Source organism: Melitaea cinxia, chromosome 15 (genome assembly GCF_905220565.1).
Source record: "Melitaea cinxia chromosome 15, ilMelCinx1.1, whole genome shotgun sequence".
NCBI lineage: Eukaryota > Metazoa > Arthropoda > Insecta > Lepidoptera > Nymphalidae > Melitaea > Melitaea cinxia.
Window position 1 is genome coordinate 8,340,909 of NC_059408.1, and position 65,845 is coordinate 8,406,753.

The following is a 65,845-nucleotide window of genomic DNA, read 5'->3' on the forward strand; positions in this document are numbered from 1 at the left end:
AATCGAAATCGGTAACTTGTAGCTAAGGGACGACAGTTGACCGTGAATGGTTGCAGCCTAAAGAATGTCATTGCGTGTATATTTAAGACAATGCGATTTTTCAGGGTAATATAAATAATTGTATCTGTTACGCACATATGAGTTTCTTCTGTCAGGTACGAAACGGCAACGCTATTTCACATACAAAGCAGTTTAGGTACATCCTTTTGGTATGCATTGTGAGCAGGAAAATGACCAATACACCCAATGTGGGTCGCACTTCTCCTGGCCTCGTCGGAATCTCTGGTAAAGTGCTGCTGCCACTCGGTCGACCTCTTATACCAACTTTTTTGTTTTCTGGTATAAAACTAAATTTTCACACCAACATTGATGAGACTGAAGAAGAGTAAGGCGTATATTTTTTAATAAAAAGGCGAATACTCACGATGATTTTCCAAAGTGTTTTATAATTGGTTAGTTCAATACCTACTCCTGTGGCAGTATGCAGTGCAAACAATATTCCCAACTCATTATCGTTCATAGGTCGATACCTGGGGTTTCCTAAGTATTGTGTACAAATTAGTGATTCTCCTCCGTCCTCCTCCTTTCAGCATTCAAGATGACCGGATTGAACATATTTAAAAAAAAAAAGATTTACTGAAAATCGCCTGAAAATACACACCTCAGAGAAACTTACATAACTCTTTCATTTAGGTATCAAAAATTTTAATGTTATTAACTAATATTGCTTATTGAATATTACGTCACAAGGTATAGTTACGACCTTTTTTGTGCACACGAGATTTGTTTTAGAAAACGTTCAATATTGACATATAAAAAGCTGTTTATTAATTTACTAGATAAAAATCTTTATCTCCTCAAACTTTCACACTAGGTCTGAAAGGGTTAAAATCTTGACTTCCTGACTACTTAGCATACTATGGGCTTATTTAACTGGCTGCTGATAAAGTTATTTGGCATATTATGTTATCCAACAGATCATCACATCATCATCATCAGCATCCAACAGATATCTATCTAATATATATGGTATCTAAAATCTTATGACATGTTTTTCTTATACACCATCAAAGTATACTCTATCTGTCAGACATTACTATTTGCAACCTTTGAATAGTAGCAGCTTTACCTCCTGCTGAAAAATCTAATCAGTAACTTATAAGCGAAATAAACTTTATCAATAAACGATTAAGTAGACAATCTTATAAAACCCTGTGAATCTACAACCCTTCTTATGTTAAATATTACGTTAATAGTGAAAACATTTACATTTTTAGATAAACTTGTTTATTCTCTAACGTAGACCTTCATCTAACCTTGAACTTATCACACAGGTACTTGATAGTACACGCTATAATATCAGTATATATGTAGATATACTTGTATAATATCATAATACTGCCATTTAAAATTGAAATTCATAGCAGTAGCTTAATGTATTATGATTTTTGTTAAAGCGAGGACATTCTTACAATAAATATTCATGGCTATAGAGTTAAGCTTCATTTGTGTACTACCAGAGGCAGCTTTAAGATTTAGTTTGATCATAGAACAGTGCGCGGCACGTGGTTGCGTCGATCCGTCCGTCCCCCGCGACTTGATTGCGATACGCGAGAGCGCGAGGAGTGCGACGCACTGACTGCTGCCGAGTTGCCGATTTCAGAGTTTAGACCGGCCAAACTACCAGTTCTCGTAAGACCGTACGACAGTGAACAGTGTTAATACTTCGTGCGCAATCTCGTCCTTTCGAAAAATCACATTTTCTTACCATTTTTTGCGCGCCTTGTCCAGAATGGCAGCTACTGACGAACTTAGTGGCATTTTAATGAGAAGGCAAGCCATAAACGAAAAATTAGAGGAAGGCGTTGAGGTCAAGCCGAAATATAAATTCGTGAATGTTTATACCGAGTTTCACGAATTCTCCAGGAAGGAAATAAAACAATATGAACACACATTCAACAAGTAAGTTAAAATTAGATCCTAATATAAGTTTTGCAAGGTAAAATCATTAATTGTTAATTTACGTTCTTCTTCAAGTCCAGTAATAATCCTGACAGGTGTTTGTCGCTGTCGTTTTACATGAGACAGGTAAATGAATGTGTTAAGACTAATGAACTTCATTATCACACAATGAAAATAGGTAACATTTTGGTTCTATAAACTACTTCAATTGTAAAACTACCTTTATTTTTTTACAATTTCTTTATTGTGCTTTAAGACTAATAGTACCTATTCAAGGCTATAAAAATATTGATACTTTTGAATAGTAATTCAGAGTAGTTTTTGTTATTCAAGTAACATAACAATTGCCAAATAACACTACAGGCAAATCGTAGTTAAGACTTTATACAGTAGGTATAGGTAGGTACGCCTGACCTTACTTGGTATACTTACTTGTTATAGATACCTGAAGAATAAACAACCAATAAGAGTAACTATCCAGTAAGAGTAACGTACGAATTATTATTTATAACAATAAATATCTAAAACTCTATAAACATAAGTTCTGTAGTTAAAAAAACAATGATAAGAATTTTAATATATGGTAATAAAAATGCTTCTGCAAATTGTTTGTATATTAACAAAGTTTTAATCGTACCTACATAAGTGAAAGCAAATGCATTAAATTAAATTGATAAAAGCTATAATAGGTATAATTTATTAAATAATATGTCGACCCGTCGTGGGAGACATTGGGTGTGAATAGGAGGCACACTATTATGAAAGTTATTATTCATTTCATTACAACTTTCATTTATGTTTTAATAAGACAAACGAGGATTCACACGGCGATCATTTTGATGCACTTTGATGTCTCGATTACGGAAAAATATGTGTTAACGTTCAAAATTCAGGTTAATAATATTTAACGATTTGTGAAGTAAAAGCAGCAGTTTAAATTTTTTAATTGCCTCAGCAAGCGAAGGTAACTGATAAAACTTGTAACACGCGTCTACTAACTTAATCGTTACGGAATTTCAAATAAAGTTGAGTAACCGTCAAAATGTTTGTGCGCGACGTTCAATCTAAATGTCCCCAAATTGTTATAACCCTCTGGAATTTTTATGGGCATCAATTTATCAAATTTCATAGACATTAGGCACTTAAGAAGTAACCTAGTCGCAGTGTATAAATGTATGTTTATTTGTTATTGTTACGATGTAGCGTATACTGTCTTATCGTATAAATATATATTTTAAAGTATAGGGAGAGAGGGAGAGTATATAAGACCAATGGCACATAAAATAGCAAGTAATGGATGAAACGTATCATAACTTTTTTTTTTCTAATGACTGGATGTACCTACACCAGTCCATTGCTGATAGATACTTGTTAAACGTACATAATATATTAGTTACATACATATTGTGTATAATGTTTAAAGTGCGTAATAGAGTGGTAAGGACAACATTTTAATGTTTTATTAAATATTTACACTGGACAAAACCACGAATGCGTCAGCAACCCGCATAAATATTTCGGTAGGTAATCAGTAGGTCAATGCAAGTGCATTTTACACTTCCCCGTCTGTGTTTATTAAACAAAAACGCTTATTCATTATATTATACCAAACAAATAAGAATATATTTCTGTACAATAACAATTTAACTACAAGTATTGTTATTGAAATACCCGTTGATATATTTACCGAATGAGTTAATGCAATTGATAACAAATTGTTCGTTAAACAAAAATCTACGCTTCTATACTAATATTATAAAGAGGTAAAGTTTATAACTTTGTTTGTATGTAGGGGGTAATCTTCGCTAATACTGATCGAATCATGAAAATTCTTTCACTAACAGAAAGCTGCACTATTCAGGAGTGACATAGGCTATATTTTATTGTAATTGAACAAAAAATTCAGTAAATAAGAAAAAGATTAAAATATAATATCAAAATGGTAAATAAACTAGCGCCATCTATCGCTATTAGAAAACAATTTATTAGTCTTTCGACGTTATTAATTTAGTCTTATTTTAGTCTATCGACGACGTTTTCTCCATTTTTGATAGATGGCGTTGGAGCAACAAATTATTTATTTTAGTGCTATAAAATATTTTCTTTAAAGTATGTTATTTGGTAATAATTAACGCCCACCGAAGTGGGCACGGGTCGGCTAGTTAAGAATAAAATTCTGAGTCCGTATTCTAGTATATAGTAGTATAAAAAAAATAACGCGGTGGGCAATTTGTTTTGATACTAATTGTAACTATTATGCAGATACAATATGTTTTGTAATATTTTTTCATTGTAAACTTATCTTTCTATATTTATCGTATTTCGTGATAAGTTACGTTTAATAGTGCGTAAGTAATAATTATTCATTCTTCCGTTTCCGTTCTTATTAAGTCGTCGTATAGTAAAAGAACGTGATGCTACTCATTCATAAAATTTATAATTCCCAGTGATTCCGCGGCAAATTGCTCATTTTAAGCGTAACGTAAAATACCTGTTTCCTCGATAATGTGTGTCAACAATTAGTCATCAATGTCTCATTCGATTCATGCGATTTTATTCATAAATGAAAAACACGTTAGTCGGAACTTAATAAACTCTATAATAAACACTTACAATAAAAACACATCTACTTAATTATGTTTAATCGTTTGTTTTTTTTTTATTATTTTTTTATTTGATCTTATCGAATAATTGTCGACAATAAAATATTCAAGCGTATAATTTTGACGTAAAATGTATTCAGTTTCTATCTCTAATATACATGATATTTAATATTCAGAATTTTATTTTGGAAACATCTTTAAGTACTAGGTATCTATACTTTTATTTGTATAAAACATTAAAATTTTACATTGCTACACTTCGTTACGTACCTATGTCATAAAATTCGAGGAATTGTGCTTACACACTTACTTTACCGAGTGTGGCAGACTGACAGTTGTTATGATAACAGCACTCGTCAGGAATTGGTTAGCATGGGGGGTAAGTGCGACTGTCGAGATATCACGCGACAAATCAGTGACAACTGCTTACTATGGCGGTGACCCCGTGACTCACCAAAAGAATCACTTTTTAACCGACATCCAAACAAGGTGGAGGTTCTTAATTCGATTGCATTGTTATTTGAATATTTAAGGGTATTTAAAGCAAGTGAAATATATCTCAATTTATTTGTAATTTTTCAAAAAGCTGAAATTGATTATGTACTTTTTTGTATGTAACATACAGTTTTAGACAGCATTTAGGTAGTAATGAGTACGTAATAAAACACATAAGAAGAACCAACCTTAAATATTATATTTTTAACGCATTATTCGAAAAATATTTATAATTTGAAAATAAATTTTGAAATATAGTTTTTAAAATACGTACGTACATTTTTATCCTTATAAACTATTTGTGATCCCCTCTGAAACTTCCCGTAGTAATAAAATCTGCAATTTTTCACTTACGATCATTCTTATATGACTTCAGTGCCCGGTAGTTTATTATATATATCAAGGTTATAAAATAAAAATTGTGTGGTAAATGTTTTAATTAAATATGGCAAATATTTTTGCGTAACTTTCATCAATTTGAAGGTGTTGGATCATAATAGGACGCATAACGTTTGTACATAATAATATTTAAAAACATATTACATATTTTTAGATACTGTTATTATTATATGTTTAACACACATTGGTTTTCTGTACCTAATGATACAATTCTCTGACTACAGTATACCATTAAGTCTCTATTCTACCTTTTCTTTCAAAAATTTTTACATTTATGGATTATTTTAATAAATATGAGTACCTTTACTTCTGCAACCTTTTGAACCCCCCTAGAACCCTAATAGAATTTTTGTTTTAGAAAACTATGACAGTTAGGTACTTAGTTTTACAATAACACTATCTTAGCATTTCCATTTTCTTCAAAATCTTTTACAATTGTTAATCGTTCCATGTGGCAAAGTATCATTACGAATTCGAGACAGTTGACTAAAATTCAACCTAAATAGGCCTTATCTTATCTGTTATAAATGCGTGTGATGCTAACTAGATAATTTCATGTAAATCCAATGTTGAAGATCCAGTTGTGAGAGTTATGATTCTCTCAGCAAGTCTAACCTAGTAAATGAGATATCTCATAATTATTATCTCACGTCACATTTTACGCCAAATTACATTCAATTATGCGCGTCAAAAGTTACGTTGATGAGATATAGGTGAGGCATGCCACCTTTTTTTTTCGCTGGAAAATGTATTTACGCACTGACCCCGCCGCCTAGCTTGGCAGCGGGAGTGTGGGACTCCCGGCGATAGGTGCAATGCCGGACTACCCACTAAAAACCAGCGGTGTCCACCTTCGTCGCCCGTGCCGGGGTCGCAGGAATCCGAATTCTTCTACAAACCCCGGCGGGAGGTATGCCACCTAAACCAACTTAAATGAAATTTTTATAACCAAGTTTAAAAAGTATTATATACCTGTATAGGTACACTTCTTATACTGGCTTCGTATATTATGGAAATGAAGTGAATGAAATCATTTTTGTAATTAAGTATAATATTTGGTAGGTTTATTCTATTGGTACGAGTATACATAGATTTATTTATTACACAATAATATTTTATGAACATTTGTATACGTATATTTATCTATTATTATTTTACAAAAAAAGTATTCTTATTCCTGATCGGGTCCACATTAGGAAATCTCATCTCATCCTGATCAGCCGGTTCGATCCGGTCCTTATAAAAATACGAATGCATATTCTTGAAAAAATTGTTTAACAAAAAAAAAAGCGAATTGATATAATAAATATGTTACTTAACATAATTATTATGATATTTATTTCCGTTTATTTTTTCCAATGTATTATTTATTTATGTTTTTACTTTAAATATTAATTATTTTTATTTGTATTTATGTTATTAATTAATTATTATTATTAATTAAATTCTATTTATTAACTTCTAATAATTAACTACTTATTAACTATTTCCTATTACTTACGACTGCTCCACTGTGTAGAAATGGACTTCCTGCTAGACTGTATATACTAAGTGCGCTTGAAAACATTAATAGCGCGATTCAGGTTCAGTTCGCGTAATTTCTTTCAGGCTATCCTGATCTGGACCAGACCGGGTCCTGATCCAGTATGCCTTACCATACTTGATTATATTTTACATCAGGCTATCCTTATCTGGACCAGACCTGGTCCTGATAGAGCTTGCCGGGTCTGGCATGCCTTATTCTATCCTGATCCGGTCCAGATACATGATCTGGTTGAGCTTGACCTTTTTTCTAATCGGGTACTTACGGTTGTAGAAGTCTTAACATGCAATTTGTATGTTTAAAAAGCGATGACAATACTTGTATTTTAAACTTACAATATTTTGTTTTTGATAATATATTTAAATAAATATTATACATTACATATATGACATTGTTGAAACAAAAAAGATGATATAACCAAAAACGATCTTATCGTTTGATGTCGACTTGATATATAATTATACCTAATTATCAGTTAAGAAAAACGTCATATCATTATAAAATTAAGGTTTATTGCTTATTCCGACGATATAAAAATGATCCGTCGATAAATATATTTTTTAGTAATAATGGTATCGATAACATTGTAATTGTCAACAATATCTTTAATACTCGAATACACCAGTAATAGGCTGCATAAATTCATTAAAGAACACTTTGTTATAGTTAAGTGTTTATGTTCCATGGAATTCAGGAGCAGTTAGGAGTTTTAGTCGACAATGACTACGTCACTCCATAGGAATATCACACAATATGTTAGTTATGTTACATACAAGAAAATTAATGAAGTCGTCGTCGCAAACCAATATTTACAATCTTGTACAATAATATAGCCGGTTGTGGGAGAGAATATGCCAAAATATATTGTAAAACATATTTAATTTTCTGAATTAAAATTGAACAAATGTATTTTGTAATACAGACCGTATTACAAAATACATTATTATTTTATGAAGGATTAGCTACCAATTAATTTCAAGGTAATTTAATTGAGTAAATCGTTAATTAGTTAAAAATAGAGTTTTTGAGTAATAATTTGTTTAAAGTTACTGATGATATACGTTTATAATACATATGTATGTACTGTGTATTATATAATTTGGTTAGTGAATGATCATTTTTACTTTTTCTGAAGTAATTATTTATTTTAATTTTACAAACAAAACTATTCTACAATTTTAAAAGATTGTTTTATATTGTTTGTTTAAACAACAAACAAAAAATAATATTATAAATTAGGATTATTAAAAAAGCACTTTTCACGCAAAAACTTTTGAATCAAATAGGTACCTACTACTTAGTCACTCATTTTATGTGTCATCAATTTAGAATACAAATCAATGACCAAGTGCGATATCACATGCACCCATATCCTTCACATTATAAGTCTGTTCATAAATAATAGCAAGACTAACAGCGCACTTTAAAGTTAACACATTGTTAGACAATGTATTTTCCTACCAACTATTATTAAAACTAGCGATAACGAGGAAAGCGTAATTCTATATTAAGTACCTACTTATAAAATTCAACTGTTTTTTAAAATAAAATAATTATTTATACCTATCTACATACTATCACAAAACAAGAGGAACGTTTATTTGATAATTTTATTGATAAAGAGTTATTAAAATTGGTTTAATAAATACAATATAATGAACTCAAAATAAAATTAATAATCGAAAGTGTCGATTTTTAAGTCATTTTCAATATTGCGGACGATAAAGCTATAAAAAATAGGAAATTAAATGCAGCTAGGTCGGAAATAAACAATAAAAGTTTGTTGAGAAATCGTTCATTCACTTGTTTTGTAATACCATTTTTAATATAATCTGTTCTGCCTGCGTTCAATCAATGAAATCACAAATTGTTGCTTAAACCTTTTTATCAATGATCTGATCATCACTGGTTACAACAATTGTTTATCTTTCAATATCTTATGAAACGAATTTGCTATTGGTTTTATATATTTAGTAATACATTAATATATTTAGTATATTGGTTTTATATAGATATTTAGTGATATTTAGTGATACTAAATATATATATAAAACCAATAGCAAGTTTATACTATTTTTGTATGTAAGAGTGTGATTCTTTATAATATGTGAATATAATAATATATCAAACATATAGGTATAAATAAAAGAATAATAAATTTACTTCTTTCAACAGAGAAGTATAGGTTTACAATTTCTAAAATAGATAAGCTACATTAGAATCATTTCAACGAAGCTATTTGTTCATAGATAGTATTAATAAAACTTCAGAGTCGGTAATATAAATTTTACGAGTAGGTACAGTGAATAGATTTTCGGAAAATAAAAAACTTAGGTATATGCAAATTACTGTCCACATGATTCACATTTATTTTTTAGTCAAACGATTAGTCACATGGGTGTTGTTAATTTAAAATTATATGTTTATTAATTATACTGGCCAGTTTATAACCTACATTTTTATACGGATAACACTTTTTAACTCGAAATTATGTACCTACTCATATAAAACTCATATAAAAATATTAATGTCGCCTTTCAACATCCGAAGTTCCAAAACTTACAAATAAACATTACGCAATGGTTTTAAATATTAATATGTTAAAATACAATTTCTAGTCGTGGTCGATTAAATAACATAATACGTAACCAATTAAATTATACCTTTTAGTTCCTCGTACAAATTTTGTCAATAAATTTTGCATTTGATCACATTTATTGATGAAAATATTATTACTTTATCGTTTTATTATTCTATAGTTTTAAAATTATTAATAATTGTTTGTTTGTATATGAATTACGTTTCACTCAACTAATTTTTGTCTCAAATACATATTTTATAATAGTTCCTGTGATATATCAAATATTGCTCGACGGTGTAAAGCTCGCCATTAGATAGTAGAGCGTTTCCATTTCATTATCTCTGCCCTCGTTTGCAGTTTTCTTATGGGAGTTCTTGTAATAAGAATACTGACCTAATTCCTAATTAGTCGACCTGATTAATTTCTGATCAAAACAACACATTTATCACGAAATGTGTAAATACTTAAACTACATGCATACCGTGTTTCAATCATGTTTGCGTTTAAAGTACCTAACGGCACTAACAGCTACTGTTTTTTTTAACCATGAGTTCGAAATTTAGTTCAAAACATATAAACAAACCAATCTCGGGCTCTATAAATATAGACATAGGTTACAAAAACTCATTACGTTAGTGACATAAAATTAAAAACTCCCACCTGCCCAGATTGAACCTGCTATCTGTATTGATTTACATCTTCTATTCACTGCACCATTTTGGCTCTCCAACAGGATCTGAAAACCTGCCAGTGTAAAAAAAGAATTTATTTGAGACAAAGAAATTTAAAGCCATAGAAACACGAGTGTAAGTAAACGTATTTGTAGAATGTTACACAGCGTAATTTATAAATACTATATTTGTACAATTAAAATTATTCTATCTTAAACCAATCTTAGGCTCTATTGATATAGACCTATATTTCAAGTAACCTTTAATATTATAAATATATCCATCTAATATATTTATCATATATATACACCAAATGGACTCCCGCTAAGAATTCTTACAGTAATGACTATTCACAACACGAGGAACTACGTTTGGGGCATTTGTTAAAAATAAACGATTAAAACTTTTAAAAATATCGCTTCAGCTTTTAAATTATTTTGAAAAAGAGATCATCCTCAAGAAATAAATGTCATTCAAGTTAAATTAATTCAAAAAATATTTTAGTATTATTTCGGTTTTAATCTAAATCAGAAATAATTGTAATAAAGATTATAATATCAGTTTATTACTAATTTAGAACTAAGATATTTACTTCATGTGTATGTTGCTATACCTATATTATGTTTAGATAAATTTTTATTTCTTATTTAATATTAGATAAAAATAATTTACCTAGATTGTAATTACAGAAGCTGTGTGAAAATTCTATCAGCATACGTAATAAGTTGTTTATATTGTAATAACTTTTACTTTATTGACTGTTTTATTGAGATAGACAACAGCAGAAAATATATATCGATGTGAAAAAATAAAGCTGCCCGACTGGGGAAGTCAATAAAATTTATAGAATGCAAATACAATTTAGCATTATAAAAGCTACCTTCTACCTACTTCAATGTCATACACAGCCCATTCCATATACCCCAGCACAGCTAAAAATATTCTGTTCAAAATCTGAAGTAGCCTGACTGGAGAAGTACCTCAACCTTACAGAAAAGAGAATGGCACTTTTTAATTATTAGCTACACAAAAATATCTATGTACATAAGTATGTACTTACTTAACAAACAATTTTCTTATCATACAAAATTTATTTACTTAGCCATAAAGTAGAAAGTTAAAATTAATAAAGTACCTACTTTTTAAATCGACACAAGGCAACGAAAGATATTTTTAGAAGACTAGTAATAATATTTTTATTACTTAGCATATAGGTATTATAATGTTGTTATTTAAATAACTATTATTAATGTATCAACTTATTACGCCTTACGCCCTATTTACAACGTGAAGTTAATACGTTATGACTGCTTAATTATCTTTTGGCAGCTAGGTATATCCTGTTTGTATGAATATGGTATGTTGGTGATATAAGCACGGGCTTAATATATAAATTTTGATGATTTTTTTATTTCTGCAAAACATTATTTTGTCTTGGGTGTAATGTATTTAAATATTGCCCATTTAGTTTATCGCTGTTTTCGAACGCTACCGACAACAATGGTGATAACACATTTGTAATGAAACAGTCCAAACATATTTATCTACTTTCTGCTTATAAATTTGAAATGAACAACATTACATAAAATTCAGTTGTGACTTTATATTTCCATAATTTATTATAATACTATATTGACGATATTTCGTATATTATCGAATGGTTTTTCTTTTGTGATGGTCTATACGAAATTGATATTAAAAGGAAGTAAAAGAATTTACATTTAAATTTTGGTTTTGGATGAAATTTTTTGATGAGGTTCTTATTTAAGACAACGAAACTAACTTAAAATATGGGAATAATATCTTTTTAACTACCTATAATGTTCATACGTAGAAAACCAGGGATTAGTCCGCTCTCCTAACCGGTATCAGCAAATCGCCATATGTAGTCCTTATAATACTTGTTTTTAAAAGTTAGAGTACCTACTTATAAATGAATGCTTACTAACGTATAAATAAACAACTTTATGTGCGATTTAAAAAGCGGTATTAGCTAGTTGTAGTTGTAGGTTTCATACCACTATATATATAGTAATGTTTATTTAGGGTTGTTACTAGATTTGGTAGTACACTACCTATTAACTACTATACTTTAAAATCTCGATTATTTACTTGTTTTATTTATTCTTAAACTTAAAAGCGATGTTAGAATTTCCTACGAGACAAAAGCTCTATAAATATAATAACATAATTCTGATTCTGAGACTTTCTGTTAATCTCAAATACCGAGGTACAACTTGCAGAATAAAGTTAGAAAATAAAAAAAGGATATAAATATGAACTACGTTTATTACAGTTTGCTAATTAGGTAGGTACCTATAGTAGATATATATATATATATATATATATATATATATATATATATATATATATATATATATATATATATACTTGCTCATAAAAGGTTATGTATTAAGAGAGTAATTAAGTTGATGATAAAAAAGGCATGTTGAACTTTTATCATATTAGTACTGTAGCAATATAATTTTATAACTATGAATAAAAAATAAATATTTTAGATACAAATACAAATCATCGTAACAACGTTCCATTGAGTGTAAATGTAAATAGTTTTATGCAAGTAGTCCTCGAAGAACAATCTACTGCAATTTTGCAATAACACAACCAAGGCGTGTCTAAAAATATACATACTTCTTGACTGCGCACGAGACCGATTTACCGACATAAAAACGATGGATAAGATTTTTTAAGTTTAACTTTTAATTTTCAGCCTCAAACTTCTTTTTTATTCTCTTTCAAAACTAAACCTATTGTTGTGCATGAATACCGATGTCAATAACCTTCACAAAAGACACCTACAATATGCCATGGCATACGCTATTGAAATGCATTCACTGGCAAAACTTAACGCTAGTTGCGGATTACAAACTGTATTGTCTCGAGGCGAACTATGTCAAAGAATGCCGATAGGTTGTGACTTCAAGCACTTCCAAACAAACAATGCTACTGTATTTAAAATAGGAAGTCGTCAAGTGAGAGTTGTTTTTTTGCGTAAAGAGTACCACTGTTAAATACTTGATTTGTTTTTAAATTCCGCTATGTATACAAAATAAATTACATATTTACAATAAACATATTTCGGAAAATCTGATGGTCCTTGTTTCGAGATTCCCTTTAATTTTTACAGATGTTATTTTGATGGACGGACAGATATCAATCTTGAGGAGACTTTAAATAAGAAGACTTTTTGTAGGATTCCTAAAGCACATTGTTATTAATTTTTTTAGAGAAATGTCTTTTTACATAAGTAGTTACATAATTTAAAAACTAGTTTCTATAATATTTTCTCTTTTATTTTATCTCCGTTTAATATACAAATGTTTTTTTATACGACTACTTCAACAAACAAGCGTAAGGTCTACCTGATGATAAGCGGTTCGCCTAGCTTCGCTTCAGCCTGTAATATCTCACTGCTGGGCATAGGCCTCTTTATCCACGTAGGAGAAGGATCAGAGATTAATCCACCACGCTGTTCCAATGCGGGTTAACGGATATATTCCCTTCCATGAGTAACGATCGCTGTCAGGTGTACACGATAACAACCGGGACTGATGGCTTAACTTGCTCTCCAAGGCACGGTGGGAGACCCACAAGGACTGCGCAAACACCCAGACTACGACAAACATCTGTATCACACTTCAACCTATCGCAGTCCACTGCTGGATATAGTTCCACAAGTTCGCGCTAAAAATGGCATGAACTCATGTGTGTTGCCTATAGTCACCACGCTGGGCAGATGGGTTGGTGACCTCAATTCTGGCTTTGTCGCACCGAAGACGCTGCTGCCTCTCTTCACTCTGTGGATTTTAAAGTCAGCAGTTGGATGGTTATCCCGCGATCGGTCGGCTTTATCAGTTCCAAGGTGATAATGGAACTGTGTAATCCCTTAGTCGACTCTTACGACACCCACGGGAAGAGAGCGGGTGGCTATATTCTTTACGTCCGTAACCACACAGCATCATAACATCTGTATGGCCAATACAAATGTGTGTTATGTGTAGGGATCGAACCCTCAAGCGACAGCCACAAACTAGGACTGTAACCGTTGCACCAACGCGTCGTCGGTTGCGCCCCTAACGCTAACCCAGAGCAGTATTATTTAGTTGTGATCATCAATATGCAGTACACGCGTATAATACTTTATGTATGGAGTAACTTGTCCTAAAGCAGTAACAACGGTTCTTATTCCATTATGGAAGACTGAATATAGTACCACTATTCACATCGTCTTTAAACATACGTAATTACATAGTTATTATGACACCTTATTAAAACGTTATTGTATTTATGTAGGCAATATCTCGCATAGTACTTACTTCCTGGAAATATATTTTCCTAAACCACATAAATATGATTATTCCCACTCACATATATTTATCACAAGATTTATTTTAAATTAGCTGTGTCCGCGACTTCCTCCGCGTGGAATTTAACAAAAAAGTTGTTGTTCAGTTCGCCGAGTTACAAAATAAATAAATTTATGAAATAAAAGCAGACTAAGTTACTCCTTGCTACGTCAGGTATACTAGGCCAGTGAAAGTCCTGTCAAAATCGGTCCAGCCGTTTCAGAGATTAGCTGGAACAAACAGATAGACACAAAAATTGTAAAAAATGTTATTTTGGTATATGTACCGTGTACAAATCTATATGCATTTAGTAAATAGCGGTTATTTTAATATTACAAACAGAAACTCCAATTTTATTTATTTGTAACTCGATATTAATTATCTCTAAATGATGTGGTGTAAAAGACGAAGTTTAATAAAAGTACCTATTTATTTTGATATAAAAATCAATTTGTTAGTACCAAATGTGCATTAGAAATGTATTATCAATTTTTATTGTATTTATGGTTCACTGTTTTGGCGACAATGGCTTACTCGTAATAGATAGATATATGCTGTCGCATACTTTTTAACCGACTTCCAAAAAAGGAGGAGGTTCTCAATTCGACTGTATTTTTTTTATGTATGTTACATCAGAACTTTTGACCGGGTAGACCGATTTCGACAGATTTTGTTTTAATCGAAAGGTGGTGTGTGCCAATTGGTCCCATTTAAATTTATTTGAGATCTAACAACTACTTTTCGAGTTATATCTAATAATGCGTTTTTACTTGACGACCGACGTCGACCTACGTTGTATTACACCGCATAACTTTTTACTGGATGTTCCGATTTTGATAATTCTTTTTTGTTGGAAAGGGGATATCCCTAGTTTGGTACCATGATAAGGAAACCAGGATCTGATGATGAAATCCTAGAGAAATCGAGGGAAACTCTCGAAAATTCGCAATAACTTTTTACTGGGTGTACCGATTTTGATAATTTTTAATTTAATCAAAAGCTGATGTTTATCATGTGGTTACTTATAAATTTTATCGAGATCTGATAACTACTTTTTGAGTTATCTTTGATAACGCGTAGTTACTTGACTATTTTTTCGTCGATCTACGTTGTATTACTCTTCGATGTAATTGAAGTCGGTTTTTTTTTTCGTTTGCGAGCTAACACAATTATCTTTATTTGTAGGACTAATTAAGATGAACATTTCTCCTATACATTATATATGTACATGTAAACTCCACAGTTTTTGCAGCGTACGCCAGAATAGCTCGAATTTGGTTGGTTGGACAATTATCGTTATATTTTGGACAATTCACACACTATCTCAAAAAATTATAGCCTATGTGTTATTCTAATGTATAAGCTATATTAATGTAAACTTTCATTAAAATCCATTTGGTAGTTTTTGCGTGAAGGAAGAACAAACATCCATACATCTATACATCCATACATACAAACTTTCGTGTTTATAATATTAGCAGGATTATATACTTACAAAAACGGGTTGATTATCTTAAGCATAGGTTATTATAATAGCCCAGATAGGATAAGAAGTCATCAAGTCAAATAAGCTTTCAGGCAATATAACAGGTTTATGTGACACGTTCCCTGTTCATACATTTCCTAATTAAATTTTCTTAAAACAGGCTTTATAGAGTATTCAGAGTTATTATTTATTCAGAGTTTCCTTACGCCTACATAAATTTTGAAACGCATTTATTTCTATTAAAAATAACATTAATAAAACTTGTTTAATTTGATTACAATTTTATTTAAAAAATCGTGTGAAATTTTGTATCCATTCTTGTATTTTTTCATAACGAAGTCAAATAATAAAAACAATCCCTCACAATTTCAAGGATCCATAACTTGTTTCGAAAAGGTATAAAATAAAGTAATCTGTCTTGACGGCGACCTTCGTAAATAAAATGGACAAAGGAAAGACAAAATAGATGAGCATACATTATTTTTCTGTCTGATGATAAATTCTTTAAAAGCAGTAATTAGGTTAGTGGTGATATGATTTCTTCACAATTTTCCTAGAAGAGTTTGATTGATAATACAATAATTTTGTTTGCTCGCAAATGAAAAAAACCGACTTCAATTACATCGACAAGTAATACAACGTAGGTAGACGAAAAATTAATTAAGTAAATATGCGTTATCAAAGACTACTTAAAAAGTAGTCAGCGATAAATTTAAAAGGACCATAAGATACACACCACCTTTCGATTCAAAAAAGTATCATCGAAATCGGTCCACTCAGTAAAAAGTTCTGACGTAACATACATAAAAAATACAGTCAAATTAAAAATAAACGATAAAACGATAAGCGATAGTTTATTAAAATAAGTGTTCGTAATTACATTACAGTTTGAAAGTGTATAATTAATAGACAAAAAAATTTTAATTTCAGATTCGACGAAGGTCAAGATGGATTTCTAGATATCACTGAAGTTAAACGTATGATGGAACGCCTTGGAGCACCACAAACACATCTTGGTTTAAAAGCCATGATCAATGAAGTCGATGAAGATGGCGACAACAAGATTAGTTTTCGAGAATTCTTATTGATTTATAGGTATGTCAATGTTAAAATTCAATTGATTTTTTTTTCTTTTAACGTAAGTAGTAGTAAATTTAAAATCATTGTATTTACTAGCAAAGGAAAAAAATCGACTTCAATTACATAGAGAAGTACTTAATATAAGTAGACGAAAAAATATAGACAAGCGCGTTATCTAAGATTACTCTAAAAGGAGTCATCAGATATCGATCAAATTTAAATGGGACTTACAAGACAAGTATCAGCTTTACACTAAAACAGGAATACTTAATCAAAATCTGTAAACTTAGTGAAAAGTTATGCAGTATAATACAACATAAGTCGGCGAAATAATAGTCAAGTAAATACTCATTAACAGATATAGCTTGAAAAGTACTTGTTAGATCGCAATTAATATAAATAATAATTTTAAATGGGACCACATGACACACCCCCTTTCTATTTAAAAAAATCATCAAAATCGGTCCACCCACTCAACAGTTCTGAGGAAACATACATAAAAAGAAACAATCGAACTGAAAACATCCTCCTTCTTTGGAAGTCGGTTGAAAATACGAACAGGTATGTTATATTTAGCTAAAAAAGCTAAACTACCTTCAACGTGACATGGGTAGGTACATGTATAATAGATAAACGTATAAAAGCCTTTAAAAAGCTGTCTGCAAGCGTTTCTTTAGACTTGGACCCAATAGAAAATGTATCGATTACGAATTAAGGGTCGTATAAGGCCATACAACATTTGTTCAATATTAAACTTTCATTTTTGTCGTGTTTCGAGAAATTGCATAATTAGAATTCCTTTGATATACCTATATAATATAGATTTTACTTTAAAGGTGTACGTTTCGTCACATCTTAAATATCTGTTTTTATGAATTTGGAGTCTTGCGATTACCGTTTTTCAAGCGAAGATTTGTTTGTTTAATATTTGTTGTAACGTGGTGAAGGAATCTCGTGAAGTGGTTTGTGTGTGCTGTATTGGCGCATAAGCAATGGTGGTCACATTTTGTTTTCAGTCTGCTCAGAGTAAATATTTGTATTAGTACAAATATTTATTTCCGAATTGGGTGCCTGACCTTGTGGGTCTCCTCACCGTGCCTCGGAGAATACATTAAGTTAAACGCAATAAATGAGAAAATAAGTTTATCTATCGGTCTTGGATGTTATTACGGAAACCTGGTAGTTATCGTAACTCGTTATAGGAAATATATCCACCAACTTCGCAGTGGAGCACCCAGGTGGATTAAGCTCCGACCCTTATAACCTACATTTAAGAAGAGGTCTGTGCCCAGCAGTGGAACGTTACAGAGTGTGCTTCTAAGAAAAAGTGTAGGATATTTGTTACATTTCTAAAGCTATCTTAATGAAATTTACAGATCGATAAGATTAAGTTAGGTACCTACATCGAACAGTCAATACGTATTTTTAAGAGAATATAGGTATTTACAAAACAAAACACTTAAAATTATAATAATTTAAGTAATGAGTTGTTCTATGTTTAGGAAAGCACGAGCTGGTGAACTTGAATCAGATTCGGGATTAGAAGCCTTTGCAAGGTTAACTGAGATCAACGTTGATCAAGTCGGGGTTAATGGAGCAAAGAATTTCTTTGAGGCAAAGATTGAAGAGCTCGCGAAAACGAACAAATTCCACGACGAGATCGTTCAAGAACAAGAGGAAAAACGCCGCGAGGCTGAGGAGAAGGCTATGCGGAAACAGAAGTTCAAAGAAAAAACAGCTTTATTTCAGCAGTAATTAAAGATTAAAATTAAGTTGTTATCTATCTAGTCTATAAGCTGTTACCACATGGCTTTAGAAAAATAACCCAATATTATATAGGAAAGTAGGCGGAAGAAATATTGTAAAATTTTATTCGTCTTAATTATTATTATTTTTTTGTTTCGATGTTTTAACTTTCTCATATCGATGGCTCCTAAGTATACTGAGTCAACTCTACTTCTAATAACTTTACAGGAAGTCGATAAGAAGAGCGTAAGGTTTATAATATTTCAAATGTTAACACAATCAAAAGAAATAAATAATCATTTTAAATTAAATAATTATATTGATAGCCTTAAACTGTGTAAAATAAAATTCATATTATGTTATTAATTTATGAAATATTGTTTTTTTTTTCGTTATTTATAGGGATAGTTTTATTTTTAGGATTTTTTTTTAACATAGGTAGATAGGAAATGAAGTAAATGTTATTAATATCTTAAAAATAAAATTATCGAAAATTGTTATTGACTCACAGTATACTTAGGAGCCATCAATATAATAAATAGATCTAGGTTTAATATGGGAGTAAGCTGGTGAATGCGTGACGAGAGCGTTACGAAAAGTGTGATCTGCGAGGCGAACGGAGCAAGAGAGGTGCAGATTCTTTTTCTCTCTCTCTCTCATAGCCAGTTACATTTCGTACCTATATATAAGACACAGTGCAGGCCTATTGCTAAAGAATTTTTACTTCAGTCGTAAGCACACCCGTTTTTTAGTTTTATTCCTAACATATAACACACACTTTTTTAGTAAATCATTTATCGTGAAAAATTCTTAAATTCGTAAAATGTGTACTAGTGTTTATTTACTTTATTATTTAGGGATATTTACTGTTTAAAAGTTTGTATAGTTTTTAAATGTAATCAAATATGTGCCTGACATTAGAAACATGTTAATTACTTAATTAGTTCACAATAACACTAATCATGTAATTTTTTTATCGTATGTTGAACATTTTAAGATATTAAATAAACTGAATGTGATGTAATATTACTTTTTTAATATATTTAAATAAAAAGTTGTAAGCCATAGTTATTTTATTAAGCACAATAAGTACATTTTAGTAATACTAATTATATTTACCATATAATAATTACCCACCAAAATGATTCATCAATGTAAAACAAAAAAAAAAGATTGAAAACTAAACCATCAATGTTTACTTTTCATACTAATATTCAAGAATTTCACAATTAAATTGACATCATGTACTCAACCGTTTGCTATTATTTAATGTTTTATATTTACTATTTAGGGATAGTATTATTTAGGCCGGGCATAGTAGGAAACGTCTTACTCAAAATTTGGAGTGGTCCAACTGGAGGAGTACTTAAATCTTACAGAAGTCCACAGTCATATAATACTGCTTTCAAATATTGTTGTGTTCATGTGGTAAGTGAGATAAGATGAGTTTAAACTAAGATTATGGTACAGTACAGTACTTTACCTCGACGTTGAAATCTATTTTACAAAGACTCTTCAATGTAGCCATCAATCAGCCTATTATCTTTGGGATAACAATAAGCAGACATATTTAAGACCTTCATAAGAAGCTATAACAAACTATAAAAAATTGCAGTGGATGAATAAAAAGACATGTTCCTTTTTACTTGATCTTTAAAAATATGTATCAGGTAATTCGGAAGCATTTGATAAGGTACACACATTTTGTGTTTGTCTGATTTGCACTTGTGTGAGCTTGTGTGTGAGACACAACTCACCCTGAACCAAAAATTTGTATTGGTAAAACTTTTAGCAAATACAAATTATCTACCAAAGTTAAACGTTTTTTGTTTACCTCACAAACATAAATAGAACTAGTGAAAAATAGTAGAATGTTCTTTAAAAGGTAGTACTTTTTGGTGACAGACTAAAGCAAAAACTTTAATAAAACAAGATTCATAATGAAAACAAATCTTTTACTATCTTAAAATCTACTTAAAAAATGTAAAATTTATACATATAACCATACAATTTATTAGATTTTTAGTTAATAATTACTGAGACTCATCCATATTATCCCTAAAACTATCATGTTGTTGGTAAGACATATTTGGATTTGTGTGTTGACTCAAATCTAACTGCAGATGTTCTACCGGAGGTAAGTTTTCTATATCTAATTGCTGTATACTTGCAAGATTAGCTATTGTAGCAACATTCTGAAAACAATAGATTAAAATTAGTTTGCTACTTTCAGCCAATCATGCTTTACTTATTTAAAAAAAATAACAGTCACTAATAAACTATTTAACAAAGAGAACACATTCTTGTAGCTATTTTAGGTTTACATTTTGATATCCATAAATTTAAACCGTTATTAAAACTGAAAATCCTTACAAGATTATGAAAAAATTTCAACTTTCTGCACTTGCATAGTGGTAGAAGAGAACATCGTCACATTAAACCATTTTAAACTTAATCCTATAGTATCGGAAAGTCGTGTCACGAATATGTCTTATTTTGTAGATTAGCCAAGAATTGTGCCCTTTGCCAATAATAAGTAATACTTTTAGCTACATTTCTATTAAATGGGTGCTTACTTGTTTGATATTTACTTCAAAGTCACTGCCTGGATTAGTGAAATTTTTAATTTTTTGGACTTCTAATGATCTGTAAAAATATAATATGATATGACAACTATTTTTTATAGCTGATTTAAATTACTACAAATTATCTAGCAAAATTATTTGCTTTCGGTATAAATAAATAATATTAAAGTTTACATTAGCCTCAAAAGTTGATTTGCCGTTATTAGTTCATTTTGTAAATCTAGTTGTAACTGCTGAACATTTCCGGCTGTTGACATGGTCGTAAAAATTAAACAAAATAGAATTAAACAATAATCACGTTTTTTATAGTTTCTAATATTTAAATTTCAGTTACTAAAATACTAACTTTCAAATTGAAATCAAACAAGAAACAAATCATTTGTCACAAATACAGATAGTCACTATGCAATTATGCATGGTAATCTCAAATCGATAATAAATCGATTTTTTAAATCGATATGTTGTACTGACTCGATTCAGTGAATCGATATTTCACCCTTGAAATAGTTGGACCACCGCGTATAAATCTTATAATTTTATTATCTCTGGTTTCCTGTTAAAACGTAAATTGTTGTCAATGTCAGTTGTCAATTTTCTTTGTCAGAGGTGAAAATGGAGGAAGGTATATCTGTGAAAAACGAAGGAAAGAGTATTGATATTAAACAAGAAAACGAGGAAAATGTTGACAACTTCAAATATGACTTTGAATCTGCAAGTCAAGATAGCAGCAAGAGTGGAAGTGGAGGATACCAACGATGGGCGCCTAATTTAAACGGAGTCAGAAAGAGTGCATTTACACCTTATAAGTCTGTTCAGTGCACGGCGTTGACCAATTTACAAAGAGGTGATCCTTTTTTATAGCAAACTAATGTTAGATACATTAAGTATTCTATCGATTATCCTTTGTGAGGACTCGAATAGTTTTAAAGAGTTCAAGGTCGCATTTTTAGGTAATACGCAGGCGCCAGTCCCCGAATTGCCCCAGCCCGACTGTAGCTTTCACGCAAAGGCTGGTCGCGGAGAAGTTACTCGTGAGGACGTGAAACTGGAGCAGTATGTCGATATTACGGACGAACACGGTCTCACGGCGCTGCACTGGGCAGCAAGTTATGGACAGTTAAACAGCTGCCAGGACCTTGTTTGGTGAGAGTGGCATTTCATTGTTTGTTGAATACTAGGTCGTGAGGGTGTTGGTATGATAAGGCAATGTTATAAATAATATATAACTGTAAATTTAATATTAATTAAAAAAAAAATCACCTTAATCATACTCAATTTTTTTTTTTAAATTAATTGTTGAGGAGTATTCCTTTGTTTCATATCAGTAATTTAACTGATTTGAAACAAAGGAACACTTCAAAATGTTTAAAAAATTTTTTTATTACTTTTTAAATAGCAACATGTAAATAAAGATATTAATGTGCAAAACAAATACAAATATGTTATAACATTTAAGGAGTGGTGCCAATGTTAATGTAAGAGGTCCTGAAGGTGAAACTGCACTCCATCTTGCTGCTGCAGGAGGGCACCACGAGGTTGTGAAATTTCTTTTAAATGAAGGAGCTGATGCTGATATTCAGGATGATGTAAGAATAGCTCTAATTTGTTCTGATAAAGTTAATACCTTTCAAATTTAAGTTAGTGTTTTGAGAATATAAAACAATTTTATATTTTTTTCTCTGATAGCAATGAAAGTACTAATAGAAAACGGACTATATTTAAATTGATATCATTGTATTGTGCTATTATGGCTTACTTTTCAGTCCGGTAGTACTGCATTAATGTACGCAGCAGCTGCAGATTTTCCCTACACTTGCAATGAGCTCCTTATTAGAGGAGCCGATTTAACACTCACTAATGACTATGATCAAGATGCCTACACTCTGACCACAACCAATAATTGCAAACTGGGTAAATTTTTTGACGAATGTGTAATTTTGGTTTATCATATTTAATTCTATTTTATTTTTTGTTAACTATATTAATATTTTACAGCTCAAACTGTGATAGAAAACTTTTTGATTGGCTGCCTCAGCAAGATGTGAAGTATTTTACCCATTCATGTTCAGTTGCCTCGGACAACCAACACAATGGATTCATTTGCATACAGCAATTAAAATGAAAATACAGGGATTTAGTTTATAATATAAAATGTATTTAATATATATTTTAAGTTCAACTTATACAAAACGTGATGTGATGTGACTCAATAGACAGACAATATATGAATTAAACCTTAATTGTTGTTATTTATTCCCCTTTACCTTAACATATACATATATCATATTTAATATGATTTTAACATTGTGTATAAACTTCGAAAATATACTTTGTATAAACCTTAACTTCTAAATCTCAACAATTGTATATTTATTCCATCATATTAACATGACCCAAAATAATTAAAAGCCATTTTTGTTTTCAATGTATTGGTAATGTATAAACATTTTCCAATAACGAATGCCTGATTTTTAAAAAGAATTAAAGTTTAGATTCCGTTAGCCAGTTGAAAGTTTGAGGTTTTCTGCTAGCCTGTGGACTTATTAGAATATTTATGATACTAGGTCTATCGGTCACTGCAATGGCAGCCTTCACTGCACTTTCAATCTCTTCCACAGTGCGACAGATATGACCGGAGACACCAAACATTTCCATCATTTTTTCATACCTTACTTCACTTGATAAGGCAGTTGGTGGTGTACTGAAATTAATAAATTAAATATTAAAAATCGAATAGTTAATTATTAGATTTCGAAAAGTAAAAAAATAAAAATGAATGTTTATTTATATACAGAGACAAAATAATATTACTGATACATTTTATAAATCACATAAAGGGTTTTTGTACATTAGATAATATTTACTTTGACATCCCTCTGGTGTAGTAGTGCTTTCACTGTGTGGGCGCTCACACATAGGTGATTGACAAAGGTTGTCTGTCCTCGTGGGTCTCGCCATCGTGCCTTGGAGAGTACGTTAAGCAGTTGGTCCCAGTTGTTATTATAAACACTTGATAGCAATCGTTACTCATAGTTGGGAATATATCCATCAAACCGCAGTGGAGCAGTATGGTGGAGTAAGCTCAGACACTTCTCCTACATGGAGAAAGAAGCCTATGCCCAGCAACAGGAGGTCACGGGCTGAATCAATCAATTACATCTTGGAAAATTTGTTCGTTAATGCCTAAATCTTTATGTCAACTATTGCACATATCATGCCTAGTTTGCAGAAATATTTTTTTTTAGATATTATTGTCCTTGTTGACCTTTGAACCAAGCAAACTGCTGATGGACCTGAGGTCGTAATTTTTATCACGAAAATGAAGCAAAATTGTTTTGGTCTCTATATTTGTTGGAAGAAGGTTGTAGGATACAATAATATGATAGGAATCTCTGTATTAAAATTACTAACCTATCAGATAATAATTTAACCAAAAATAGAGTACATCAAGAAAAAAAAGTGTATTGTCAATGCTTAAATAGTTTTAATATATAAATAATAATTTTCAATGTGTGTGTAAGATATTGCCTTAAAAAAATTATGTGTAAGATATTGCCTTAAAAAAATTATAACTCACCACTGCGCCACATCCCCACCGGACTGAATATCTTTCATAGTTTCTTTGTCAAATCCACTGTAGATTCCATTGTTATTCACAATAATTATGATCACTGGCAATTTGTATCGGAACATAGTCTCGATTTCCATTCCTGAGTTAAAAGAAAAATATTAATAAAAATAAATATAACTGTATATTAGATATAGAGAAGAGATCATAAGTAGTGTATGGAAGTCACAATAACTCCATGTTCACTGTGGTAGGACACAGCAGGAAATTTCACAGCAGAATATTAATATGTATATAAGCTATTTCAATAGTGTATAGTTTGTTATAGCACTAGCTTTTATCGCGGCTTCGCCCGCGAATGTCTAAATTTTAACAATATCTAGACATTTTTAGATATCATAAACCATATGATTTCTAGAGAATCAGTTTAAAAATAATACCAAAAAATTATGTGGTGTCATGGGACACCCGGTAGGAACGAAGTTCCTTGGGATAGTATAGAAGAAACTCAATTTGAAAAAAAAAATGTTGAATTTTATATATTTTCTAGTTCGTGATTTTTTTTTAATTTTGTTGATTGGTTTTTATTAAGTACATAAAAGTATTAAGGAAATTTAGTATTTTAGAACATAAAAAATACCGTAAAATAAAATAAATCAAACAAAATAATAATAATAATAATTCAAACTATTAAGTGAAATAAAAAAAAAAACGTGTCTTTATTTATTTTTGTCAACAGTATAAAATTATATAAATAATTTAAAGAAGTTTATTTTTTAGTAATATTTTAGTTTTACAAACGTCATATTATACAGTCGTGTGACTGATATTACGTCACTTCCGTTATATATTTTTCTTACGGTTTTAGTATCACATTTTTTTTTCAGTTCGGGCGCCCAGCCAAATGTGAAGCCAGCCGTAAGGAACTTTGTTCCAAAAAGTTTAATATAAAATATTAAAATTTTTAATCAAAAATCAAAATCAAAAACATCATGAGCACTTTCGAATCGTCATTTTACAAATTAAAACTTTAAAAATGATTATTATTTTTATAAAAGTAAAGCTACCACCGATTCGGAATGTAGATTCTGCAGAGAATAATCAGCAAGAAACTCCGCAGTTCATCATCATTTCAGCCTAATATAGTCCACTGCTGGACATAGGTCTCCACAAGTTGGTGCCAAAAATGGCGTGAACTCATGTGTTTTGCCCATAGTCACCACGCTGGGCAGGCGGGTTGGTGACCGCAGGGCTGACTTTGTCTTACCGAAGACGCTGCTGGCCGTCTTCGACCTGTGTATTTCAAAGCCAGCAGTTGGATGGTTATCCCGCCATCGGTCGGCTTTTTAAGTTCCAAGGTGATAGTGGAACTGTGTTATCCCTTAGTCGCCACTTACAACACCCACGGGAAGAGAACTCCGCAGTTAACTCTTTTGAAAAATAATAAATAAACTGTGTTTTAGTACAAACTTTGTAATATCTTGCATGAAATACTGCATCACTAAATCCACACATCTTTATCAACTATGTAATCCTGCACCGAATAATACGCTTTATCTATTAGTTTTTTTTTTTTAATTAAGACAATTCCAAAATTGTTTGTGGGATTTTATTATACATGCGAATACCATAACTCAGAAAGAGTTGAGCCGTGAAAGTGGAACAAACAAACTCACTTTCACATTTATAATATTAATATGGATTGTAAAATACCTGAGAAACCAAATGCTGAATCTCCCTCGACACAAATAACTCTCTTTTCAGGCGCGTAATCGCGACACCACATCGCAGCTGCAACTGCAAAACCAGGGCCCACCTGAAAATACGGGAAATTTGTAGAACTGTTCAAATCGAAATTTTTTTAAAAAATGATATGGAAATGTTCATTAATCCTTCACTTCAAATGTTCTGAAATTATTAAAACAAGTCGGTTTCTATATAAAAAATAAAGATTCCTTTTGTTCTTGAACTTCAGTCTTTGAACTGAACTGTATGCGAAATTTGAAAAGTAATTGCAAAACACATGGTTTTCTTTTTAAATTGTAGAACCTGTATTATAAGTATCCCGCTAAAAGCTTCATTATAAAAGGCTGGTGTTACTCAAATTATCCACAGCATACGCAGGAAGCAAGTAAAAAAATACAATTAATAGTGATAGGGATTTTTACGGATATTTTTGTTTATAATTGTTTCTTTAAAAAAAGTTATGCAAAACTATAAAAACTAGTTACAACTTAGTAAAAATTGCAAAAGTATTAAAACACAAAAGTCTCCTAAAGTTATTACTTCATCATTCATATAATTAACGACGCGTTGGAGCAACGATCACAGCACTGGGCTTGTGGCTGAGCTGGCGGTTGCGGGTTCGATCCCCGCACATGACAAACATTTGTAAACATTTTGTCTCCCCACCGTGCCTCGACAAGTTAAGCTGTCGGTCCCGGTTGTTATCATGTACACCTGATATCCTGATATCCGCCAACCCGCATTGGAGCACCGTGGTGGATTAAGCTCTGATCCTTCTCCCACATGGGGAAAGAGGCCTATGCCCAGCAGTAGGATATTACAGGCTGAAGCTTAAGCGTATATTAACAATATATTATAAATATTTTTTTAAAATCTGAACATTCCAATAAAATTAAATCAGTAGATTTAAGTTTTCGATTAAAATGATTCCTTATTCAGCAAGTAATATTCCTATAAATATTTTTTTTACTTACACCCATAGTTCCGAAAGTTCCAGCATCAAGTCTATGCCTCGGTTTGTTATTTAGAAGCAGACCTCTGCCTATATCCATAGTATTAGCACCTTCGCTCACTATAATAGAATCTTTAGGAATATTTGCTTGTACAGTCTTGAATACTGCATAGTAATTTAAGGGAACGGATTTGTCATTGGATTGTGCCTGAAAGAATCATTTTATTAATCAATTAAAAAAAGGCCTCGATGATTTATTTTGTAATGATTTCAAAAAATAGGATTTTGATTTAATTGCAACGAATTTTAAGTTTTTATAATTATTTGAATGTTATAAAAAACTGTACTAGACTAACAGAATTACTTATTGAAATATCGCAAAGAAATTTTAATTATCAGAAATATGCTTTATTATTATTATGGAATTTATTATGATTTTGAAGTTACCTCCACAAATGCCGTATTTTTCTTTTGGTTTTCATTTAAAATTTGCCACCACTTGCTTGAGGAATCTAAAGAAAACTTTTTCTGAGCCAATTTTTCATTTAGTGCCTCTACGAAAGGTTTTATGTCAGAGTGTACTGCTACTTCAGATTTTATGCTGTTGTGGAACTCTTCTGGGGATATATCGACCTGTAACCATACGATGGCATTCAAATTTGGTAGCTGAAAAATGGGCAGGACAAGGTTTGTCGGGTTCGCTAGTGTGGGGCCATTGATTAATCACGTGAGGCGCGAAAGTAAGGTGGGGGGTCGAGGAAAAACATCACAAAATATCACAAGGTATACAAATATCACACAAAAAATATCGAAAATATCACAAGGTATACAAATATCACACAAAAAATATCGAAATATAGCTATATTTAGATATCACATGCATTTATTTTTCGTTGAACGCACGATTTCTTAACCAAAAAAACAACAAACACCCTGAAACATTGATGCCTGTCTAGAAATTTGTATAACGATAAATATTTTTCCAAAATAACACAAAATCTACCTTTATTTTAAATAAAAAAAACTATGAAAATTTCAATTTACTTTGCACAACAAATACTCATGATTTTTAGGTATGGGGGAAGGGGTAGTCTGAACCTCATAAAGCTGTTCAAAAACACCACGTGAAAAAACAAAACAAAAAAACGTGGGCATCTCGAAAGAGCCGACAGAAGCAATAACTTAAACTAATCTAAGTAGAACCGTGGGTTAGAGTGGGAGGAGGAAGCCAGACAGAGTGGCGCCGCAACGCAGTACGCGACGGAGCGGTTTACCGTCCTATGGGGAAGAGTGATCAGTTGAGGCGCGCGCCCAGCAGCAGCAGCGCGTCCGCCCGCAGCAGCGCCTGCGTGCGCGCCGCCGACAGTAACAGTAATCAGTTGGAGAAGGCCACCTGCACGACGCGGACGCCGGGCGCGAACCGCGGCGCCTGCCCGAAGTGCAGCATCCAGTTGAGGCGCGCGCCCAGCAGCAGCAGCGCGTCCGCCCGCAGCAGCGCCTGCGTGCGCGCCGCCGACACGCACGCGGGCGACGCGTCCGGGACCACGCCCTTACCTGCAATTTCATTACCGGTCTTACTACATGTGCCGTGCGATTTTTTTTTTAATGCGCACTGTCGCTATTTACATTGCGATTTTTTTTTTATGTCACCAGGTCGGCAAACAAGCGTACGGCTCACCTGATGGTAAGCGATTACCGTAGCTTATAGACACTTGCAACACCAGAAGCATCGCAAGCGCGTTGTCGACCCAATCCCCAACCCCCCCAGGAGCTCTGGTCACCTTACTCAGCAACAGGAACACAATACTGCTTGAAAACAGTATTATTTTGCTGTGATCTTCTGTAAGGTCGAGGTACTACCCCTCCATATTTTGAGCAGGAAATTCCTGCTGTGCCCTACCTCAGTTAAAGTCTATATCATAATTTGATTCTGCTTCTGTCTTATATTTTTTTATTTAATTCATCACTTATCACCATCATCATAACTTCAGCCTATCGCAGTCCACTGCTGAACATAAGCCTCCACAAGTTCGCACCAGACATTATGGCATATGAGGATCACTCCTCATACTTTTTAATCGTGTAGTAACATTGACCTATCCTAGGAGTGACGTTGCATCGTACTGGATTTCTTGTGAGAATAATATTAACATAGTTTTAAATATTACGGTAATCGTTCTTGAAGAGAAAACTCCAGTCGCGTGTCTGAGTCAGGTTCATCAAAAAAAAAAGCTATTGTTTTATTATATTAGTACTGATAACAATTTTGATCATTAATTAATAATAAATTTTATAGCTACACCTAAATATATACAGGGTGTCCCAGATCTCAACGTCAAGCCGAAACGGGGTGATAGAATTGATTGTAATAATCATGAGAAAAATTAGAATAAAACTACCGCGTGCAGTTTGAAAATTACGGGCATTTAAGAAAAACTTAGAAATTTGGTCAAACTGTAACCATTTTTGGGTTATTGTGGTTAATTTTTATTATTTTTGTTCATTTAAACTTTGAAACTGTAACCTTAAATAACATTTCTAGAACCATAGTTAAAAATAATGGCACAATTGCCCCAAGTTTTATAGAATTAAGACTATTTGTTGAGCTATGAATTTAAAATTTTCAAAATTGACGACTGAGAGGCCTTCTTTAAAAAAAATAATGCCTTTGGCAAGTGCCATTAAAAGTTTGCGCATTTATTTAGGATTGTAAAATGGTACAATACTTGTTAGTTTCATACTAAAAAAGAAAAAAAAAAACGAGTAAAAAATAAAAACCTCAAGTAACCCGATTTTTGCTAACCCACTTTACTCAGTTCAAATGTTTTTTATTCGCACAAGCTCTTGGTAGTTTCTTAATTTTAGACACAACTTACAGATATTTTTATTAGCATAGACTAGCTGCCCGGACAGACTTCGTTCTGTTAAAAGTTAATAGTAATTTTTTTTTAAGTATTAAAACCTTCCGTGGGCCTTTAGGAACATACAAAAAATAAATTAGCTGACTTGGTCGAGCCATTCTTAAGTTATGCGCTTAACAACATTCATTTTTATTTATATAGATAGATTATAGAGGTATATAAAATTTTACTGTGAAAACTGTATGAAAATTATATTTAAAAAAAAAATCTCCACTCTATTACTAATAATTGTGTTTGCTCGCAAACGAAAAAAAAACCGACTTCAATTACATCGACCAGTAATACAACGTAGATCGACGAAAAAATAGTCAAGCAACTACGCGTTATTAAAGATTACTCAAAAAGTAAATATCAGATCTCAATAAAATTTATATGTGACCACATGATAAACATCAGCTTTCGATTAAATTAAAAATTATCAAAATCGGTACACCCAGTAAAAAGTTATTACGGATTTTCGAGAGTTTCCCTCGATTCTTCTGGGATCCCATCATCAGATCCTAGTTTTCTTATCACGGTACTAAACTAGGGATATCCCCTTTCCAACAAAAAAATAATTATCAAAATCGGTACATCCAGTAGAAAGTTATGCGGTATAATACAACGTAGGTCGACGAAAAAAGCGTCAAGTAAAAACACATTATTAGATATAACTCGAAAAGTAGTTGTTAGATCTCAAATAAATTTAAATGGGACCAATTGGCACACACCACCTATCGATTAAAACAAAATTTGTCGAAATCGGTCCACACGGGCAAAAGTTCTGATGTAACATACATAAAAAAAAAAAAAAAAAAAAAAAAAAAAAAAAAACAGTCGAATTGAGAACCTCCTCCTTTTTTGGAAGTCGGTTAACAAAGAGACAAAATTAGTTCTTTCTTATAGACATGTATTAATAAATAGGCTTATCATATTTTTATGCCCAATACAAAATTTACAAAATATGGTAATTTTGACTTACCCATAGGTGTAGGCAAAAAGGGAATTTTTGTGTTCTCAACTAGTTTGCACAATACTTTCTCAGCTTTTCCATATGCAGCGCCCTTTCCCACTATAATGAGTGGTCGTTCAGCTTTAGACAGTAGGTCTGCCGCTTGCTCTACAAGTAAAGGATCAGGGTGAGCCAATCTCACTGGCTCAGGTGAATAGTAGTCAAGCGGTACTTTGTCCTCATCTACTTCGGCCTGTGATAAATAGAACACATTATAAATGTTTGATACTAATGATAGAGATATCATCCTCGTTTATAATATACATACTCCTATGCTTTAAAATATAATTATAGGAATATTAACTGTATGCCAAGTAAATGATCTCTTCCAGGGGCCAGCTTTGTATTACTTTCTATATCACAAAACTGGTGCGCTACGTTACAGCGTTTTTTTTTTTTGTTTTTTTTATTTATTCCATGTACAGCGTTGTGCTTTTATAGATATACCATTTACTCTTTAAATTCAATCATTATAGAGAAATAAATATATTTCATTAATTTAACTCTGTCAACTCAATATTTTGCAATAGAAACCATGACTACAGCAAACCTCTACCAAAAAGCTAAAGAAACTTCGTTTCGACCAGGGGTTCATAGACCCCTCACCCGTTTTTTTTTTAGATTTATTGCTAGCGCAATGAAGTTATAGAAACACGTACTGCTTAGAATATTTCCGCCATTTCACAATGACAAAACATGTTTACACAGACACACACACTCACACACACAAATACACAAAGATATTTTAAGTATGTATCCCTCCTCTTTTACCTCCTTCTTTATGTTAAGATACCTTTGACTAATAGTAGAACAAAATAATTTTTTAAATAATTTTTCTATTTAAAAAAGAATTAATATTTTTTACCGTAAGCAAAGTAGCAGGCATATCCAGATAAGCTACACCAGGTCTGCCAACAGAGGCGTAGCGAACGGCCTTTTCTACGTGTAGTGGTATGAGGCGAGCTGACGGAGGTCGGGCCGCATACTTGCAGTACATGCGACTGGCTTCCACCTGGTGAACAGAAAGTATTTTATAGTATACACAAAACATAATAATTTTACTCTTTATTATATACCGTTAAAACGTCGTGTGCATATCAATCTACAATATATCTTGTAATATAAATATAGGTATATATAAATATACAAATCCAGTATAAACGAGCAAAGTGCGAGGAATATTACGACAGATAGAAATACAGTATTGAATTATAGTTCGCGTCATGTAAAAAGAACGCTGAAAGAAACTGGAGGGGGTGCGTTTGCGCATGGGTATACTCGCGCACAAAAGTACTACTGTTTTATTATTTAATTAGGCTTTCACTCGCGGCTTCGTATAATGGTTATTGGTAGGTACATTAAAAAATACTAGAAATAACAGTTCGAATAATTCGGACTAAATAAGTATAATAATTATCACTTTACAAAATTACAATTTTTTTTAAACAAAAGCAATAACAAATTTTTTAGTTATTGAAATGTCGTATTCAAAAATATTAATTATCTGTACTCTCGATATTCGTATCTTAATAATTTTTATGTGTTTAAAATGATAAATTGATATTTTTTTTTAGTGAAATAAATAGTAAATGGAGTTTTACGCGTGTCCGTATGTTAATGTGTTGTGAAAGTGAGTGATAAATGCGGAAAAAATGTGAATTACGATTGACAGTGGTTTGTTTACCAAATAAGACTGTTCCAAAATATGGACAGTAGGAAAAAGTTTTTTCAAGAGTTGGCAACACTGTAAATCGCCTTTGCGCATTTTGACAACCAGCGTTCTTTTTAAATGACGCGAATTATATATTATAAATAATTTTTCTCACTAGTAAAACTATTTCGTAATTTAAAACTTTTGTGCGCGATAATATTTTGAGTCGACGTCGAACTGTCTAACCAATAGCACACCGGCAAGCATGCGACACGTGATAAACACTCCCGTCCCCTACCCCATACCACCAAATAGACCGATAAATCGCTTCTGCGCAGCTTCAAGGCCAGCGTTTTTTTTACATGACGCGAACTATACCTAATTAGGTGTTTAATATTTTGATACTTAAATAATAGTAAGGCTAAGTGTCGGCTGTTGTGAAATAAAATAATTGTATTTGCTCGCAAATGAAAAAAAAAACCGACTTCGATTACATCGACAAGTAATACAACGTAGGTAGACCAAAATATGTCAAGTAAATACGCGTTATCAAATATTACTCAAAAAGTTGTTATCAGGTCTCGATGAAATTTAAATGTGACTACAAGATAAACATCAATTTTTGATTAAATTAAAAATCATCAAAATCGGTACACCCAGTAAAAAAGTAGGTCGACGAAAAAATAGTAAAGTATAAACGCATTATTAGATATAACTCGAAAAGTTGTTGTTAGTTCTCAAATAAATTTAAGTGGGACCAAATGTGTGTGTCACACCACCTTTCGATTAAAAGAAAAATTGTCGAAACCGGTCCACCCAGTCAAAAGTTCTGAAGTAACATACGTTAAAAAAAACAGTCGAATTGTGAACCTCCTCCTTCTTTGGAAGTCTGTTAAAAAAATGTACCAGCAAAAAGTAGGTAACGAAATATGCTCTGATTGTATCTATATAATTTTATTTTACTACTTACTTATTTGTTGTGTTTGGCTGTTGCGAAAGCAATTGCATAATTATTTGAATAAAGCCCTCGTGACAAATATTTTTATAACCATACAGATGTTTGTAATTTATTAAAATACTAGACGGCTTATCTAATACTTACATAACCCATACCAGAAAGATGACGACAAAAAGAATTATTGCATTAATAAGCAATTAACAAGGTAGATTATTAATTACCTATACCTAGGTAAAAATCAATTTTTCACCTATCAATTTTTACAAGTCACATTCCAATATTTTAATCTTGTTTATCATAAGTAAGTAAGTAAGGAATACTGATATCTCTTGTCTAATCTCGAATTACGTTTGTTGACATTAATAATTAAAGCGATATACTACAGGTGTCCCGCGGTTTCATCTTTCATCAAAATTCAGCTCTATCGAAATTTTTGTTATTAAAAATGTCTAATTTTGATCTAACTACGTCGAACAAATCTGCAGTGGAAGCTTGAATTTGAGCGTTCACCTTGTTTACACTTTCCAAAAATGATTCCACGCAACAACCCGTTTCTCCGTTTCATGTTTTTCTTAATTCAAATGTTTTTTACGCAGTTTCATCGTGTTACAAGCTTTTCAGTATAATCAGCTTCGATTGGTCTCAAGGTTTTAAGGGCTTCGAAGTAACCACCTCTCAAACCCTCACATAAATAAATATCTTATAACATACACACACGGTCGTCTGTTCCTATGCTAAGCAACTTAATGCTTGTGCTACAGCCGACTGTTATAGCTAAATATATATTTTTTATCAATATATATATATATATATATATATATATATATATATATATATATATATATATAATACATATATAAATACACATATTACACCCAAAATCAGGCGGGAATCGAACCCGAAACTCGCGGAACAAAAAGTAGGCCACTGCGCCAACAAGATAGTCGAATGCGTCCTTTTTGCTGATAAACGTGTCAGATTCGCTTTTCCAACGGTTTTCACTACCCGAATTCACTCATTAATTTTTGCCAGCATCGCGTTGAGCTTACAAAAGCATAATTTTCCTGAAGCACCATAATAATTGGCACTTAATTCATTAATGGGCAGAACTAAGCCTAAGATAATAGCGAAAAATGCTGTGCCGAAGTAGGAACTTTCTTCAGCTCTTAATTTCACTCTTGTCTCTCTCTCTCTCTCTCTCTCTCTCTCAGCGCGTCAAAAGAAGTATCGATTAAAAAATGAGTAAAAAATATTGAATTCAAATTGTAACATTGAAACGCTATTGGATTTGGATTGTTTTTGCAATTCATCCTGTCAAAAGTATATTTTACAGAGCTTGTGGTAATTTTTTTGGTTCAGAACAATGTTTGTGTGTAAGTACACTGAACAGAACTGAAATATTGACATTTTGTTGAATTTACGAAACTCTGTTTCTGGCAGTGGCGTAGCTACAAAGGGGCAAGGCGGGGCAGTGCCTCGGGGCCCCCAAGTTCAGGGGGGCTCCTCGGACTCTGACATACGAACTATAAATTGAACTAATGAAAATTTCTCCCACATTCGGAATATAAATAAACCAGATTCCATGAAAGCGATTTAATAATGGTAACTTATCTGAACAATTACAGAGGATTTCCCCCCTCAAGTGTCAAACAAGTCTCGAACATCTTTGTTTGAAACTTGGAGGTAACTGTGTTCCCAGCGTGTTTCAACAGCACGCACTTGATGCAAGGCGGGACCTATGAGAAACACTCGATGGAAAATAAAAAAACATTTTGAAGAATTATCCTCAGAGGCCAGACTTCGTTCTGTCAAAAGTTAATGGTAATTTTTTTAAATATTTTTTCTATTTTTTTTTTCGTTTTAAAACCTTCCATGGGTCTTAAAGAACATACCAAAAAATAAATTAGCCGAATTAGTCGAGCCATTCTCGAGTTATGCGCTTAGAAACATTCAATTTTATTTATATAGATTACTTTTTTTAATAATGTACTAGACACAATAATAAGAATAACTCAGTTAAATGCACGTTTTGCAGTCAGTTTTACTGATTACTACTACTGAAAACGTAGAATTGCTACTGCACTTCGACTTCCTCTCGCCACCTCTCTTGCGTAGTTCACGCTGCCAATAGACAGAATATAATTTTTTTATTAATTCCATAAATTCTGTGATTTTGCCGCCCCTTTGCCAAAAATTGTGTCGATGTGCCGTCCGGGACCATTCCCCTCCCCTCAGCCCGCCACGCACTACGCCACTGGAATAGCTATGTAGTGATTGTACCTTACAACTATTTCAAGCACTCTTTAGCTTCTATTGAAAAAACTTAATTTTGTGTTCAGCTTTCTTAGACCAATTGAAAGATACTGCTCTTCTACATTTAACCAAAACAACTAATGATATAGCTTTGAATAATAATAAAAAAACAGTAGTTAACAAGATAGACTTATAAAAATTAACATTTATCTTAAACTATAATTGTAAAGGTACAAATGGTTATTATGTGCTGCTTAAAAAGAAAACACAATGTATACCTGTGGATATTCTTGGAAACCTCCAATGCCCTCGTGGTCTTCTGGACATGAGCCTGCAATGACCACAAGTGGCCAGCAGTTAACTTGAGCATTGGCCATACCTCCTATACAATGTAGGAGACCAGGGCCTGATACAACGAGACATACTCCTGGTTTGCCTGGAAAACATTATTTTTCATCAGTCATTAGAATACATAATGTATTAAAATTATTTAGATTAATTACATATTATAAAACATATTTATATTTCAAATATATAGAAATACAGTCAGTCAGTCCCGGCTAACGTTGTCCTACTCAGAATAGCAGCTAACAAATTTGATTGCTAAATTATTTACCGACAACAACGCCACCTACTAGGTACGATTTTGTTTTCAAACCATCCATGAACCAATAGAAATGTACACACAAAATTTTAACCAAATCGGTCCAGCCATTTAGGAGAAGTTATGTGACAAACACATGTATAGAAGAATTATGTACATTAAAATTATATACGTACGGCCACGGCCACGGCCGGCCGTGGCCGGCCGCATCACCTCCGCGAGGTCCCTTCCTTTGGCTACGACTAGGGTGTCGTCGGCGTAGCACGATACCCGCACGCTTGCGGGCAGTGTGCCTCGAAGCACCCAGTCGTAACTGACGTTCCACAGGAGCGATCTCAGCACTGACCCCTGTGGAACTCCGCACGAGACGTGACGTCGAATCAGACCGTCGCGCCCCGGCACCAGGACCTCGCGACCCTGGAGATCCCCTTATAGCCCTGTCTCAACCCTCCCCAGTAGTCCACCGAATTCACTACAGGAACACAACACTACTTGGTGCAGTATTGTTTGGCTTTGTTGAAAATTGTTTCAAGTGTTTTTGTTTGAATGTCTGTATATTTTCTTAACTTTTTATATTGAACTAGCTCTTACCCGCGGCTTCGCTCGCATTGATTTTTTTTAGTAAAAAGTATCCTATACTACTTCTAATACCTCCAAGAATATGTGTACAAAGTTTCATGATGACTGGTTAAGTGGTTTTCGGGTGAAAGCTTAACAAACAAACTTACATTCACATTTATAATATTATTAGGGATTAATTAATGTTTCTATTGATGATTCCCTAAGATAAGTTATTTTATTACTAATTTATAAAAATTTACATTATGCATCATCATCATTATCATCATCATTTCAGCCTATCACAGTCCACTGCTGGACATAGGCCTCCACAAGTTCACGCCAAAAATGGTGTGAACTCATGTGTTGCCCATAGTCATCACGCTGGGCAGGCGGGTTGGTGACCGGTGACATTATGCATGTTGGCCTACAATTACAAAGAGAACATAACCAAAAATAAATTGTTTATTTTATTTTATACCTTTAAAAATTGTGGTTTTGATCCTAATTATAATTAATTTATCACTATGTTTTACAATTCACAAAAAAAGATATCTAGACTTATCTTGTTGTAACTCTTTGTTTGAAAGCAATAACCTTAAGTGTAAAATAAAATGTTTCATATAAATGACAAAAATATTAATTACCCCATAAAGTAATACAACTGGAGAAAATTGTGAGGCGCACGCAGTATAACAAAATTTAGAAAAACCAAAGCTAGGTTTAAATCTAACTGGAAACTAATTTTTTGATTTTTTTATTATTGATCCTTTACATTTTGACACTAATTTATTAAGATAGAGTTAATATTTAAATATAATAATTACATATATCAAAATAAAATATAGCCTGTCTTTCAAGTTGAATCCAACTGCTCACAGTGTGCAAATTTGATTAAAATCGGTTAAGTAGTTTAGGAGTCCATCACAGACAAACAACATGGCGTGTAATTTATATATTTTAAGATGTAAAATATTTATACATATTACATATTTATATAATTAGTAGAAAATATATAAATGAGCTTGATGTACTCATACTAATAAGTACCTACATTACAATGTGCACATTAAATTCAAAATATTTTATTTTCCTTTTATCATAATAATATGATACCTATTTTATAAACATTTTTAAGTTAACATTGTTTGATATCTTTTTAAATATTTCAAATATTCTAATATATATTTAGATGGTAGTCCTGAAGATAAAGAATATATACATTAATTATATTTGAGAAATAAATAATTACCTGTTAAGTAGCCAATAGCTTGAGCTGCATAACATGCTGCTTGCTCATTTCTCATACCTACATATTTAATGCCTGCAGCTTGAAATGCAAGTGAAGTCTCTATTACAGGAATACCAACAATGCCAAAGACATATTCAATACCCTGTAATTAATTACGATAAATCATTTTTTTTTGTGAAATAGTTTATTTATTATAAATATACATTGTCTACTTTAAGTTATGATTACTACTTAAAGCTATTCCTCAATTAGTCAAAATCAATCTTATTCCGTTGAGTTAAAGTTTAAGTTAAACGATGCAAAAGTCTGACCCCCCCCCCCCTACCAAAAATGCTGTAGAGAATGTATTAAATACATAACACATACATACCTGTTTTTTTAAGCTTTCGGCCAGTATATTATTCCCATCAATCCCCATAGCTTGATTTAATTTTGGTGATATGTGAAAAGACCTTCGGAATAAAGGTTGAACAAGTCGCGTTAGTTGACCAAACAACATTTCAAATGTTTAAAATTTATAAATATGTATGTGTATGAGTGATAATATTTAATAGTGACACGGACGATTAAAAAACACAAAATGATCAGTCTATCGACAGTTGTGAACTTATTACGAACTATAAAACTGATTATAAAACTCACAGTAAAAAAAATATTTCTTTTTATCTTAAAAACAATAAAGTTATCAGGTAAGTGTGTACAACTGTGCAATTTGTTTTATAATAATCTACCAATGACACCTATTCTGTCAATGGCAGCTATTGGACATTTTCTCAGTATATAAATGTAAGCTATTGTTTTTATCGAGTTGAACTTTGGAATATATTATAAATTCGTCCGTGGCTATCAAGATTCATACAATATCATCATATATTTTGATATTTACATTTTGCATTGTCATTCAGTCTTCTGTCAGCGGAACCATAGACAAATAATACATGATAAACGATGTATGAGACACAGAGATGTCAGATGTACCATTTTTAGTGTCACTGGTACGTGGTGGTATGCAAAAATATCAGGATTGACCGTTGACCGACAGTACAGAATAACCGACAAATTTTAGAGATGCGTATAAAATATATCAAATATTATACGGAGCTGTCAGTTTTTTCACTAGGCTGCAATTTCCGACACAGTTTATACATTAGTGTTAGCAGCGCTGCAGCGGAGCACAGGCGTACCATTTTTTTAGCTAGTTCGGTACAAAAATTTCTGAGTGGCCGTCTAACATCCCTGATGAGACAGTCAATTAATCAGTCAGTCACATTGGGTTTTGTTCTGTAAATAATAGTGTTTGCAATACTTCATTTTCGGTATTATCTCTTTATTCAAAAAATGTACACTAGAGCAGTAGAGCCTAATAACAGTATAGAAAACAAGTAAGATACTATATTTGAACACAATGAAAATTGAACCTGAGGTAATTACCATTTTTTCATGTAAACATTAAATAAATTGACGTTATCAAACAATTTGAAAGCAATACCGAATGATGTATAATATAATAATTATCACATTGATTTACCAGTAAAACTCATGTATTTGTATCTCAATCTCAAATAATATTACTGTCGGTCTATAGTGTCGGAAAAGCAGAGACTGATTATTTTTGTAATTTTCTTACTTGTTTTTCATTTGACATTACAATCCGATAGTGGGACTGGCGATACCGTAGCCTTAAAAAGCGCGGCAATATCAATAAATCGTAGGTTATCTTTCCCATACAGCAACACGGAGGGGAGTAGCCATAGAAAGGCGTCAACTTCGTCCAGAAAATATAGGTGGGTCGGAGTTGGCTTTCATCAAAACGTGTTGGAAAAAAAAAAGAAAAAAAAACAACTCTCACTGTCAAATTGTGAATGTTTTGTGTTGTCTGGAAGAAATGGCTAAATAGCTCGGACTAAGAATTTTTCAAAGGTGGACTTGACAACCGCGTATACTCGAAAGGGACAAAGAAAGAGTACTTAGAAACGCAGGGTTACCAGGTCATCAAAATTTTACCCCATTTTTTACTTTTTAAACACTGACTCATGACGTGGTATATTATATCATCCTAACCTTTCTATTAGGGACACGAAAAAAGTATCGACACTTTGTGATATCGAGTACATTGCCATTCGTTACCGATATTTTTGTACTCGATACTTTGTATTCGATACTTTTACTCAATAAGTAGTTTTTGGCAGTATCGATCGTATGGAAAGTTTTAAATGAGTACTTATTACCCTTTTTTTCTTTGACTGAAATTTGTACGATAATTTGAAGCGACGACCTTTTTTTGGAAGTCGAAGATCAATTCGTCAAGGTTTCAAGTACTTTTGTGTTTGTACTCGATACCTGACGTATCACTACTTTTTTTCGATACTACTAATGAGTACAGTATCGATACTTTGTATTCATTACCGTGTACCTACTATCCATTATCTATTAATTCTATCCTATGCATTATGTAAAATTTTCATTTGTCTCAGGTCATTGGTCGGTTTTCAGCAAATAAAACAATTTGTACAGAAATTACGTTCATTTACTGTCCTTTGAACAAAATAAGTTTCGTGTACATGTTTCTGATATTATCATTGAAACTGAAGATGCATTTATGAATGTCTGAGTTTTGCTATTTGTATTGAAATGTTTAGAACAAATGCGTTTGTTTTTTCCTGGAGTCCAATTTCTTCGACCTGTTGATTTTATCCATGAATCATACAGTACCGTGTCTTTTAGGAATCTGAAACACGAATATAATTTATCATATCATACACTAAATTTTATATATTTACCTTAATCTAATATTTATCTTTTACGTAGAAAATACTGATTATAAACAACAAGCTTCTTATGTTATGAAGGAAAAGAATAAAACCAATATGACTCATATAGAAGCAAATATAGCAATATCCACTTTTTTGTCAAACAGACCTAACAATAGCGCCACCATCTTCGTAAAATTCCAAACGTTTTTTTTTTTTAATAATAGCGCTCCTAAAACAGTAATATGCTATACAAAAACTAATTTTGTTTTTAATGTTCGGTGCAAAAATAGCCAAATCTAAGACTATCAAAACCAATAACAGCAATATCCCAACTAGCCAATCACTGGCAATTCAGTATGACGAAAACGGTTGAACGTAGAAAATACGTGCTCTAATTTTTATGATTTTTCTTAGATTTAAACAAGTTTTGAAGAGATCGAGCTATTATATCGTTACGATGGATTGTTTTCCTGTCCCTGTAAATAATAATTATGCAAGAAAACGTCAGCGAAACCCCGAAACTTGGAAACGGAGTGTCGCTAAAATTCAGAGGTTAATATTATAATTATATTTTATAGAGTAGGTACTTCGTTTATCTTGATGCTTTTTTGGTAACCGATTTTTTTTTTTTTTTTTTGTATATCATCTAGTAATGTTATTAATGTGAAAGTTTGTAAGGAAAAAAAGCACAGTTTAGGTTTCAAGCACAATTAATATAGAACCTTTTTGTATGACTGTAAGTAATATATAGGTACAGTCGCCGGCACAACAACCTACTCCAATCTGTCATACTTCTTTGATCGATTATCAACTTTATTGCAATACAGTCAGGTTCAAGTCCTATTTTGAAAATTTGACACATTGGGGTAGGTAGATGTGTTTACCAACGTACCTATGTTTTTAAATATATTCTTTATATTTAAAAATATATATATCGTTCTTGTTTTAGGTATTTACCAAAGACGTTGCCAAAAAGACCTTTGAGCAAGCATTAAAAAAAATTTGAATGCCTATCAATCTCTATGAGAGACATTAAAGAATTTCATGATAGATTTTATAAATTTATAGACAAAACCAAACCCGATGCTTTCATATTAAAGCACTGTTCAATTAAACAGACTCAACGCCACTGCTCAATTAAACAGACTCAACGCCAACTCAAGCCAAAGTATTCACAAATTTCTTATTTTATGTTTAACCCCACTTTGAAGAAACGTCTACAAGTTTGCCAAAATTGTTTTTTTTTTTTAATTGTTCTTCATATTACCAAATATAGGGTGCAATCGGTAATGTCTGAATATTTTAAAGTGGGTGCATTGCTTAAAGAGAAAAGAGGTGGCGATCACGTCTCTCACAAGTATGCACACAAAAAAAGGCGATAATGGATTTTATAAACTTCATTGTGAAGAACCACATTATTGTCGCGGAAAAACAAAAAGGTATTATCTGCCTGCAGAACTTAGCATCAATAAACTATGGCTGATGTACAATAATTCACAGACTGACAATTTAAAGGTCAAAAATTCGTACTTTCGTAATATATTTAACAAGAATTACAATTTGGGATTTGGGTCACCTCGGACCGATATATGCTCGATTTGCCTGCAGTTTAGCGAAAACTTAAAAATAGAAAAGGATAATAATGTTCGCAATAAATTATTAATAAATCAGAGAATACACAAACTAAAAGCTAAAGCTTTTTTGGTTATGTCAAAGAAGAGCAACCTGATTTACTCACGTTATCGTTTGACTGCCAAATAAATTTGTGTTTACCGAAGACTCCCGATCAGTCAGCTTATTACTCTCGCCAAATCAATTTATTCAATTTCACTATTGTTCAGGGATCACCGAAAAGTAAATTAGAACCATCAAAAGTTTTTGCTTATTGCTGGGTAGAGAACTCATTTCCTAAAGCCTCAAACCAAATCGCATCAGCTCTTTTCCATAGACTGCAAAATACAAAACTAGATGGAATAAAGACTGTACGCTTAATTGCACATGGCTGTGCCGGCCAAAACAAAAATACCACAGTCCTGGCAATGTTTACCAAGTGGCTAGCTGAGGCTCCACGCCATGTAAAGACTTTGTAGCTTATTTTTCCCATAGTTGGACATTCTTTTATACCGCCAGACAGAGTTTTTGCGCAGTTAGAAAAAGAAATACGTAAACGGGAGATAATAGCAAATTCAGATGAATATTATAATATTATAAAAGATTTTGGGCAGGTCATCACTGGGAGAGAGCTGCAAAGTATTCAACTGGAAGGATGACGCAGCAAGAGTAATGAAGCCTGTCGGAAGATGGCATTTCCAATTTAAAAATGCCAAACGATATATTCTAAAACGTTCTAAAAAAGAAGGAAACATTCTCATTAAAGGAATCGGATTTTCGTAAGCTTTTAATCAATCATTATGGTGATAATTGGCATACTATTGAACGCCTAAACTTTTTCGTTCCTTTGATTTCTGACCCAAGTAATGAATTGCAGATTCAAAATACTGAAACTATAGAAGATGTGATGTGTGAACCCTAGGAAGAGATTACTAGCATGTTAATATAAAATTCAGTAACTATAAATATCGTCTTTTATTATCGCGAGGTTCACACATGTCAATAAAATGATTGTTTATCAGATTAAAACGCAATTTTTATTTATATTATTGTTACGAACACACAAAGAAACTAGCGCCATCTAGCGGCAACCATTGAAACCACACAAAGACAGCACACTTCACACACTTCAGCCTATCGCAGTCCACTGCTGGACATAGGCCTCCCCAAGTTCGCGCCACACATCCCGGTCTTCCGCAATCCTCATCCAGCCTACACCGGCAATCTTACGTAGATCGTCGGTCCAACGGGCCGGAGGACGTCCCACACTGCGTTTGCCAAGACGCGGTCTCCACTCTAGGACCCGTCTACTCCAACGGCCATCGGTCCTGCGACACAGATGACCAGCCCACTGCCACTTCAACTTGCTAATTCTGTGGGCTATGTCGGTTACCTTCGTTCTCTCGCGGATAGTCTCATTTCTAATCCTGTCTTTGAGAGAGACCCCAAGCATAGCCCGTTCCATTGCACGTTGAGCGACTTTAAACTTGTGGACCAGTCCCTTGGTCAGTGTCCACGTCTCGGCTCCGTATGTTAACACAAGCAGGACGCATTGCTCGAAAACTTTTGTCTTCAAGCATTGCGGAATCTTCGAAGTGAAGACTCGACGGAGTCTGCAAAACACAAAGACAGCGATAGCATGAAACTCTCTACTCAATACTAGATGGCGTTAGAGGAACTACTGTGGAACTGTATAGAAGTATAGTCTCGAAAACCGGGTACATGCGCGAACTTTCCAGAATGGTCTGGGCCTTGTATCGGCCGATATAAATAGCCGCAGGTAGGCAAGCGAGTGTAGTTCAGTTTGAGCGATCTTCGAGGCGACTTCAAGAGTGAAAACTAGTGATCAAGAGTGGTACCATCGAAACCGACGACATTGGCTACGACTTAGGACATCGTTAGTGCTTAGTGTTTGAACCTAGTGCTTTGTGTTGGACCTAGTGCTAGTGAATAAAGTCTTGAAAAGAGTCAGCAGGTTTTTCTCTCCAAATCCTTCGAACCCTAACACGTAACATTATTTATCCTGACGTTTCGTATGCTTTTCAGCAACCGTGATCACGGTAAGATGCGTTTTAATTCGATAAACAGTCATTTAATTTTAATTTAAATATCTTAAATAATTTTCATACTTTTTGTATAAGTAATAAGTATACTTACTTACTATTACAACATCGCTTGTGTCTATTATAATGAAAACTTTGATTTCATAAATAAATAATTATTGTCCATTTTGTGTGTATTTATTTAAAACTCAATCAATGCAAAATAAAACTATAATTACATAACCCTTTCCACGTTACGAAAAAATAAGATGTAAACAAACCCACCCTATTATAAATGACTCTGAGTCTCTGTCATGTATGACCTCATTAAAGTATCAACTGACATGCGTTTCACTACCCCGATTGGAGATTGCTATATTTGTTTCTATATGATTCATTATTGTAAAAATTAGAAAAAAAACCTCATAAAATTACAATAATTGTGGGTAATTTTTATTTGTGACTACTGGATCCCTAAAATAAGAATAATCCGACAGAATTTAAAAGGCGCACAAAATGGCCGCATGACAGTATCATTTCGGCGCGTTTGACGATTGGTTGTGTATTACTAAACTTATCCGGTTAATATCATAGAGCACACTACTAATAGAGTCATCAGTCGCCTAGCCAACATAGCGATATCTCGTGTTATTGTCGAGAACTAAGAAGTGTTGTACCTATATGTATGTATAACTACACCCAAACGATATAATAGGTATCCACCATGGTATCCACCTTAGGATTTAGATAAAATAAATGATAATAAATAATGTGTTTAAATTCTCCACGTAACAAGTTATTTGCAAAAAAGCTTTGGAGAATAGGTAGAAGGAATAAAATACAGAAATATTATTTGCAGTTATTATTCATTTTTTGTCTGTATTCACAGGCGAGTTTCTTTATTTCGTCTTGGGTATTGACGGATAGTGCGCTGGTGCCGTTTAACAATTTATCCCGGCACCAGTTAAAAATAAAAAGTCTAGAGCACAGTTCAAAAAAGAATTCTGTTAATTCATTTTTATATGCCGGGCAAGAAGAACAGCTGAAATCAATTTTCGTATACAAAAGAGTTTTTAAATAACATTTTATATTACTTAAATTACTTTTGTTTTGTAAAATATAATTTGCCACATCCTGGATAAATATTTTTTTTTTCAGAAAATATTTTTATAATTGCCTCAGAAGGGTAGGTAAGTGACCTAGTTGAGTCATACTCTCGAAGTTGTATATAATCGTTCCCATAACCAGAAAACAGCACCTCTTTGCATAGCTCACAATTTTTTACAACTCTTTGTTTGGCTTTTTTTAATACATATCCAGTTACATAGCTAAGCTGACTAAATATTCTATTATCACTCTTTTTTATGGTGAAATCAATAATTTCACAATCAATAATCATGTTTTTGCAGAAGGAAAAAGATGATTTAAAAACTTTACAATCGTCTTCTTCACAATTTGCCCCTACAATGTGATTGCTAGATAGATTGTTTATTGACAAGCTCGTAAAAGCTGATTCAAAGGCATATGGTGTTGGAGAGATGTTTCTGATGCCATGGGAACGTATGCAGCCAAAAAAAATTTCAAGAGGATCCTGGTTGAAATGCCTCATCCAAATTGACATAGTCTTTAGTATACATAGCCTGTTTTTTAGTAACTCTATATTTTCTATGGTACGAATCCAGTTCATTACTAATGGTACACTACCTTCCCTTCCTTCTTTATTGACAAATTTTATAGTTTTTAAAACTCGTTTTGCTTTTGCCCACAGCTTATTGTGCTCTGATTTCGGTGTTACTGCTCTTAAAAGTAACTTTCCATGCCGTTTTCTTGAGTTTTCGTAACTTACATTCAGGGAATCAAACAATTGATCAAAAAATAACAAGACGTCTGCAGTATCTTTACATTCCAGTCAAGTATTCCTTTATGTGAAATACAGAAAACAAAAATACGGGCTCACTTCCTCTCTATTTACTTCAAATATTTGTTTGTTCAGAGCCTTATCCTTTTTTAAGTAGTTGACTCGTGTTTCTTCTATTAGGCTATTTATAGTGCTCACATTCGTACAACTCTGGTCACACACCGTTGCCACTACTTTAAACCCACATTCCTGCAGTTCTGTTATTATGTTTTTCAATAACATTTTTAATTCTCCTTTAGGTGTTGTCCCTCTACAAAATGTATAAGCAATGGGTTGCTTGTAATTGTTTATAACAGCTCGCAACATAAAAACCAGGGCATGGTCTGCTATATTCCGTTTTGTATATATTCCATTTGTTACAAATCCACTAATTGAACCTCTTTTTCTGTCGTGGTCAAAGTGTGGTGTTATTGCTATTTCATTAAACAAGACCATGCATATCTTTTCACTTTCCTTCATACTCTGTGTCTGTTTCCTGAGTTGTGCAAAAATCTTCTTATTTGTTCCAGGTCTTATACCTGCTCCGAAAACAACACGACTTAAAGTCATAGGGGATGGTAAAATGAAAATTTTACTTAGCCATCTGTAAGCTTTTGGCCCTTGTTTATGTATATTTTTTTTTATTTATTTACTCTTTATTGTACACCACAATATGCAAATACAAAATAATAATAATACAGACAACTTAAGAATCTGTAGTACTAGAGGCGGTCTTATGGCTAGTTAGCCATTTCTTCCAGACAACCCGAAATAGGATTGAATACTATTTATTTGAAGATCGGATAGGTAGTGCAGTTATATTGTAATAAACTTACAAACAAATATCTACACATTAATACTTACAAGCGATACATATATATACATTTGAATAATATAATATAATAAACTAATAAATATAACAACAGTATCTCATAGCACTTACAATCAATTTCGCCATAAATAAAAAAATAATAATAAAAATTAATAAATAAAATAAATAAATAAATTTAATTGAAATCGCTCTCAGTATTAAGGTAATGTATTTTAACTAATCTTTTGAACGTTGGGAGTGATTTGGCTTAAATTATTCCATAGTTTAATTGCCCGAACGGTGAAAAACTGACTGAAAAATGTTGTTTTATGAACAGCAATCCGCCAACCCGCATTGGAGCAGCGTGGTGGATTAAGCTCTGATCCTTCTCCTACATGGGGAAAGAGGCCTATGCCTAGTAGTGGGATATTACAGGCTGAAGCGTTGAACAGGCAATTTTAACATTAGTCTCCTCGAAGATCTTAGGGAAGAAGGGTCCCCGAGAAATTCGAAGTTATCTTTTAAATAAGACGGAGCCTTAGGGTCAAACAACACACAGTACAGAAGAGATAAAGTATGCAGGTTTCGGCGAGAACGTATTGGAAGCCACTTGAGCTTGGAACGAAATTCAGAAACATGGTCATATTTGCGAAGGCAGAATATAAACCTTATAGCAAAGTTTTAAAGACGCTCAAGCCTATTAAGTTGGTCCTCTGTTAGACTAATATAGCTTATATCTGCATAGTTAGAATCGATAGGAGGAAAGAATTCGCCATAATAATTTTGGTAGGAATTGGTAAAAAAGACTTGAGCCGCCGTAGGGAGCTCAGCGCAGCGAAGGTTTTTCTTCTGACTTCTTTTAATTGTACTGACCACGACAACGTCCGATCGAGTTGTATACCAAGGTCCCTTACGGTGGCACAGTAAGGCAGACTAATACCATTATAAAAGATAGTAGGTAGTGTTGAGCTATCAACCGCTGCGATCAAGCTTGGACTATCAATAACTACAACCTGTGATTTGCTTGGGTTAACATTAAGTCCGTAGCGTCTGCTCCACTCAGAAATGTTAGCTAAATCTCTGTTGATAAAATCAATTGTACTATGAAGATCTCGAAGCGATGTGTGACGATAAATTTGGACATCGTCTGCATACATATGGTAGAGAGAAGAAATGGATTGAGTAGTCGAATTGATGAAGACTGAGAAGAGCAATAGAGATAGAACGCTGCCTAGAGGTACGCCGGCTTGGACATCACACCATGAAGATGTGGCATCATCGTAGCGTATGCGCTGTCGTCGCCCTTTGAGGTAGCTCAGAAACCAGTCTGTCACCGAGTGAGATATGTTGAAAGCGCGCAACACACTCAATAGAATGTCGTGGTCAACACAGTTGAACGCGTTACTGAAGTCCAAAAGTATCAAAACAGTGAGTTGTTTATTATCCATAGCCAGTCGGATGTCATCGGTAACCTTGACCAGAGCTGAAGCCGTACTATGACCAGAACGAAATCCAGACTGAAGAGGATTTAGGAGGGAATGTTTGTAAAGGAAACTATGTAATTGTTGGAAAACTAACTTTTCTAAGATTTTTGAGAGGACAGGAAGAATAGAAATCGGCCGGAAATCGGATACACAGGTAGCACTAGTTGTTTTAGGAATCGGGATAATATGTGCATCTTTCCAGGTTTTGAGAAACTTACTACACGTGAGAGAGTAATTAAGGATGTGTAACAAAATAGGAATAATTATATCTAGGATAGGGATGATCATATTACGGCTTACGGATCACGGATTACGGATCATATGACGGCATTCGAAGCCACAGACAGCGCAACTCTTCTAACATCACTTTCGGTGACAGAGGAGAAAGTAAACGGTAGGATGTTAGAAGTTGATAGTGATGATATGATTATATGAGCTGAGTGCCACAATCTTCTCCTCTTTTGTAAACCTCCTTCCCATTTTTTCTTTAGATATCTCCCGAAACTGCATACAGTAAACAATGCCGCAAGTGTTGTAAATTTTTGTAAGCACTTCTGAAAAGTTATATTTTCGGACATTTTCAAAACTTTCTTAAACCTTGTTGCATAGTTATCTTTCTTATTTCTCAATTTTTTTAAGGTCTTTTTCAGGTTTGCAATGTATTTTACTGAAACAAAAATAATAATAAAGTTTTAAAGTGTGACAAGGGAAGATTGAATTATATTTGTATATCAAAATATTTCTTATTAATACTGTTACGTGTTAGGGTTCAAAGGATTTGGAGAGAAAGACCTGCTGACTCTTTTGGAGACTTTATTCACAAGCACTAGGTCCAACACAAAGCACTAGGTTCAAACACTAAGCACTAACAATGTCCTATGTCGTAGCCAATGTCGTAGGTTTCGCTGGTACCACTCTTGATCACTAGTTTTCACTTTGAATTCGCCTCGAAGATCGTTCAAACTGAACGGAACTCGCTCGCCTCGCTGCGGCTATTTATATCGGCCGAGACGAGGCCCAGACCATTCTGGAAAGTTCGCGCATGTACCCGGTTTTCGAGACTATACTTCTATATAGTTCCACAGTTGCTCCTCTAACGCCATCTAGTATTGAGTAGAGAGTTTCATGCGGTCTTCTGTCTTTGCGTGGTTTCAATGGTTGCCGCTAGATGGCGCTAGTTTCTTTGTGTGTCCTTAACGCTACTCCCCTCTTAGAGATGCTCGTCCCGAGCATCGTTGTTACTGCCATGGTAACGCGCCAGACGGTCTATGTGTACCACTTTGAATGTCCCTCTTGGTTGCTTTTAAATCCTGTAGGTCACATCATTCAGTCGGGTAACCACTTTGTATGGACCGTCCCACTTGGTCTGCAACTTTGGCGATTTACCTTTCCGGCGGGTTGGGTTATGCAGCCACACCAGTGACCCTTCCTTGAAGCCGCTCGTGTTCGATTTCCGGTCGTATCTAGTTTTCATGTTCTCGCTTGAATGTAACCCATTTTCCCGAACCAAGGCGTGTATATAGCGCATTTTTTCCTTTAAATCGCTGACATAGTCTTGTACGGTATTTGGTCCCTCCGGTGCCCCTCCAGTCAATAGATCTACTGGTATTCGTAATTCTCTACCGTAATTGACATACACCGGGGTAGCTTTTATGCTCTCATGCTCGGCGGTTCGGTACGACAGAAGGAAGAGTGGTATATACTTGTCCCAATCTTTTTGTTTGTCGTCTACCAATTTCGCCAAATGCCTCTCCAGGGTCTGGTTAAATCTCTCAACCATTCCATCAGACTGTGGATGGTACGCGGTGGTCCTCGTCTTATGCATGCCCAAAATTCTGCACACTTCCTGGAATACTTGCGATTCGAAGTTCCTGCCCTGATCGGAATGGATTTCTAGAGGCACGCCAAAGCGACACATCACTTCTTCGACTAACTTAGAAGCGACTGTTGTAGCTTCTTGGTTTGGTATGGCGAACACTTCGGGCCATTTGGTGAAGTAGTCCATGACGACCATAAAATACTTGTTTCCCGATTCCGTTACAGGAAATGGCCCCGCTACGTCAACTGCAATTCGTTCCCACGGTGCACCGACGTTATACAACCGCAGATTCCCACGGCTCCTGGTCTGTGGTCCTTTTACAGCAGCGCAAGTAGTACATTTGCGGCACCAATCCTGTACATCATCTCGACAATGCAACCAGTAGAATCGTTCTCGCACTTTTGTTAACGTCCTCTTGACACCTAGATGACCTCCTGATACGCCATCATGTATTTCACGGAGAACATCTGGTACTCTCGTTCTTGGGACAATTATCTGAAGGTGGAACTCTCTGCCGTTAGTCTTCTCCCATTTTCGGTAGAGTATTCCGTTTTGAAGTATCAGACTGTCCCATTGAGCCCAGTACGCCTTAGTGACAGCGCCAGTGGGTGCAACCTCACTCCAGATTGGTTTTACGTCACCCCGTTTCTTCCATGTGATGATGTGCCGAAGGTCGTCATCTCTTTGTTGAGCTTCGCTCATAGCATCACTCTCCCAGATACTCAAAGGACTTGTTCTTGTTAGCTTTAATGTTACTTCATTAGATTCTTGCTTAACACAATGTTTGCAGTCTTCCGAACACGGCCTTCGTGAGAGTGCATCGGCATTCCCATGCACCTTTCCGCTGCGGTGTTCCACCTTGAAGTCGTACTCCTGAAGCTGCTCAATCCATCGAGCTACTTGACCTTCTGGGTTCTTGAATTGCAGTAGCCACTTCAAGGCTGCGTGATCAGTTCGCAGTAAGAACTGTCTGCCGATGAGATACTTGTTGAAATGTTGTAGCGTCTTTACAACAGCCAAGAGTTCTCTTCTTGTCACACAGTAGTTTCTCTCTGGCTTGGATAAAGATTTGCTGAAATATGCAATAACTACTTCTCTTTCACCCTGTTTTTGAGATACCACCCCTCCAATGGCCGTGTTGCTTGCATCCGTGTCGACTATAAATCGACCTTCGGTTTGTGGATATCCCAGGATTGGTGTTTCACACAGATGTTTTTTTAGTTTCTGAAAAGAATCTTCACAAGTCCCATCCCAACTAAATTGTCGTTTATCTTCTGTCAGCCGATGTAATGGCTTGGCTATCTCTGAGAATCCTTTAACAAAACGCCTGTAGTATGAGCACAGTCCGAGGAATGCCCGCACTTCGGTTTTGTCCTTAGGGGTAGGCCATTTTTGGACTGCTTCCAGTTTCTCCGGGTCTGTCTGGATTCCATCACTGGAGATAACATGGCCGAGATAACTGACCTTATTCCTGAATAAACAACACTTTTTCGGGTTCAACTTTAATTTAGCCCCCTCTATTTTAGCGAAAACTCGCTCAAAGTTTTGCAAATGGTCCTCGAAGTCACGGCCGACAATGATGACGTCATCTAAATAGACTAAGCAAGTCTCTCCAACTAAGCCTGCCAGTACACACTCCATGAGTCGCTCGAATGTAGCAGGTGCATTACACAATTCGAAGGGCATGACTTTAAATTGCCTATATAATAAACCTTTACCGGTCGAGAAAGCTGTCTTCTCCTTGTCTTTTGGATGAATTTCCACCTGCCAGTATCCAGATTTTAGATCTAGGGTTGAGAACCATTTCATGCCACTCAGGGTATCCAAAGTGTCGTCAATTCGAGGTAACGGGTAACTGTCCTTCTTAGAGACATCATTGAGACGCCTATAGTCCACACAAAATCTCGTGCTACCATCTTTCTTTTTCACCAGTACAACAGGTGAGCACCACGGGCTTGCAGACGGTTCAATAATCTTATTCCTTCTCATGTCCTCCAAAAGGCCTTCAACTTCTTTTTCCTTTGCGATTGGTATCCGTCTTGCTCGTTGACGAATTGGTCTCTCGCTTCCGGTATCTATCCTGTGCTGGACCACCGACGTTCTTCCAAGGTCCCCTTCGTGACTGGAGAAGATATTCGCGTAGCGCTGTAAAAACTTCTTGGCTTTCATGCTCTGCGAATAAGTAAGATTACTCTTGCAGTCATCGAGTAGCTCAGTCACTAATTCGTAGTTGTTGCTCTTTGCCAAGTCTGTGCCTGTTATCGAACTACACTTTTTCATCCAGACAACTTCTTCACATTTTCCAATGACGTCACCTTTGTTCAAGCAGATCTCGCGATTATCAAGGTTCAAAACCTTGACCACAGCGTTACTGCTTCCACTAACAAGGGTTCTCGCCATCATCAGTTTTTGCGCCGATGTCTTGGTAGGTGTGTCTTCGATCAACACGCATCTGTTTGACTTTTTCTTTCCAGTTGTCGGTAGTTTCACCAACACCCGAGCTTCCGCTCTTCCAGGTATAATGACTTTCTTTACACATGCAACTTTCCCGCAAGCACCACCAAGAATGAAGATTTCTTCTTCACCACACTTGAAAACTCCGTCAGTGACATTAATTCTGCAGTTGTGTTTCTTCATAAAATCCAAACCCAAGATGCAATTAACCATAATCTCAGCCACGATAACGTTATGAGAGTATGAGGACCCCCCTACATACATGGTAACTGACATTTCTCCCAGGACGGGTATTGGCTGACCGGAGGCCGTAAGAAGCCGACAGTTAATTCTCCTCTTGTGTCCCCTTGCGGCTTTTACCAGCTTTGGGTTCACTATTGTTCTAGAGGCTCCTGTGTCTAGAGTCATTTTGCAATCCGTCCCGTTAATAGTCCCCTGAATCGCAAGACTATTCCCGCTGCATGCCTGGGAGATAACAGTTATTGGGGCTTCCTCCGCGTCAGCTAGTACTCGCCCCTTAGTCCTGGCTTTTATTCGTTTCCCTGCTCCCGGGCAGGGGACGAAGCCCCTTGTTTCTTCAGCTCCTCTATTTGTTCCTCGATCTTTTTCATCCTTGCTATCTGGGTCTCCTTCTGTGGGCAGTTGAGCTGAAGATGGCCCCTTTCGCCGCACTTGTAGCACATGACTCCATAGCTTTTCTTCGTAGGAGCCTTGACCTCCTTAACTTCCTCAGAGACCTCGCGGATCTTATGGGTCTGCCGTATGTCATGGCGAACAGCCTCTACCTCCAAAGCATGCGCCAACGCTTCCTTTAACGAGGTATGGTGTCGAAGCCTCACTGCAGCTCTGACCTCCAGGTCTTTGATTCCGTCGACAAATGCTTGAACAATATTCGTGTCTACCATCTTGGTGTCGGCTCCTGGGTGTGCCTTCCTGACGAGTTTTTCAATTTCCAACGCCCATTGTTGTAGTCCTTCTCCTGAGCGTTGGACTCTGTCACGCAGTTGGGCACGGAACACGTGTTCCAGGTGTCGCTCTCCGTATCGGGATTCAAGTGCCTCCATCAAGCCGTGGAACTCGTTTCCTGTATGTGGCAGTGCTTCCAGAACCGACAAAGCTTGCCCTCTGAGCGCAACAGTGAGAGCGGTCAGGCATTGCTCTTCCGTCCATCCGTTGGCAGTAGCAACAGTCTGGAATTGTTGACGATAAGCGTTCCACGGAGTAGTGCCGTCGTACGGAGGCACTTTCACTCTCGGTCCTTGCGCCACTCCGGTACTTCCACTAGACATCGCGACTCCCGTGGTTTCAAGGCGCATTACTTTCTTCTGTAATTCAGTGAGGCCGGTTTTCACATTTTCAACATCCAATCCTAACCCGGTATCTCGTTCTTCCACTACGTCGACATCTTTTCGAAGCTTGGTCACCGCGTCACTAACATCTTTTACAGCCCCAAGCGTTTTTTCTTGGAGCTCTTTTTGTTGCTCTTGTAATTCTTGCAAAGCACCACGAATTTCAGCCTTTTGTTGCTCTTGTGATTTTTGCAAAGCACCACGAATTTCAGCCTTTTGTTGCTCTTGTGATTCTTGCAAAGCACGAATTTCAGCCTTTTGTTGCTCTTGTGATTTTTGCAAAGCACCACGAATTTCAGCCTTTTGTTGCTCTTGTGATTCTTGCAAAGCACGAATTTCAGCCTTTTGTTGCTCTTGTGATTCTTGCAAAGCACCACGAATTTCAGCCTTTTGCAGCTCCATTAATTTAATTAAACTTGCTTGATAAGGTGGGCGGGTCCGGTGGGTGGAGCTTGAGACAAAGTGGACGGGGCCTGAGCCTGAGTGGGCGGGGCCTGAGCCTGAGTGGGCGGGACCTGAGCCCGAGTGGGCGGGGCCTGGTGGGCGTGGTCAGTGGGCGGGGCATGATAGGCGGGGTCAGTGGGCGGGGCTTGGTCCACGGTGGGCGGAGCTTGGTCCCCAGTAGGTGTGGCCTCCGCAGCTCGTTTTGCCCTTGTCCTGACGCCCTTGAAGTCCTTGAAGTCTTCTCTCGGAGTCAATGGCATCTCCAAATCCCACTTCTGACACCAGTTGTTACGTGTTAGGGTTCAAAGGATTTGGAGAGAAAGACCTGCTGACTCTTTTGGAGACTTTATTCACAAGCACTAGGTCCAACACAAAGCACTAGGTTCAAACACTAAGCACTAACAATGTCCTATGTCGTAGCCAATGTCGTAGGTTTCGCTGGTACCACTCTTGATCACTAGTTTTCACTTTGAATTCGCCTCGAAGATCGTTCAAACTGAACGGAACTCGCTCGCCTCGCTGCGGCTATTTATATCGGCCGAGACGAGGCCCAGACCATTCTGGAAAGTTCGCGCATGTACCCGGTTTTCGAGACTTTACTTCTATATAGTTCCACAGTTGCTCCTCTAACGCCATCTAGTATTGAGTAGAGAGTTTCATGCGGTCTCCTGTCTTTGCGTGGTTTCAATGGTTGCCGCTAGATGGCGCTAGTTTCTTTGTGTGTCCTTAACAATACTTTCCAGTAAGTACAACAGGTAGGCAGAATAAAAAAGGACAATAATATTATTGACTTGTACAAACTTATAAAAAATTATTGTTTGCTTCCCTCTATAAATATTTTGAAATTTTTTTCATTGTCAAGTCATACCCGAGTTTGCTTTGAATACTTATACATGGAATACATAAACATAAATATTACATGCAATATACTGTGCAAGGTACCTTTACTGGTCTTTTCAGTTCTTGGTTTTTAAGACATGCTTTCTGGTGCTGACATCTGCTCCGGCAGAGTAGAATCTGAAATGACATAAAGTCTTATTAAAAATTTAAGAGAGAAGCCCTGTGCCCTGCAGTAGGATTGTTGTAAGCTACATAAAAAAAGAATGTAAATATGAAAATTTAAAATCTTTCTACTCAAAGGAAAACATCATGAGGAAATCCATTATTTAGTATTAATTAATTGAAATTGAACTTAGAGATAACTATGACTGGGTAGTTAATCATAAAAATTGGACGGCTTACGGCCAGTTTTTTGAGATCTTGGCAGATTTTTTGCCAGAGTATTGCATAAAAATTGATGGACTTACCAATTTTTTTTTGATGCGGAAGCTTTTGCAAATATCCGATAGTCTCTGGTGGATGATGGTTCTACAGCAGATGGTCCTGTTGAAGCAAGATACAATTATTAAAATAATTACTATACTATTACACAAAATTTTCTAACTCGCCCTGATAATATATAAATTTGTATAAAAAAAAAAAACATAAAACAGGTTATTTCACCTAAAGCAGCATTCATAGCTTTCCATGGATATGCTAAGATATGAACTAATAAAATGTAGAAATTCAGTAGATATTTTAATGGTTTGGCCTTAAGCATCTATGTCACATTAGACATTATATGTAACAGTTCAAGAGGCAGCCCTTTATAAGTTAGACAGACAGACATTGTAGGCTTAGTAATGGGGTCTCCTTTGCACCCTTCGGCACAGAACCCTAATAATAACTTATTTAATTTTTGCCACCCATATAACTTGACTTACTCATACCTGTGGAAAGTTCGGCAGATGTTGAATTATTACTAATTATAACGACTGTAAATACATTGACAAGTAATGCAACGTAGATAGGTAGACGAAAAATAGTCACGTAAAAATTCTTTATTAGATATCACTCGAGAAAAGTCCTTCTCAGATCTCGATCACAGTTAAATGGAATAATATGACAAGCACCGTTTTTCGATTAAAAAAAGAATCATTGAAATCAGTTCACCCAGTAAAAAATATGAGGTAACACATAAGCCTAGTATACTGGTACATGTTAATTAACTTTTTAAGTTAATTGGTAATAGGTATTTTGTTAAAATTATAAATGGCGTTACGAGCAACGTAATGAGTTCATTCGTTCAATAGATTTTACCCCTCATATTTTTTTCATACCAGGGTCCTTATATGAAAATCCATGGCACAAAAAAAGGCTTACTAGTCTAAGAAAAATATTAATACCATATCAAATGGTAAATAAATGAAATCAATAACGCCATCTATTGGAACCGGATGGCATTATTAGAAAAGTCTAAAGGCCATCTCGATAGATGATGTTAACAACAAATTAACGAGGTCGTAGGTCATTTGTTCAGTAGATTTTACTGTTCACATTTTTTTCATTCCAGAGTTCGGAGTAAACTCCAAAAAACAGTGAAGTAAACACGCCACATTAGATATAACTCAAAAAGTACGAGTCAAATCTCAATTAAATTTAAATGGAACCACATGATGAGTAGTAGCTTTTAATTTATATAAGATCGATTTGTGCACCCAGTAAAAAGTTATGAGGTTATAATACAACGTAGAGTGACGAAAATACCGTCAAGTAAATACGCAATATTAGATATAACTCACAAAGTACTAGTCAAATCTCGATTATACCTATTTAAATAGCACATGACAAGCACCACCTTTCGATTAAAAAAGAATACATAACATAAAAAAAAATACAGTAAAATATTAAGCGAACTGAACTTCTCTACTCAGTTATAGCCAAGCAGGAAATTTCCTGCTCAAAATATGGAGCAGCTTGACTGGGGTGGTACCTCGACCTTACAGAAGATCACATCAAAATAATACCGTTTTTAAGAAGGGTTGTGTTCCTGTTAGTGAATAAGGTAACCAGAGCCCCTGGAGTGGGTCCCAAATTGGTCCCCCCGGCACTAGAAGGTGGGGTGAGTGAACAACAACAACGCTTACGCTTGTTTGCCGACCTAGTTATATATTTAAAAAAAAAGCGATCACACCGGTATATTTCTATTATTAATGTAATTTACAGTCGTGCAAAGCCAAACGTTTTGCTAGTTTATAGACGTGTGGTGTTTTATAAATTTTGAAGCATTCAATTAGAACTTCTATTTACATTGGACTTACCATGATTGTCGTTTTGAGATCCCCAATATTTCTACGATATTGCCGACGCCATAGTCATGGGCGACTAAAAGCTTCGAGTTAGATGTCAAAATATTGTGCGTTTACACCTTAACAATCTACCTTCCGTCTTTGTCGTTTGTTATTGTGGTAAGTGTGGTGACACGTGAGGTGTCTCTCATTACAATGGAGTCAATACGGGAACGATTTGCCAGAACAGGTATTTTCTATTATCTCTTTTGCACAATTCAATGCTTGAATTCTATGATCCCGATAACTTGAAGATTCACAAATCAGAATGCCATCCCGGTATATCCCGTGTAAGTAAAAATGTTTGATAATTTGTCTTTTTACATTCTAACGACCCTTAATATTTTTTTAAGCCACGCCATGTGATTAATGTAGGGTTTTATCACACGGCTTAAAAGTTTTAATCTATTTTTTTTCATTATTTATAACTACTATCCCGCCCCGGCTTGGCACGGGTATTTAACAAAAATTTCAAAATATCTTTTTTCCTAATTTTTTTTTTTAAATATAATATAGCCTATGTCATCCGCGAATAGTGTAGCTTCCCAACAGTGAAATAATTTTTCAAATCGGTGTAGTAGTCTCGGAGCCTATTCAATGCAAAAAAAAACAAAAAACAATCAAATCTTTCCTCTTAACGGCTTGACCGATTCTCATGAAACTTTGTGTGCATATTGGGTAGGTCTGAGAATCAAACAACATCTATTTTTCATTCCCCTAAATGTTAAGGGTAGTCCACCCTAATTTTTTTTATTTTTAGATAAATTATTTATTTTTTATTTTATTATGATTTGGCGTTGAAGAATACCCTAAATTTTCACCCTTCTACCATCAACTCCTATTTTTAAATAGCTTTTAGCGGCAAGACAACGTTTGCCGAGTCAGCTAGTATTTTTATAATTTCCTCTTACAAGTTAATATTTGTAGGAACAGTAATATCTAATTTATGCTTACTTTATACTTAACAAAAAATACCTTAAAGTTTTAAGTTGCTTATTTAAAACGCCAAGAACGACTCGTACTTGCGCTAAAATGAATTCATTTATTTTTTAAGAGGATGTATCTATTTATTATGTTTTTCATTCACCATTGAGCAGGATATGATTTTTAAAGACAAATATTACCTTAAAAACAAAAAGGTGTTTCTTCGGATTTGATCAGAACTTAATTTTGGAGTGTTAATATAGAAAATAAATGTGAAAAAATGTTTTGTATAAAAGACTATTTTTCTTATCATTAAAAGAAAAATAGTAAAATTTAGTAGGTACGTCCAACAACGAAGTCTTGAAATAAGCCTTATTACATAATTATCTCTGGCGACTATTTTTCTACTGGGTACCTATTGTTGAAATATTGTAAGATCAGCCCCAACTAATCTGATCAACACTTGCTAGATATATTATTTATTTTAATATTACTATTATGAATTAATTCAACATAAAAAGCGTACGTTAAAATATTTAGGAAAAGAACTTAGATTTAAAAATAACATGATATCATGAATACATTAATCAAGCTAGAATATGATTTTCGTTACAAGTATAACTATTAGATGTGCAAACTTGTTTAACATTTCTTCAAGCTCGTTAGCTAAACTGATCGCCAGCTCTTGGACCGGTACGTCATCGACATTAGCGACTACCGCGCTGATGCCGCGTCTGCAGACGTCGCACTCTACTGCGAGCACTCCACGCGGCTACAGTCCTAGCTAAAACATACGCACTATGAAATAGCTTCACATAATTTGAAGGTGTTTTTCAATAATTCAAAAGATAAGTTTTACCTTGAAACATAATGGCTGTGATAAATTTAAAGATACTCGGTGAGTTTTTCCAAGCTTTTAATTACCCACATTTCTAAGAAAAATAATTTATTTTAACTTTTTGTTTGTTATGAGAAATAATTTAATTTTGTTTACAACATACTAGTTAAGCTCTTATTATATAGTTAGGAGTTCTTTGGCCATCGGCGTCGGGGGTGCAACAAATTTTTAAATACTGAAACATTCCTCATTTTCATGGATTTTTTGTTTTGTTTTGTTTTGTTTTGTAGATTTATTGTCATTGTTTGATGGTCTCATCATTTAAATAACCATATGCGAATGCCTGTAAATGGCTTAGTCGAAATGTCCAATTTGTACTCATATAATGTCTTATGTGCTGTTGGTGTTCCAAATAAAATAAAATAGTGCGTATGTGTGATACTAATTTACATCAAGTAAAAAGTGATTTATCTTAGTAGTAGCAGTATCTATTCTTATTCTCAAAGGTTTCAAAAGAAACTGTTTTAATGAGTATCCGCTGTCTATCTTTTGTCAGTGGTGTATCTTTTAAAAGCGTAATTGGTAGACACTTAACTTTTTTTTTAATATTTTTTCTTTTGATTTTGCGACGACAAATAATAGAAATAAAATAAAGTAAATTAATTAAATCTTTTTCGGCGTATATAGCTCTAGTGGTACGGAATTCTTTGTGAGCGATCTCACTCGTAATTAGCTGGCTTTTTAGAAATAGCTTTTTGTTATTTTCTTACTGATTTTACCGGTTTTACTCCTAATATGGGTTAAGACACTGTTAAGTCGCAGCTGTTTTTGTTCAATACCTATATAATTTTTCAATATTACGTATATAGCCTTCCTTTTTAAGGAATTCATTAACAAAATAATTCAACAGAATAAATTCGTCATTCCTTTAATCGGATAGGATAATATTCTATATTTTTAAAACACTTAAAGTTTTCACAACACATGAATTATTGATGGGGTATAAAATCAATAAAGTTAATACGTATAAGCAGACGCAAAAAAGAAACTCGTTTTATACGATATTAGCTCGATCTTTAAAAAAACGTAGTTTTAAACTACTTATATCAGCGGCGATACGGACTCCTGCGTGTTTGAGTCGCACATGGGCGATTTTGATAACGTAAGGAATAAGAAAAACAAACACGTTTATGTTTATTTATTTGTTTAAACTTGTTAATTGCCTGTGTCAATAAACCACCGTTAAATTTCTTGATAAAAGTGATATAACTTAAATTAAATAAATTGAATAACGTCATTTTGATTTACATGTAACTGGACCATCCTTAAATTATTTAATAAAAGCACATTTTTAGATTTAGTGTCTATATGAAAAAAATTATCAAAAGCTAGATTTTGTTACAATCATAGATATATCATAATGTAAGATGAAATTGAATTGTAAATAAATGTATAGGTAATTTGTTTTAAACATTATGTAGTCATTTCAAACTAGTGAGTATTATATATGCCATATTAAATCATAAGTTACATAATAAGTTACATAATTTCACAATTGCAATAGTATATTATATTATTGTTTAATTAGATTGTTCTTTTTAACTATAATTATCCGGTATAGTTAATTTAATAACTAAAAAGATTTAGTTTCTAAAATGCTACATATTTGAATTTGGAAATTTCATATAGGTATTTGGTTTTCAAGTTTTTATTTCATCTCCTGAAAATAATTAAGTAAAAATAAAATCTTTTTACTTTAGCAACGTCTTCGCAAATCAGTTTTAAATATCTAATTAATGATTTAAAGTATTTACCTTTTTGTCTTTTTTTTCATGTATCTTGATTGATCTAATCTTGAGCTCTATGACGCAAATTTAAGAAAGCCTTTTCAGTGAGTTCCATTACTTTCGTATTAAATATCACGTTAAGTTTCATAGGCTAATATTTAGTTAAATAAATGGATTGTACTAATCTCTCCGCTAATGTTTAAACTTATTAACTCGGGAAAAATGTAGCGAACTTCTTACCCGTTATAAGAGTTGAAATTAAACAATACTCAATATTGTAAATATTGCATTGTATCGACGACTCAATATTGAATGTTATATTTTCTAAGTATGACATATTTTAAATATTCGTCATGTTGTTTAAAATTGCCGTACTATGTGACATGATACTTTTACTTGAGTACATAAAACGTGTTTTGAATAACAATATACGTTTTGTTGAATGGAACAAAACATTTTGAGTGTATATGGTACACATCTAACTGGATGCGAATGTTATACACTCGTGTTATACGCAAATTAATGGGTTCTTACTTTTGATACAACTTAAAAAAATTAAGTTTACCCTAATGCAATGTATGTAGAAATCGTTAAGTATAAACAAAATTTCTATCATTTGTTTATGCTTTTTGTTACATTTCTGGTGATATTTAAGGATCAACAGATGTTTTGACGTTGACGCTTTTCCGGTGTTATCAAATAGCAGCGCATTGTTGACGCTAAGGAATGCAAACGATAAAAGAAAATTTCAATTACCTAGGCATTTTGCGTACGTGATTTTATATGATTTTTATCACAGATTTGAGTCTACGTTGTGATGATGTGAATAATTCTTCTTATGTTATTAATAAATCAAAGATAACGATGTAAGTAGTTTTAAACATATGAGTAAAACAAATTGTTACTCAAATGTGCAAACTATGTGTGATAGTTTTTTTTTTTTTTTTTATAATAATAATATTCTTTATTAAAGTGACCAGTGACTCATTTTGGTTAGTAAACAATATTTCTTACATACTATGTTAGTTTAATTATTACAATTTTTTAAATAAATAAATGTTATAGTTAAATGTTACAAAACACACGAATCACCGCTGCACCGTTCCATTTGCGACGGCACAGCAATGATTCATGTAGGGGAACACCGGGCAAGACGGGGTGGTGGGCAAGACGGGGCATCAGGCTTTTCAGGTGATTTAAATTGATCAATCTTATTCGCTCTGCCATGTCGCTACTAGCCGCCACGACAGCTCTTAGTCACATGAGTACTAACACGGTGGCTATTCATTTGTTTTAGTTATCGTCGAAAAGTAGATTTCGTTTGTTCGCATTAAAATTTCTTATATATACGTTTCGTAGTACATGAAACTTGTATTTAGTGAATTTTAAGTGGCACCTCGGTTAATCCTATCCACAGTACATTGCAGTAACAGGTAATAACTTGTTTTGTTATGAAACATTATTCAATTTTTTTTTGTTTGAATATTAATGTTGAAACGAATCAACGGGCAAGATGGGGTATCTGATGCCCCATCTTGCCTGACACGATTTTGATTATTTATATTTTTTTTATATATTGTTTTAGGATGGTTTATATTTTAAAAAAGTCATATATGTTTATAAAATAAACTCAGGAAGAGGAAAACAGTCAAGGGAAGCACTGAATAAAGCGATAGAAGTTGTTTTGAAGCGCGAAATGGGATATATGTTAGCTGCAAAATTTTTCTCAGTCCCACAAACATTGGAATGAAAAGTAAAAAAGGCAAAAAAAGAATGTAAAGGTACCTTTGGGTACCAGTATTCTCGCAAAAAGAAGAAGAAGAGGATGGGCTTGATGGATTCTTTATTAGACATAGAAATCGGTTTTTTTTTAACTGTAGATACTGTGGCAGCACCTCTTACAACAACAGCAACGAGCACTGCAGTTGTTGTTACAGATCCTGCTACTTCAACAGTTGTGACAACTAGTACAACTGAAATTATCACATATTTAAATTTGAGTCCTTCCCCTAGATTTTCTTATTGGCCTAACTTAGTGCATTAGCCAGCCCAAAGCAACTATTGCCTCTTCCAGTGACCAAGAAGACATTAAAACTGGCGAAAAAACGCGGTAAAACTACTATCATAACCTCTTCACCCTATAAACAGAAGTTGTTAAGAGTTAAGTTAGAAAAATTTATTTAAAAAAAATGTGACAGAAAATACAAAAAAGCAAAACAAGGAAATCAGACAGAGAAAAAAGGAGCGAAAACAGAAAAAGGAAGAGTAACAAAACCTATTTCAAGGCTAAAGCCACAAAGAAATATAATCCAAAGAAACGTATTAGACAGTCGTCTTCTGAAAAGAGTGATGTTGAAACCAAAAACACTCCATGCCTACATTCTACAGGGTTATATGTCGGCTCCAAGAAAGGTTGGATTGCTTATTCTTCTTGTGGTAAATGGTTACATTATGGCTGCGCAGGAGTGGATGATAATGATGCCGAAGCAACATTCATTTGCGAGTTCTGCACTCCTGAATAGTCGAGAGAATGGCTATACCCCATCTTGCCCATTAGGCCCACCCCATCTTACCCGACCTATCGGGCATGATGGGGTGATATGTCATATTTTACATTTTGTTATATTATTAACAATTCTGTGGTGTTGTGTTCCTGATTTCAATTTAATATGTAAGATTGATAACTACAAGCCTGATTAAGACTAAATATGATTATGAAACCATGAACCCCTACGATTTCTGGAGCTTTAAACCTTAACTACCCCGTCTTGCCCGGTGTTCCCCTATATGCAATCCAGTCTACTGGATATCATGCCCAGAATTCCGTTGGCACTACCCCGTACTCTTCGCACCAGAGACCCACATCTTTTTCTCACGAGGGCGTAAAAACAATCAACACGCGCTTCAGCGAACATCCCTGAGGCGCTGCAGTATCGAGGCAGCCCCAACACCCTGAACGCGTTATTGTATTGAACGCGGAAAGCACTATAAGATTTTTGAGTATATCCCGCTCATAGGCTGCACGTGTAAAAAGATGTACAATATGCTCTAAATAATGTTATTTTAACATTGGGTGAACTACGTGCAAACCTGCGAGCAAGCATATTCGCTCTCACCGACAATGCTCTCCGCTCTCGTTCCATGTCAGTATCATCTAGGAGATCGGAAGTCAGATAGTGTCCGAGATATTTAAAATTATCCACCCTATCTAGAATACAATTATTTAGAAATACCGGTGGTTGTTCCTTCGTACACTTGCCCCGGACGTTAAACACCATTATTTGGCTCTTTTTTACATTATAAATTAAGCCGTGTGATTTAGCATACGACTGACATACTGATAATAATTTTCTTCTACCACAGACGGACGCACTCAGCAGCACCATATCGTCACACATACACCATCTATGTAACAGCCAACTCTGGTACTGCTGAGCTCCGCTATCTACTCATTTATATAAATGTTAAAAAGTGTTGGCGAAGTCAAACCCCC

The 65,845-nt window shown here is 34.1% G+C and overlaps 4 protein-coding genes and 2 long non-coding RNA genes across 6 annotated transcripts; 2 read left to right on the plus strand and 4 right to left on the minus strand.

Moving 5' to 3' along the window:
* Positions 1-1,496: 1,496 nt before the first annotated feature.
* Positions 1,497-19,219, plus strand: LOC123660497 (EF-hand domain-containing protein D2 homolog). The gene is made up of 3 exons (XM_045595560.1): positions 1,497-1,962; positions 17,038-17,202; positions 18,690-19,219. The coding sequence occupies exons 1-3, from the start codon at positions 1,793-1,795 to the stop codon at positions 18,940-18,942; spliced, it is 588 nt and encodes a 195-aa protein (XP_045451516.1). The 5' UTR covers positions 1,497-1,792; the 3' UTR covers positions 18,943-19,219.
* Positions 19,220-20,867: 1,648 nt separating this feature from the next.
* On the minus strand, positions 20,868-21,927 carry LOC123660122. Its single transcript, XM_045595224.1, has 3 exons — positions 21,693-21,927; positions 21,510-21,579; positions 20,868-21,128 (listed from the first exon to the last, which is right to left on the minus strand). The coding sequence occupies exons 1-3, from the start codon at positions 21,773-21,775 to the stop codon at positions 20,967-20,969; spliced, it is 315 nt and encodes a 104-aa protein (XP_045451180.1). The 5' UTR covers positions 21,776-21,927; the 3' UTR covers positions 20,868-20,966.
* Positions 21,928-22,073: 146 nt separating this feature from the next.
* LOC123660707 (DNA-binding protein RFXANK-like) lies at positions 22,074-23,758 on the plus strand. The gene is made up of 5 exons (XM_045595756.1): positions 22,074-22,362; positions 22,469-22,661; positions 22,975-23,104; positions 23,282-23,429; positions 23,514-23,758. The coding sequence occupies exons 1-5, from the start codon at positions 22,131-22,133 to the stop codon at positions 23,561-23,563; spliced, it is 753 nt and encodes a 250-aa protein (XP_045451712.1). The 5' UTR covers positions 22,074-22,130; the 3' UTR covers positions 23,564-23,758.
* Positions 23,652-39,891, minus strand: LOC123660708 (2-hydroxyacyl-CoA lyase 1). Its single transcript, XM_045595757.1, has 11 exons — positions 39,343-39,891; positions 38,973-39,114; positions 36,837-36,994; positions 32,562-32,708; positions 31,667-31,889; positions 29,178-29,338; positions 28,232-28,417; positions 27,807-27,992; positions 26,800-26,902; positions 25,096-25,228; positions 23,652-24,219 (listed from the first exon to the last, which is right to left on the minus strand). The coding sequence occupies exons 1-11, from the start codon at positions 39,469-39,471 to the stop codon at positions 24,000-24,002; spliced, it is 1,788 nt and encodes a 595-aa protein (XP_045451713.1). The 5' UTR covers positions 39,472-39,891; the 3' UTR covers positions 23,652-23,999.
* Positions 39,892-41,481: 1,590 nt separating this feature from the next.
* On the minus strand, positions 41,482-41,922 carry LOC123660686. Its single transcript, XR_006744232.1, has 2 exons — positions 41,892-41,922; positions 41,482-41,700 (listed from the first exon to the last, which is right to left on the minus strand). It is a non-coding gene; the product is annotated as an uncharacterized LOC123660686 (long non-coding RNA).
* A 14,646-nt stretch (positions 41,923-56,568) lies between these two features.
* LOC123660390 lies at positions 56,569-57,446 on the minus strand. The gene is made up of 3 exons (XR_006744181.1): positions 57,406-57,446; positions 56,944-57,019; positions 56,569-56,653 (listed from the first exon to the last, which is right to left on the minus strand). It is a non-coding gene; the product is annotated as an uncharacterized LOC123660390 (long non-coding RNA).
* Between the last annotated feature and the right edge of the window lie 8,399 nt (positions 57,447-65,845).

What these genes read in the sequence shown, in the direction of transcription:
- LOC123660497 (XM_045595560.1), top strand. Translation starts at nt 1,793, where the DNA reads ATGGCAGCTACTGACGAACTTAGTGGCATTTTAATGAGAAGGCAAGCC. An exon ending in TATGAACACACATTCAACAA is followed by an intron (nt 1,963 to 17,037) that starts GTAAGTTAAAAT and finishes TTTTAATTTCAG; the next exon opens with ATTCGACGAAGGTCAAGATG. An exon ending in GAATTCTTATTGATTTATAG is followed by an intron (nt 17,203 to 18,689) that starts GTATGTCAATGT and finishes TTCTATGTTTAG; the next exon opens with GAAAGCACGAGCTGGTGAAC.
- LOC123660122 (XM_045595224.1), bottom strand. Translation starts at nt 21,775, where the DNA reads ATGTCAACAGCCGGAAATGTTCAGCAGTTACAACTAGATTTACAAAAT. An exon ending in AATCAACTTTTGAGGCTAAT is followed by an intron (nt 21,580 to 21,692) that starts GTAAACTTTAAT and finishes ATATTTTTACAG; the next exon opens with ATCATTAGAAGTCCAAAAAA. An exon ending in TTGAAGTAAATATCAAACAA is followed by an intron (nt 21,129 to 21,509) that starts GTAAGCACCCAT and finishes TATTGTTTTCAG; the next exon opens with AATGTTGCTACAATAGCTAA.
- LOC123660707 (XM_045595756.1), top strand. Translation starts at nt 22,131, where the DNA reads ATGGAGGAAGGTATATCTGTGAAAAACGAAGGAAAGAGTATTGATATT. An exon ending in AGCTGCCAGGACCTTGTTTG is followed by an intron (nt 22,662 to 22,974) that starts GTGAGAGTGGCA and finishes ATAACATTTAAG; the next exon opens with GAGTGGTGCCAATGTTAATG. An exon ending in AACCAATAATTGCAAACTGG is followed by an intron (nt 23,430 to 23,513) that starts GTAAATTTTTTG and finishes AATATTTTACAG; the next exon opens with CTCAAACTGTGATAGAAAAC.
- LOC123660708 (XM_045595757.1), bottom strand. Translation starts at nt 39,471, where the DNA reads ATGTTGTTTGGTCAACTAACGCGACTTGTTCAACCTTTATTCCGAAGG. An exon ending in CTTTTTGCCTACACCTATGG is followed by an intron (nt 29,339 to 31,666) that starts GTAAGTCAAAAT and finishes ATGAAATTGCAG; the next exon opens with GTAAGGGCGTGGTCCCGGAC. An exon ending in GGTGGGGATGTGGCGCAGTG is followed by an intron (nt 24,220 to 25,095) that starts GTGAGTTATAAT and finishes TATTAATTTCAG; the next exon opens with TACACCACCAACTGCCTTAT.